Genomic DNA, 62,730 nt, shown 5'->3' with positions numbered 1-62,730 from the left:
CTCTGGCCTGGTCTAGGGCGTCCAGCATGGTCGAGATCCTAACATCAAGACCCTCCCACTCCATGCTCTTAGAATGATCATCGAGCGAGAAAAGAGCCGTCGTCGGATCTTGGGCGGCCGTCCATTGGAGCGGCGGCACCCCCCGCACGGGGGAGCGGCTGCCTCCCGACAAGGGGGGCGGGGGCGGCTCCCTCCTGATCCTATGTGGCACCACCACCACAATGCCCGAGGGCCCTCCGACAGGATCCTCCTCCTGGGCTGCTTCGAGCACCATAGGCAGATCCACCTGGGCCCCCGGTGGCGTGGATTGCACTACGCCCTCGAGTGCCATCACGGCTGCGCCTGGCTGATCCTGGCTTGGCGCGGTCACGACTACCTCCACCGGCGGTATGTGGCCCTCGATCGGCTATACCACTACCACCATAGAGGAAGCCGTCTGCTCGACAACCACCGAGGGCGCGGGCGCCACCACAGGCGCCATCGGATCGGCCAACGTGGCCTCAACATCGGCACCGCCCATGCCTGAAACAGGGGCGACGCCGGGCAGCGCCATCCGTCTTGCCTGTATGGCGAGGCTCTTTTTGGGCGCCAGCCCCAGGGGGTGACCCATCCGCAAGAACCTACACGAAGGTAATAGCCATTAGGTTAAAATAGAAATGGAAAATGATGAAAACAGGGGAATCAGTAGCTTATGCTGACGCCCTCGGCTGGCGGAAGCATTTTGGGGATGGATCCCTAGATCCCTGCCCCGACTCATCGGGGCGGGACCATTTCGAGCCTGCCCCCTGCTCCAGGGCAGTGGGCTCACCTCGTGGGGCACGGCACTAGAGCTGCTCCCCTCCATCGTCTCATAGGGCGCGGCACCAGAGCCGCTCCCCTCCATCATCTCATGGGGCGCGGCACCAGAGCCACTCCCCTCCACCGTCTCATGGGGCGTGGCACCAGGGCCACTCCCCTCCACCATCACCTTAGGGTCGGCAGCGGTAGGCCTACTTTCCTCCATCCACCGATCCTCGGCCGGCACGCCGTGTGAAGCGGCGGACTCGTCGGCCTCCACCGACCTCACCGATTCACTTCCCTCTGCGTGGAACGGGAAGGGTCCCTGCACGGACGGGTGGCCACTTGTCAGCGTGTCCTCATCCTCCAGGATGCCCCAATCCACGCCGACGGCTACCTCGTCGTCATCGTCATCGTCATCGTCGTCGTCGTCATCCTCACTGCTCACGTCCTCTCCCCGATCCCGTACTTCCTGCTTCAGTCGTTTCTTCTTCTTCATTTGCTCCCTTGCTTTCTTGTCCCACTCGGCCATGAGTCGATTCGCCGCCACCATAGCCTTGTCCTTTGGCAGTGGAACTGGACTGTCTTTGAAGACTAGCCCCCTTGGCTGGTCCCAACGTCGCAAAAATGAGTATCAGAAAAAATGGAGATTCAGGAAAAAGAAAGAGCACGGGAGAAGAAGGCTTACGAATTCGAAGAACCTAGGTTCTGGCCGCATTGGGGGATGTTCGGGCACCGGATACACAATGTCAAGGACACCGCCTGTGGAATCCTTCGTCGGCTCCGTTGCCTCCTTGATGCGTTGCGCCACTTCTGAGAAAGGGAGCGCCTCGTCAACAAGCACCGTCCCCTCGAACGACATCCCAGGCATCATCCGATGCAGGGGAAGCACGCACGCCATCAGCAGCGCCACCCTCCTCGCATGATAGGCGCCGATAATCCCCGCCCCCTTTACGCCCCGTTCCTTCAGGGCTTGGAGGGCAGAAAGAAGGTCAGAAAGGTGTTTCTTGTCTTTGAACTGGACGCCCCAGCCCCATGACTCTGGAGTCTTTTCAATAAGACGCCCAGTGTACCTCGGCAGGGTGGCACTCACATCATCCCTGATATAAAACCACTGCGAGTGTCATCCTTTGTTGGAGGTCACCAGACGCATGAACGGGTAACCCTTCGACCGGGTATGGCACAGATGAATGCTGGCACATCCCATCGGCACGCTCACATCCTTCCCCCTAACCTTCCTCTTCAACAAACTAATGGTAAAGAAATACCACCACAGATCGAAATGGGGATCGATCCCTAGGAAACCCTCGCACAAGGCAACAAACGCCACGATGTGTTGAACCCCATTGGGAGTTAGATGCTGCAGCTCCATCTCATAATAATCCAGTAGCCCCCGAAGGAATCTATGCGTGGGTACTGCAAATCCCCACTCATGGAAGATGGCGAAAGAGATGACATACCCTTCGGGCGGCGCCGGCTCACCCTCATCACCAAGTAGCAGCCACTCCTGGACGGCGGACAGTGGGCGGAGAAGGCCACAGCGAATGAGGCCCTCCAAACGCCGTGAGGTGATGCTAGATCTGCCCCACAACTCCATTAAAGAAATTGGGGAGAAAGGTGGGTGTGAGCTCGACGGCAGCTACAGGGCAGGCGCAAGCTTGACGGCGGCTACAACACGAATGCAAGCCGATCGACGGTGGTGGTGCGGGCGCAGGAGGCTAGGGCGATTGGTGGCGGATGTTTCAGAACGCAAAGGCAAGGGAGCGAAATACGAAACCTTGGGGGCGAACCCCGTGGTTTTCTAGGGGCGACGGACGCGAGAAGGGCAACCGTCTGCCTCGATCTCCAGGCCTACCACGCGCACCACCCCGTCACGTCGTGGGACACGCGCCCGCAATCCCTATCCTCTCACCCCAAAAATCACGGTGGATGGTTCACCTTCCCCAGGTGAATCCAGACTCTCTACCCACCTGGGAAACGCAAGCCACGAAGACCTTTTTTCTATTTGGCCCACCTAGGGCCCAGAAGCTCGGTGGCCAGCCCAACTGAGGAAGGGTTCGCGAACGATCCGAAATCAAGGGCGCAAGTATTATTGGGATCTCGGACCACGGTCAAGCACCAGTTAGGTCAGCCCTGAATGAGTTCCCCACGAATGGGATACCATGACCCCCTCAGAAAAACATCCAGTTGATGAAAAACTAAGTCCTTTAGCCTTACCTGCGAAGGGTCCGATACAACCCCCCGGGTGACTCTACTCGAATCACCCGGGGGCTCAGGGGCTACACCCATCGGGTGCGCTTGCGTGCACCCTCTGGCAAAGTAACTCCGACGAAATCAAAAAACACCCTCCAGGCGGTTCTACTCGAATCACCTAGAGGCTCAGGGGCTACTGTCGGGGACCTAATACCGGGGTACCCCAGAAGGTGGAACCAATAACCATCGAACGTTAAAAACTTCTGAACGGATAAGGGCGCCATTACGTCCCTTGTTCGAATGATAGGAGTTTGGTTCTGCCTCGCCTGACACCTATGAGATAGCTCTGCCTCGCCCAAGGGCTTAGGGCTAGTCTCCGTCTCGCCCGATGCCTTTGGGGTGGGCTCGGTCTCGCCCAAGGGCCAAGGAATAGACTCCGCCTCGCCCGACGCCTTTGAAGATAGCTCTACCTTGCTCGAGGGCTCAGGGCTAGTCTCCATCTCACCCAACGCCTTTGGGACAGGCTCGGTCTCGCCCGAGGGCTGAGGGATAGACTCTGCCTCGCCTGACCTCGGAGGGGTGGGCTCGGTCTCGCCCAAGAGATAAGGACTAGTCTCTGTTTCACCCGACGGCTAGAAACGAGCCTCGCCCTGCTCGATATCTAAAGATTGGTTTCATCTTACCTGATAACTTCTCCCCGTTCCCTCATGATGATGGGTACAGGGCAAGACAAGACATTCGGGTCAACCATGGCTCCAAGGACCATACCCTATGCCCTAGCAGGAAAAGTACTGCTAGGAAACGATGGGACAGGTGCTTTAGACCCTTCCAGGCGCCACAGAGCCTGAAAGGTATTATAGGTGCATGCTCCTCGCCCTATAGAGTTGTAGGCGCCGCCTTCAGCTCTAGGACACAGAACCCGACGAAGATATACGACAACCGCTATGCTCTAGAAAAGGATTTGATATCTCCACGAATGATGGATTTTCTGTCACCACGCTATGGACCCAGGGGAGTGGAGCCCGCTTCCCGACCCCTCAGGTCCACCAAGTTAGGAGACCTTGCCCACGGCGCTACTCCGGACCCCGACCCCGCGTCCCTCCGACGAAGACTCATAGAAACTAGAAGGCGTGCGGAGCAAGGCTGGGGAGGCTCATAAGTCAAACCACCGTGCTGCAACCCATACCCTGCGCAGGGCAGCATTCTATAACCAACCTGACATTCTATAGAGGCATTGACAGTATTGTAGGCGCTTATCTTCCTTCGCACTCATCAGAATGAAGAACCAGGTCGCGTAGACATGAGCCACAAGACTAGGTAAAGCCCTCATCCTTGTAAAGCTAGCCCCTTCATCTATAAAAGGGATACGCTTCCCCATCAAAAGGACGGACTTTTGACCAAAAAACACAAGACACACACATACAGTCAAGCTGCTACAAAGCTCTTGGCCTCCTTTCAACCCTTCCATCAGAGACTTGGGACCAGTCCCTCTCTCGATCGTTTGTACCCCTACTACAAACCGTTCACGGTGCTAATAACACGAGCAGCAACAAACTGGACGTAGGGACATTCGGCCTAAACCAGTATAAATCTTGTGTCCTTTAGGGCACCATCTGAGCCTAACACGCATTACTATAAATTTATTTGCCGGTGCTTGTACGAAACACCGACAACACGTTTTGGGGCTGGATTTGGACTGCAACACTGCACCAACTTGCGACGGCCGCCACGACCTCATCCGGACTCCGTTTTGGGAGTTCAAGTACTCCATGGAATCCTTATGAAGTCTATTTTCATACGGATTTGGACTCATGTCTATATCTTGCCTGAGGCGTCCGTAATGATCAAATTACTACCAAGAGGTTTTTCTGTCAAAGGTGCTGCGTCGCCTTATTTTGTCCCGATGGGCCTTCTATCAAGTCGGGTCCAATAAGGACGTGTTCTAGGATTGGAGCATGACACCAAGACCCCCTGGTCGTCCTCTTAGGTATTAATAAGGATTAGAGCCACCACAAACATATTGGGTTTTGTTTTGTTGAAAGTTTAGCCATTGCTACTTTCTTGTAGACGCGTGTGTTGATTAGACCATTCATTCTACTTGATTTAGAACCCCAACTTTATGAGTTCAGATTAGTTTTTCACCTCCATATTTGCAATTGAGTTGCTTGTTCTACTTGTTCCTCGATTGCTTGTAGGAATTACTCTAGTGGTTTGGTAGATCGTGCTCCACAAGATCACGACGGCCATTAGAGGTGGTGTATCGGTTGCTAAGGCGCAACATCCTTGGATGGTTGTAGTCAGGCCGTGAACGTCGTCTCCATCCCCAAATCGAGTTATCCACCTTCTCTCATCGAAAGATCGGAATTCACCCTAGCGGGTTCATACCAGTTGGTAATCAGAGCAAGGTTTATCGGTGAGAGACTTCAAATCCTTCGTTGTTTTTAATTTTTCCTATAGTACACAAAAGCCAAAAAAATAGTAGATTAGTTTACCCATAATTCTATAAACCCTTTGAGCCTTTGCTAGCACTACTTAGTTAGGGCTTGTTGAGTTTTTGGTTGCATCAGTTGTGTCGAGTTGCTGGTCTTAGTGTCTATTCCTTTAGAGTTTTGAGTTTTATCATATTTTGGTCACCACGAGATCCACCATCACCATATACATCTTTGCTTCGTTTTTGCCACCATGGATCCATATGATATCCGATTTGAGAGTTTAAATACAATTTGGAAAGATAAAATTGTCTTCTTTCCAATGCATCTGACCTTTAAGAAAAAATCGTTCTGAGTGCTCCATAATCTTCCTAGAGATTTCTGCATCTGCTATAATAACAAGAGTTGTTAAATCTGAATTCGAAGGGGCTATGTGCAATAGCCTTATTGTTTGGGTTGTCATAGTACCAAAGAAAATATTTAGGGCTCTACAAAAAAAGAAGAAGAAAAAGACAAGAGAAGGAGAAGAAAGAAGGGGTTGAATCTGTTATTTTCTTCGTGCTGTGCTAGTTGCTCTTTTTCAGTGACTACCTTTGTGCCTAGGCTCACGTCTCTAGCATGGTTTAGCCTAGGACCAACACAGTACCGTTGTTGAACGATTATTCAGTTTGCTTTTGTGACTAACGTGGTGCTAGTACTTCCTTGCTTCTGCCCACCTATAGCTCCACATATTTCGACTATAACTTGACATGTGTTGTTGTTGCGGCACCGATACACTTCATTCCACTGTTGCAGACTTGTTGGTTGCCGTCACCTCCTGTTTGGCTTGGTAAGAACTTGTAAGGGCTTGTTTTAACAAGTTGAGTTTGAGAGAATTACAACCGACACATCCTAGTAGTTGATAGGAGGATACATATTATTTTTGTGTTTCTTGTTTTCTACTAATCATGGCAGGTGATACGGAGATTTTTGAGCTGTTGAAACTAGACCCTCATATTCAGAATGTCATTCAACACTTGCCATTATATGATGGTAAGTTTGATCCTCTAGCTTACATTGATTGGGAGCTAAAAGTAGATAATGAATTTGATGAGCATGACCTATCCAAGAAACAAAAGATTTGTATTGCCTCTAATGTTTTGATTGATTATGCTTTGCTAGAATGGAAACACATTTGTAGGCACAACAAAGTTCTAGAATCTTGGAAAGACTTTAAATTTCTTTTTAGATATGTGTTCGTTCCTGCATATTATGCTGATTATTTGCTTGCAAAATTAGACAACTTGAAGCAAGATAGTAGGACTGTAAAAGAATACTACCATAATTTTAAGATTTGCATCATGTTTGGTGATTAGATGAAAGCATGGAAGATGTTATGAGTAGGTTCATGAGAGGGCTCAATTCTGAAATTCGAACCTTGTTAATTAGTAAATCATACATACATATTGGTCAATTGTTTTGTCTTGCTCTCAATGCTGAAAAGGAGAGTCTATTATCTTTGAATATTTGCAAGAATGATGTGACCCATAATATCCAAAATTTATCCACTCTGCATGCTAATGAAGAGCAACAAATAGTGGAACCCACTGCTGATTTTCCTTTATCACAAAAATGAATTACTTGTTGTTCTTTATGATAAAGAGAACTTATGTGCTGATGATTCTTTTACTCCTATGCCACAAGTAGCGAATAAGTGTGATACTTTTGGCTTGGAACCATACAAATGTGCTGAAGAAAAGATTTTTCATCCTATTACTTGTGCACAAGATGAATTGAATCTGTTGTCCTCTTTAAATACTTTAGGTTATATTGAATTTGATATTTTATGTAATCTAAATTCTCCAAAAGAGAAACTTAAATTTGATTCTGGTTTGCCAAGTTTTAGTCAATGTTCACTTCATGCAATTGGCAAATACGACAACAAAGGAGAATATTTGGTGCATAAAGTTTATATTTGCTATAATCTGAAATGTCCTTATGGGCTACAATACCATGAACGAATAGGGGACTGCACTAACACTATCTTGCAAAGTTTTCCTAATTTTTCCCATATGCAACAGGGTAATCCTAAAGAAAGGGAGCATTGCTGGTTGTGGTCGTGCAGCATAGCCATCGCTCTATGTTCCAACATCAAAGCAAGCACTTTTGAATGCCATTGGAGCAAGTTGAGGATGACTTGCAGCCAAGAAGGGGAGAATGATGAGGACATCACATGCCTGGATACAACCACATTAGCAACTTTTGATTCACAGGTGAAACAATCCTTTACCATGATTGTATTTGATACATTTGATGAATTGATGCTGCACCATGATGTGTGTTCATTGTCATTTTCAGAAATACATACATGGATCAAAAGGAGTGTTAAAGACACACGGAAGATATGGAGGACCAAAGAAGTTGATTAGAGAGGGGTCAGAGGATGCACGAATGCACTATTGTCATGATTTGTTGCAGACAATAAGAGCACGACATACTCTAGCAAAGCCACAAAATTACAAAACACGTCTGCAGATCGTCTTGTAGATTGCCAAAGGTGTTACATGCTTCAATTAACCAAAAATAATGATTTTGCCAGTTGGGCTCACTTCAATTAAACATATCAGAACCCACCAGATCAGGATGCATGGGAACCTGGAGCTGGGAGGCGAAGTCAACTAGATGTTCGCCCCTCCACCGGCAACTTACAGGCTACTTAATCCATCTCACGATCTGGATCAGATGCTAATCTTGACGCCCTTTTGTCCGTGCAGCGAGCTTGCCGGCCATAACACAGACATGACAGCCTCGTAATTAAGCTCAATGGGCAATGCAGTTCTTGTTAGTTGGCTTTGGTTGCAGCGCTTGAGAATGCAGTTGGTCACACATGAGTATGATTCTCCCTGTCTGCTGGTTCAGCTCTGCAGTTGCATCCACCTCCTTCGCTATATAAAGAAGGAAGGCGAAGCCCCGAAGACACCATTGCAGCAGCTTGCCTTTGATCTTTCTCCTTTTCCACTCCCAGAAGTTTCAGTGTTCCACAGCTTTCTCAAATTTCAAGGATGGCGTGCCATCAGTTAGTATGCCTTCAAGCCTTCGCTCCAGCGAGGCCGATGTTGAGGAACAGATTCTGAGCCTGAAAGCAGCCATCTCTCTGCCTTCAGCGACCATCAAAACCCTGGTTGATGGTCTGACCGTCTGAGCAAGCTCTGGAGCATCTACAACCGCATCGACACGCTCACGTGCTTGCCCAGCAGCCAGAGGAAGGCAGTGGAGGAGGAGCTCGAGCGCTCCGTTGTCCTGCTTGACCTCTGCAGCGCGATGCAAGAGAGCTTTGTGGAACTCAAGGCCAGAGTCCAGGAGATGCAGTTGGCTCTCAAAAGAGGAGACCACACAGTCTTCAGACCAAGATTCAGTGCTATGCGCGCTCAGCCAAGAAGGCACAGAAGCTTTTCAAGAAGGTCAATAAGAAAACTGCCTCTAACATCCAAGGATGCAGGGTGATCAACCTGGTTGCTGAAGCGAGGGAGATTGCCGTGTCAATCCTCGAATCGACATTGCATCTCCTGTCGAAGCAAATTGCGATGCCAAGTTCTGGCAAGTGGTCACTTGTCTCCAAGTCGTTCCAAAAGAAGAGAATCGTGTGCGAGGCGGAGCAGTTGCAAGGGTTGGAGCTGGACATTGTTGGTCTTGAGAGCGGAGTAGGGACTTTGTTCAGGACGTTGGTCCAGAGCAGAGTTTCTCTTCTGAATACTCTAAGCTTGTAGACAGATCACACAATTCTGGGCCCTGTGATTAGCATCCGCCTTTTAGAGGATTTGCTGATCATCCAAACAATTTTGTGTGTGTATATGTATGAGAGAAAATGTACAGAAAATTACTCAACTGAGAGACAAATTTTGGTCCATTTCCTGTTGCTAGCTGGTGTCTCTCTTGTGATTAATTTTATGGTTTGCATACTTGCCTATGATGCCTTTATTATATTTTACATCTCGCAAAGGCCAGCGAAACAAGAACTGTGGCCAATATCATTTGAACTGTTATGCAAATACACGTTCTCCTGTGTTCAACATGAGTATGAGAAAAACTGAGCTGGCTAGAATATTCTTCACATGAGATGTGCCTCAACAGCAAGCACAGGGTCCTTACACAGTGGATCTTGATCTCCCTAGCTAAAACATGCCAACTCCAAACAATTAGAGTTTCTCTCGTAATACCACGACTTGTTTCCAAGAAACAAATAAGTTAGCAATTACCATTGTGTGTTGAATCCTATGAAAGTACTAGAAACCCAGATTGTCCAGTTCAGGGTGGTTTTTCCACTGAACCTTGATCTTGGGCCTGCCATGCAGCTTGCACAATCACCAAAACTTTGGCTTTATCAACCTCAATACCCTCTGGAACCAGGAAATGACACTTCTCCCAATTGGGTATCAAATCAGCTTCAAGACAACGCTGTAGAATAATCTCAAGATTGGCCAAACAGTCATCAAAATTCTGTCCCGTCCATAGACAGTGAAATCATCCAAGAAGACCTCCATACAACAAGGACTTAACCACAGAAGAAAATGAAGTTAAGGATAATCTTCAGCCATATACTAGGCAGAAGATGAAACCAACAAGATGTGCATTAAAGATCCAGAATAAGTCAAACACAGCTCTTTCCTAAATAATTATAACTAAACCTTGGATTATGACCCGTCGTTGATAAGACTAGTAGTTATATTGCAGAAATCGGAACTGAGAAAGCCTGCACAGTGGGCAGCCACTAATGAGCATGAGTTGCAGTTCCACCGCCCACCTAAACCACAAAATGAGATGCTTAAATTACACTCTAGGGGGCACAATACCAGCACGAGCTGCAGCATAAGCATCTACAAGGCCAGGAACAGAGCCCATGTGACAGTCGATGAACTTCGATTTGAAAGTCTCCTCTCCAATTACAGCTAATGTGAAAAAGCTTGTATTGCTATTCAGCAATCCCTTTTCCAGCAGAACCTTCATGACATAATGTCGGGGCACTAACCGCTTCTCAAGGCTCATTGCAAACAGGACAGGCCTTTCCACAATGTACCATGGCTCCATCGCAGCCTCATTGACTAGGAACTCAATCTTGCGGAGAAGAAGTTCTTCAAATAGTCCTAATATTTGTGGCATCTTGGACACTGCAGTGGAAACCTCAGACGCAGAACAACCAAGAGTCCTCTTAAAGAACTCAAGCTTGGCAGCAACCTTCTCTTTGGAAATATCGGCAACTGCGGACACCGCGTGCCTAAACATCCGCGAAGTGGTAGGCACCCCCAAGTTCTTCTGCCAGTAGCAAAACCTCCTTCACACGTTCCCAGTTGAAGGTAAGCACCCACGGGTTTTCTAAACATAGCTTAGCAATATCTCCAACACCCCACTGACGAAGCAAAGCTATGTTAGGCTTTACCCTCTCAAGGCTCGCCGTGAGGAGGCCCTGGTTCCTGTTTGTGGCGACCAGGACCTGCTCAAAGGAGCCGTAGAAGGAGATGAAGAACTCAAGCCTGGGAATGACGTCGCAGTGGCGGAGAGCACCTGAGCCGACCAGGAGGAATCTAGCAATCTGGGGAGTGGAAAGGCCGACGCGGTCCCGGAGAGCAAGAAGGCGGGGAGCGATGTTCTTCACGGAAGCCCGGAGGAGCAGCGGGTCCGCAGAGACGGCGGCGGCGATGTCGGTGCGGGAGAGCAGAGCGAGGATGGCATCGGGATTGGACGCGGAGATGAGGCGACAGTAGAAGAGCTCCTATAATGGTTTCTCGGATATTTTGGATAATTCGTGGAACGCCTTCTTGGACAGCTCGCGGGCTTGGGCTGGGGCGAGGCCGCAGGACGCGACGAGGTAGTCCTCGAGGGAGAAGGGCGCGGGGAGGATGGCGGTGGAGGTGGAGGTGGAGAGGAGGCACGCGCGGCAGTGGATGGGGGAGGGTAGCGGGGAGGCGGTGCGGAGTAGAGGGAGGAGGCGATTTCGAAGGCGCATCATGGCGACGGCGGAGGTTCGGCCGCTAGCTGCGGAGGGAAGGCGCTTAGGCCGTCGGCGTCGGGCTATGCGCCGATGCGCGTTGTCAGGTTGTTCGGCGACCGGCGGCGATGTGGGCGAGTGGGGGAGAGACGCTGAGCTGCCCAAGAAGCCCGTATCGTCCGCTTGCTGGGCTACGTGCACATTCTGCTCAAAAAAAAAAAAGAAACAAAATGTGCACATGAATTGGGTCGTATCTAGGGATGAAAACGGTATGGATATTTTTCGATCGTATTCAAAACCGAATCCGTTTAGAGGGGTTGAGATCTGTCTATATCCGAGTTTAGATATCCAACATTCGATACCGTATCCGTATCCGAATACTTAAATCATATATTTATGATGTCGATATCTAATCGTATCATATCCGACATAGTTTACACTATCTGTATTCGAATCCGAATCCGGACAGAAATATAAAAACAAATATAATATCAGTGATATCCGCCTATCTGTTTTCATCCCTATCGTATCAACTGGGACACTGGGTCATCAAAATCTTTCTTTTCTCTTTAGCTTCACTGGTTTCGGCTTCTGATGACACTACAGCCCTATTAAAACCCTGCCAAAGTGAGCGTTATTATACATTAAGCTTTTGTGAATGTTCGTTAATAATGCTGCTTGTTTGGAAGTTTCCATACGAGGCAGCAGCCTTCTGAAATTGAGTAGCACCTTGTTTAATGTTCAAACTATACATGTGCGAGCAGACGCAGGCTCTTCAATGTCCACACCGTGAAACTAAGGCCAGTCTCAATGGAGTTTCATGGGGGGTTTCATGCACAATTAATAAGGTGCCACGTCAGTTTTTGCATGAAACTGGGAGGAGAGAGAAGAGATTCGTTTCATGGCCATGAAACTTATCCGCACTGTTTCCAAAACTTTGGAAACGCCGTGAAACCTGCACTGAGGCCCTTCCTTCGTTTCATCGCGACTTTTCTTCTCCGGGACCACGCGGGGAAGAGAGGGATGATAGGGATAGGTGGGGACCCGTGAATAGTAAAATAAGGGATGAAACCGTGCCATGAAACTTTGCACTGTGGGAGAGACCCGTTTCATATCAAAGTTTCACGTGTTGGAAACTGTGAGGTGAAACTCTCCATTGAGACTGGCCTAATAGCTGGATCAGATAATCAATCATGTATAAAGAATCAAACATTTGTGCAGGAGAATTCCCAAGTTGCATTAAATACGATAATCAGAGACACAAACATCAATCATCTTCTCACAATGAATCCGAATGCAAGGGTACCATCGGAATTCAGGACACGATTACAGATAGGTACATGATGACGTAGAATTTGCACGGGACAGAGGCCAAACTTCCATCAGGCCTCTTTCAGCCTTCCACACTACCCGTCACTATAAGGCCTGGTTTAGATTGCAAGTTTTTTCACTCTCTCTTCATCACATCAAATCTTTGAACACATGCATGGAGTATTAAATGTAGATTAAAAAATAACTAATTACATAGTTTGATTGTAAATTACGAGACGAATCTTTTGAGCCTAGTTAGACCATAATTGGACAATAATTGTCAAATACAAACGAAAGTGCTATAGTGCCAAATCCTGATTCCTAATCTCAGTCTAAACCAGGCCTAAGCCTAAAAAATCCGAATTAGGTTGACGACAGTCTGGCGCCAAGCAGCAATGATAGATCCTTCAACACACTGCAAGAATCAGAATCATCTTACTTTCTGAGCAGGTCTTGCAGCTGCCACGTGCGAAGCGGCATCTTCCCTGTGACATCCGGTGGCTGCTGCTAGGGCATGTCCTCTCCAGGAAGGCAGGAAGCACGACGATGCCCTTCTCCCTGAGGGACGATGGCTCGTTGTAGCACTCCTTCCAGAGCGAGTCGACCACCTGCAGCTCCTCGCGAGCAGCATGGAGATCGTCGACTCAAGAATCCAGAGGACGTCTTTTAGCCCTGGTTTAGTTCCCAACTTTGGCACTATGTAAAAAGAAGATTTTCCGTCACATCAAGCTTGTGGTACATGCATGAAATACTAAAAGTAGACGAAATTAAAAACTAATTGCACAGTTTGGTTGTACTTTGCGGGACGAACATTTTGAGCCTAATTAGTCACCGGTTGGATAATTATTACCAAATACAAATAAAATACTACAGTAGGGAATCTGGCACTATGCAAACTTTGCACATCCAAATTCCGGCCAACTAAACGCACCCTTAGTTTGTCTTGGACAGGTAGAGCGTTACCAGATGTCTTGTCCTGTGCCAACTCAAGGAGACCGCTTAGCGCAGCTCCATGAACTAAGGAATCGTTATTGGATGCGTGGTCTCATCAGCTTTGGAAGATCAAACTCTGTAGCAACACTCCTGCCTGCCGTGTTGTGCAGCAGCCAGAGCTTTCCTGGAACGATACAACAGAATTATGTCATTCACATTGCAGCTGAACAATTATGCCAGCAGAAAAAGTTTCAGCCAAAACAACAGGTTGAAATTTAAGCAAAATAGAATACTACAGCTAAATAAAATGACCTTCACACCAACACTACCATTAGCACAGAAATTTCAATATCACATGAACTATCCCAATGGGGTAGTATGACTTCGTCGGTATGCAACCCCTTGTTCATAGGGCCCATTAGGATTCTAGGTATAATTTTGGTACCCAGAGCGGCAGAGCCCCATACAGACTCCGCTTACCCCAAGTCTCCTGCCTATGACACAAGGTTTAAGATAAATAACCCAATTGTAAACATTTCATGCAGAATTCAGGGAATACGGTTATCATATGACATACCAAAGTCTGGCATCACAGGAGCCAAGAGCATTCTTCAACCCAGCGAAGCCATTTCCCAAACAAAATGTAGAAATTCCAGGTCATTATGACGAATCAGAGCTGCAAAAAAATTGTAAAAAAAATTGTTAGCATAAGCAACAGAAGCTACTGTGTGCAAATTAACTGTAAAAATCTTGCAAAGGATTATACTCCGTATGATGCTGAATGATAATTACAAGACATGGTTCTGAAAGCTGTGCATTTGTACTTGGATCCGATTTGAAGTTTTTCAGCAGTGGCTCGAGTCCATTGGATTTCATGTCAAGTTGATGACTCTTGGGATTATTTTGCACAACTGTACTCTCAACTTCTGCCGACATTGCTCAGTTGGCAGTTGCAGCATTTGAATTTTTCAAGTAACCAAGTAGAGGCCCACCGATAGAATGTAGATCCGTTTGAATAATTGCATATGCATTAGGAGTCATTCACAGTAACCACCAGAATAAGCATTTACAAGGAAGTCTTAATTACAACCATGAATCATACCATTTGCCATGTCAATGGATTCAACATGCTCTTGTAGCTCAACCAATATACCTGAAAACAGAGCCGAGTAAACTACTATTCCAGAGCCAACAACCCCTAGAACTTAAGGGTGAGAAATATCTATGTCCATCAAGTCAAATTGTAAGGATACACAACAAAAATAACATTGGAAGCTTTGGTTCACAAATAGAAAAGTGACAACACATAAACACCACAATAATGAATCTCTCATATGACCATCAGCTACCAATTTCTTTTGCAACGAAAGATATAACTGCTAAGTGCCTCCAATGCTATATTTGCATCCTACAGAAATCGTTTGCCAGATCAATTAACAGCCTAGACTACTACAAACATATAGCTTCCCTGTTTAGTGTTTATTGTGTTTCCACACCATGCTATGATCCTACCATACCATGCTATACAAACTAAGAGTTGCATGCATGCCAACACGTTAAATTATGTCCTAGTCAGATTAGAAGTGTCAATAATCTTTACCAATTAGGCAATTACTGAGCAAATCAACATAAACAACAATTGACTGAGGAAGTATCGGAATGCCCCAAGCAATACCTTCAACGTTCTATAGGGTCACACCCTGAGACTGCAAGACATCTTATTGAGTTTTCATCACCAGAGTGATATCCTTCATAATCTTCACAGCATCATTGTGTTAGCTTGCATGGCCTCCATGAAACATTTTTTTTGTCTTCCATGCTGTAGAACCAAATTTTTTTTTGAAATTAATAAAACAAACGTTTGATCCACGTCACTAAAATTAAGTACGATAATTTTGTTATCAGATGATAAACCTACTAGCCACACAAATTAGATAAAGGAGGTTAAATCTCATCACCTGTCTGCTTTCAAACACGGTAAGATAGCAAAAATTGAGCATATTTAGTCTGACTCCTAAGGTCTACAGTTTTTTTCCCCAACAAAACGAGTACAAAAGGACAGGAGAAATGTTGCAGAGTAATACAGCAAAACCTAAGCAAATGAACTGACGAACATGGAGGAGTAATTAAGGTTTTGACACAGGACAAGAGCAGAGGGAAGAAGCAAGGGATCTAGATGTGACAGGAGCAGACCTGAGAGCGTGCGGTGGGTTGGTGTTGTCGCTGTTGGCAAGGCTGCACTTCAACAGGTCGTTCCAGTAGAGGGGGAGTGGGGTCCTTTGTCATCCCCCTTCTCTTGCTGGGCAGCGATGAGGCGAGAGATGAATAGTAGGGTTCTGCAAGATTTAAATACTTCTCAGCCATGACAAATGGCGATAAGCTGTTTTAATAGATTTAACGAGTCTTGTTTTGTTGAGTTGCCACTAACCCATTCACAAATCATGATGGACCACAACGCATTTTGATGAAGACGTCTTTACGCGGACGTGGAGGCTGAGGCTAACAGCCGGCGTGTAGCGTTGGGGCTGCTCTAAATTGCCATGATTTGTAGCAGACAACAGGAACACAACATGCATAAGCAAAGCCACAAAATTATAGAACACGTCTGTAGATCATCTTGAGTTTGACAAATATTCCAGTCACATTTAATAAATAATAGCTATCCTTTTTTTTAGGATAATCACTATCCAAGTGAGGGGGCAATTTGCAAACTGGCCGTGGCCCAATTGAGTGCACACATTTCACCGTCGGGGCGCTCCCCCTCCGATCGCCGGCGGCGGCTTCCGCTGCCCCTGTTCCGGATGGAGAGCCAATTTAGCGCCAGCATCTCCACCGCCGGCGCCCGGCGGGTCACCACCATGGTCACCAAGTAGCGAGGGCAACGGCAGGACGGCCCCCAAGGACCAAGGTCGCCGCCGCCCCCGCCGAAATTGTGGGGGGTGGGACTCTCGGTTGCCGCAACGATCTGGTCAGCCCCACCTTCCGCTTCTTCCCCTCTTCTTCCATTACACTTTTCTCTCCAATTTTTTTAATCCATGGCAAGCGTGTGCATCATCTTAGTTACACGCTCGAGCGGATCCGTTGCTGCTGCCACTAATTGCGACATGACAGCGCGATAGCAAGCTGAATCATCTGATGATGACTGAGGATACTTCGATGCAAGCGGGCACGCAAAGCAGAACCCACCGGATTGGAATGCTTTGGGAGCCTGGAGCTGAGGCCACCCTCCGGCAACTTGCAGACCAATTAATCATCTCACGATCTGGATCGGATGCTAATCTCGACGCCCTTCGCCCGTGCAGGCGAGATTGCCAGCCATAATGCAGACATGACAGCCTTGTAATCAAAGCTCAATGCGTGATGAGATTCTTGGCTTCGGTTGCAGCGTCTGAGCACGCAGTTGGTCACACCACACATGAGAATGATTCTCCTTGTCTGCTGGTTGAGCCCTGCTGTTGCTTCAGCCTCTCTCGCTATATAAACAAGGAATCCAAAGCCGGGAAGAGACACCATTGTAGCAGCTTGCCTTTGATCTTGTCCTCTCTTCCATCTCCAGTAGCTTCACACCTTTCATCAATTCCAAGGATGGCATACCACCAGAGATCTGCGAGCGTGCCTTCAAGTCCTCGATCCAGCAAGACCGATGTTGAGGAACAGCTGCAATGCCTGAAGGCAGCCGTCTCATTGCCTTCAGCGACCATTGAAACCATGGTCGATGGTTTGATCAAGCTCGGGAGCATCTACAACTGCATCGACGCGCTCACATGCTTGCCGAGCAGCCAGAGGAATGCAGTGGAGGAGGAGCTCGAGCGCTCCCTCATACTGCTAGACCTCTGCAGCGCCGTCCAAGAGTGCTTCGTGGAGCTCAAGGCCACTGTCCAGGAGATGCAGTTGGCTCTCAAAAGAGGAGACGACGCGGCTCTGCAGACCAAGATTCAGTGCTATGCGCGCTTGGTCAAGAAGGCGCAGAAGCTGTTCAAGAAGGTCAACAAGAAGACTGCTTCTGACATCAAAGGATGCAGGGTTATCAGCCTGGTTGCTGAAGCGAGGGAGATTGCTGTGTCAATCCTCGAATCGACATTGCATCTCTTGTCGAAGCAGATCACGATGCCAAGTTCTAGCAAGTGGTCACTTGTCTCCAAGTCGTTCCAAAAGAAGAGAGTCCTGTGTGAGGCGGAGCGATTGCAAGGGTTGGAGTTGGACATTGTTGATCTTGAGAGCAGAGTTGGGACACTGTTCAGGACATTGATCCAGAGCAGAGTGTCCCTTCTGAATACTCTTAGCTTGTAGACAGATCATACAACAACTCTGACCCCCTGCGATTAGCATCCGCCTTTTAGAGGATTTGCTGATCATACAAACAATTTTGTATGTACAGATATAGTCAGAAACTGTACAGAAAATTACTCACATGAGAGGCAAAGTTTTTGCTCAAATTCCTGTTGGCAGTTGGTCTCTCTCTGGTGGCTAATTTTACTGTGTGTGTTCTTGTCTGTGATTCCTTTTTTTTTTTACATCATGCAAAGGCCAGCGAAACAATAACTAAGGTCAACATCATCTGAGTTGTTATTGAAATATGGTTTTCACATTATGAGAAAATGAGTTGGCCATAATATTCCTGTTCACATGAGATGTGCCTCAACAGCAAACCCAAAATCCTTGTACAGTGGTTCTTGCTCTCCCTAGCTAAGACATGCCAACTCCAAACCATGTGAATTTGTCTCCTACCACGATTTGTTTCCAAGAAACCAATAATTTAGCATTTACTGTTGAGTGAAATCCTGTACAACTGCACAGTTGATATTAATATGGGGCCTTCTCTTTGTATACACCTTTATATTTTTTATTAACATATATAATCAGTAGGGGGTTTACCCCTCCAGTTTCCTCCAGAAAAAAAAACATGGATCTCTTATGGTTGTATTGTATTTGGAAGGACTTTGTGCCATCTACTTCTGCTCTATGTATGAGTATAATTAGGCTATACACTCATAATTTTACCACCAAAATGAATTTGTTAGATCTTTTTGTCCTTTTTATTATTAATATGAATATATGATTCCTTCTAGCTTCTTATGATCTTTTTTTCGGAGCGTTGATCTTCAGAGTGAACCCTCAAAGGATGAATCTTCAGAGTGAACCCAAGGGTAAGAGAGATTCAGTAATTTCATCAAGATTTAACTTGAATGATGCATAGCAATTCATAAAAATAAGTGTTCAGCAACCAGGTGACTTGCATGACAGCAACACTTACACTGCTGTGTCCATTAGAGAAGGGTTACAGTATGCACGAATGCACTATTGTTATGATTTGTTGCAGACAACAGGAGCAGGACATGCTCTAGCAAAGCCACAAAATTACAAACACGTCTGCAGATCGTCTTGTACAATGCTTTTGAGGCGCCGCGCCCCCTTCACAACGCCTAGGCGTTTGTGGCGGATGCCTAGGTGACGCCATACACACATTGTAAGGCGTTGTAAGCTAGAATTTTATATGCTAGTGCAGCACATACATACCTCGTTTGTTGCCAATTCTTGAGCCCATGTTCCTTTATTTCCTTTGTTGCCATATAGCAGAGAGTATACAATATCCAGGTTCAGAGCAGAGCACGAGGAGGCAGAGCAGAGAGTATACAATATTCAGACTTCGGAGCAGTACAAGCAGAGCAGACAACAGAGCACGAGATTTGAAAAAGGGCCCAACGGAAGACAAGCAGAGCAGACAGCAGACAAGCAGATAGCAGAGTGGAGGTGGGGGCATACCAGGCGGAAGGGCCTGACGGAGGCGCAGTCAAGCAGAGATGCAGGGGCGGAAGGGCCCGACAGGCTCCACGGCAGGGGCAGACGGCCAGGCGGAAGGGCTCGACAGGCTCCACGGCAGGGGCGGACGGCGAAGCGGAGATGCAGGGCCGGCTCCGCGGCAGGGGCGGCCGGCCGGTGGACACGAGCAGAGACCGCGCCCAGCGGAGGTCGAGGTCCGTCCGTCGCCTTCTCTCTTCCCCTCTCCTCGCCCGCACTCGCGGTGAATGACTCGCACGGTCGATTTCCTGCGCCTCCTACTTTTCCCGCGGGCGCGCGGTCGATTTCCCGCAAGGCCACGCTCCTTTTGGCGCCCTTCCCCTACGACCGGCATCCGGCGTCCGTGGCGCGGTTGTAGGCGTCCGCCCGACGCCATTCGCGCCTAGGCGACGCCTAACCCTATGAGGCGGACGCCATACACGCTGAGGTCGTGGCGATCCCGACGCCCAGGTCCTCGACCACGCCTTGTCGCCTAGGCGACGCCTCAAAAACATTGGTCTCGTAGATTGCCAAAGGTGCTACACGCGTCAATTAAACAAAAAAAAAAGAATATGCCAGCGATGCTCACTTCAATTAAACATATCAGAACCCACCAGATCGGAATGCATGGGAACCTGGAGCTGGGAGGCGAAGTCAACTAGATGTTCGCCCCTCCACCGGCAACTTGCAGGCTAATTGATCCATCTTACAATCTGGATCAGATGCTCATCACGACGCCCTTCCGTCCGTGCAGGCGAGCTTGCCGGCCATAGCATAGACATGACAGCCTCGTAATCAAGCTCAATGTACAATGCAGTTCTTATTAGTTGGCTTCGGTTGCAGCGCATAAGCACGCAGTTGGTCACACATGAGAATGATTCTCCCTGTCTGCTGGTTCAGCTCTGCAGTTGCATCCACCTCCTTCACTATATAAACAAGGAAGCTGAAGCCCGGAACACCCCATTGCAGCAGCTTGCCTTTGATCTTTCTTCTTTCCCACCCCCAGAAGTTTCAGTGTTTAACAGCTTTCACCAATTCCAAAGATGGCGTACCACCTGAGATCTGCCAGCATGCCTTCAAGCCCTTGCTCCAGCGAGAACGATGTTGCGGAACAGATTCTGAGCCTGAAAGCAGCCATCTCTCTGCCTTCAGCGACCATCGAAACCATGGTGGATGGTCTGAGCAAGCTCGGGAGCATCTACATCCACATAGATGCGCTCACATGCGTGCCCAGCAGCCAGAGGAAGGCAGTTGAGGAGGAGCTCGAGCGCTCCCTCATCCTGCTCGACCTCTGCAGCGTCGTGCAAGAGAGCTTCGTGGAGCTCAAGGCCAGTGTCCTGGAGATGCAGTTGGCTCTCAAAAGAGGACACGACGCGGCTCTCCAGACCAGGGTTCAGTGCTATGCGCGCTTGGTCAAGAAGGCACAAAAGCAGTTTAAGAAGGTCAACAAGAAGACTGCTTCTGACATCGAAGGATGCAGGGTTATCAGCCTGGTTGCTGAAGCGAGGGAGATTGCTGTGTCAATCCTCGAATCGACATTGCATCTCTTGTCGAAGCAGATTGCGATGCCAAGTTCTAGCAAGTGGTCACTTGTCTCCAAGTCGTTCCAAAAGAAAAGAGTCCTGTGCGAGGCGGAGCAATTGCAAGGGTTGGAGCTGGACATTGTTGATCTTGAGAGCAGAGTTGGGACACTGTTCAGGACATTGATCCAGAGCAGAGTGTCCCTTCTGAATACTCTTAGCTTGTAGACAGATCATACAACAACTCTGACCCCCTGCGATTAGCATCCGCCTTTTAGAGGATTTGCTGATCATACAAACAATTTTGTTTGTACATATATATGAGAGAAAATGTACAGAAAAATACTCAAATGAGAGGCAAAGTTTTTGGTCAATTTCCTGTTGGCAGTTGGTCTCTGTCTCTTGTGGCTAACTTTATGGTGTGCATCCTTGCCAGTCATTCCTTTTTTTGTTTTGCATTATGCAAAGGTCAGCGAAACTAGAACTAAGGTGAACATCATTTGAGCTGTTAGGGAAATACACGTGTTTTGGTATTCAACATTAGCATGAGAAAATGAGTTGGCCATAATATTCCTGTTCACATGAGATGTGCCTTAACAGCAAACCCAAGATCCTTTTACAGTGGATCTTGCTCTCCCTAGCTAAGACATGCCAACTCCAAACAATGAGAATTTATCTCCTACCACGATTCGTTTCCAAAAAACCAATAATTTAGCATTTACTGTTGAGTGGAATTGTTATGGGGCTGGAGGATTGAGAGGGAGAGAGCGCTCAGGGAGAGGCGGCTGCTACAGTACCCGTGGGCACTGTTTACACGAGGGTGGCTGGAGGCTTGGCCGGGGGCCTTGCCCACGGTCGAGCAAGAGGGAAAGGATTTTCTTCTTAATTCTTGTTTGATTAGATTGATACATCTCCTCTCCTTATATAGAGATGTTTACTTGACTCCCAAGCCAGGCTTACTTGACCCTTAAGTAAACGACCATTATCTCTAATTAACCATAACACTAATGGACTATACAGCCAACCCAAGCCCAATAGGCCCCTGACGTACTCTAACACTACACCCCACCTGGACATGTAGCTCGTCCTCGAGCTGCAACCTAACACACTACATCTTGACTTATTTTATTATTCTCAACCTAAAATAGACTGGGACTCTTTATTTTTGACTCCTGAACATAAGGTGGACACCATCCGCTCGCAAAACCTGCATGTGTACAGCCTCCTGGATCCCATAGACACCATGTAGACAAAAGGGGTGCATGTGTATGGCCACCTGGAAGTGGTCGCAACAGCGACCAGCGGAGGTGCCCTCGCGGCCAGTGGCGCCTTCTCCCCGCCAGACGGCTGCTGGTCTGCACCGCACAGAGAAGAGCGGAGGACTTTCGATGGAGAACGAGGTGGAGGGATGTGCCTCCCCAACCGTATGTGGCGAACTCCAACTTGTAAAACTTGGGCGGCGGCCGAGGGCGCCGCGCCCGTGCTGTCCAGCGAGGGCGATGCGGCGGAGAGCGTCGGCATCAGGCTGCCGCCGTGGAACAAGGGGCCGTCCACCCCACCGTTGAGGACGCCCAGAGCCAGGGCGCCATGACAACCCCGGTGGTCAGGAGCGGCGGTAGGTGCGGCTGGGTACTGGGCGCCGTGTAGATGGGTTTCGACGAACCGGCGATCCAAGCCGGAAGCGGTGACGGTGACGACGGGAACCTGATCTGCTGAATGGGGACGCCCTGGGACCGCATCAAGTGGAGGGGCACCCCCGTCCCGCTGGTACCCTCCTGTTTCCTAAAAAACATGGATCTCTTAAGTAGTTGTATTGTATTTCCTAGGAAACTGTGCCATCTACTTCTACCCTATGTATATGAGTATAATTTGGCTATACACTCATAATTTGACCCACCAAAATGAATTGCTAGATCTTTCTGTCCTCTCTCTTATTAGTTATTAATATGTTTCTTTCTATTTTCTTTTTTTCAGAGCATGGATCTTCAAAGTGACTGCAAAGGTAAGAAAATTTGAGTAATTTCATCAAGATTTCACTTGAATGATACATAACAAATTCATCTAAAGTGTTTATCAACCAGATTGACACCAACACTGCTAAGTAAACAATATACGTGATTTGAGGATGCACGAATGCGCTAGACTGAATTGTCATGATTTGTTGTGGAGAACAGGAGCACAATATGCACAAAGCCACCAAATTACAATGCATGTCAGTAGATCATCTTGAGATTGCCAAAGATGCTACACGCTACAATTAAACAAAAAAAAGAACATGCCAGTGATGCTGCATGAGGATTCACCAGAACCAGGCAACAGTTTAGCAGGCGTGAACAATGAGGTCAACTGCTGCCTCCACCACTCTACCAGCATCGTAACAGCTCTTCATCTCGCATTGCATAGCTTGCTCACTGATGCATAGCATAGCTTGCTCGATCTTTGCAACACCATGCAGGAGAGCTTTGGAGAACTCAAGATGAGCATCATGGACATGCAGATGGCTCTCAAGAGAGGAGACGATGCAGCTGTGCAAGTCATGATCCAGTCCTACATCAGATTGGTGAAGAAAGCACAGAAACAATTCAAGAAGATCAGCAAGAAGTCCATTGCAGCCGATCAGGAAAACTGCAGGGTCATCAAGCTATTGTCTGAAGCCAGAGAGGTTGCGGTCTCCATGCTAGAAACATCGTCACATCTCTTGGCGGTGCCGAGTCCTAGCAAGTGGTCTCTTGTCTCAAAGACATTCCAGAAGAGGAGAGTTGTGAGTGAGGAGCAATTGCAGGAGTTAGAGTTGTACATTGTTGATGAGAGCGAAGTTGCGGCTTTGTTCAGGAAATTGATCCAGAGCAGAGTCTGAATAGTGTTAGTTTATAGATAGATCATACAAAGTCTGACAGCCTGTGATCAGCATCCACCTTTTAGAGGATCTGCTGATCATCAATTTTTTTATGTAAATATGAGAGAAACTATCTAGAAAGAAATTTAATCCACAAAGCAAAGTTTTGGTCCATCTGATGTTGTCATTTTTTGTGATCTCTTCCTTAATTTTCCTTAAACTTACCATGGATGACAGGCAAAGAGTTAAACAGTCACCAGAAACTGGGAGCTTCATTAGAAGAATGATCGGGTCAGAGCTAATTTATCTAAAAGTTAGTAGTTCATGTTTGTATTTGAAAATTGCAGATGAGATGGACACTGTTAGTATTCACATGGGATGTGGCTCAACAACAGGCACAAGATCCTTGTAAACTGGATCTTGCTCTCAACAACTAATAACATGCCAGTTTCAGGAAGATGGAATAACACGCAGGGAATATGACAGTAACCAGCACTAGAGTAAGCTGCCATGCTGATTCTTGTTGCCAATACTCGGAACATGATGATGCGATTCAGTTAGACCCAACGCATAATAAATTTGCACAGTATGTGGAGCAGTATCAGAAATGACAATTCAGATTCTAAATGTTGTAAGTAGAGCAGGCAGGCCAAGCATGCCAGCAATGCTTGCGCACGAGCGCACGAAGAATCATGAATTGCGAAGTCAACTGTTCCTTCCGTCTCTTTCACTCTGGATGCAAGACTACTCACCGATCTCACAATCTCAATAAGAGATTAAAGTACACACTCGTGCAGATAAGTTTGCCGCCTCTGACCTAGACATCACATGTGGATCATAAGCTCCAGTGCAGTTAGAGATGCTTGTCATGGAGATGGCTGGTTTCGTTGCAGAAGGCCAGAAGCAGTGCATGACACAGCATTATCAGTTTGATTCTTGTTGTCTGCAAGGTCATTAGGTCAGCAACGTCACTTCTTCGGCTTGTATCGTTATATATAGAGGTAAAACCATAGCCAAGAACATATCGTTGAAGCAGCTTCTCTTCTATGTCCTCTTCCATTTCTAGGGAAAACAAAGCAGTACAGTTTCTACTACATCACATGCCTGGATACAACCATATTAGCAACTTTTGATTCACAGGTGAAACAATCCTTTACCATGATTGTATTTGATACATTTGATGAATTGATGCTGCACCATGATGTGTGTTCATTATCATTTTCAGAAATACATACATGGATCAAAAGGAGTGTTAAAGACACACGGAAGGCATGGAGGACAAAGAAGTTGATTGGGGGCCAAGTACAAGTATTCCCAACGTCCTCCACCAGGACACCACGTCACTTTTGGCCCAAGGAAAGAAAGAGATCAAATCCAACACGTTTTGGGGCTGGATTTGGACTGCAACATTGCACCAACTTACGACGGCCGCCACGACCTCATCCGGACTCCGTTTTGGGAGTTCAAGTACTCCATGGAATCCTTATGAAGTCTATTTTCATACGGATTTGGACTCATGTCTATATCTTGCCTGAGGCGTCCGCAATGATCAAATTACTACCGAGAGGTTTTTCTGTTAAAGGTGTTGTGTCGCCTTATTTTGTCCCGATGGGCCTTCTACCAAGTCGGGTCCAATAAGGACGTGTTCTAGGGTTGGAGCATGACACCAAGACCCCCCTGGTCGTCCTCTTAGGTATTAATAAGGATTAGAGCTACCACAAATAGATTGGATTTTGTTTTGTTCAAAGTTTAGCCATTGCTACTTCCTTGTAGACGCGTGTGTTGACTAGACCATCCGTTCTACTTGATTCAGAACCCCAACTTTGTGAGTTCAGATTGGTTTTTCACCTCCATATTTGCAATTGAGTTGCTTGTTTTATTTGTTCTTGCTTGTTCCTCGATTGCTTGCAGGAATTATCCTAGTGGTTTGGTTGATCGTGCTCCACAAGATCACGACGACCATTAGAGGTGGTGTATCGGTTGCTAAGGCGCAGCATCCTTGGATGGTTGTAGTCGGGCCGTAAACGTCATCTCCATCCCCAAATCGAGTTATCCACCTTCTCTCATCGAAAGATCGGGATTCACCCTAGCGGGTTCATACCACATAGACAGTAAGCAGGCCTGTTGGACTTGTACGCGCAGGCCCGGAAAGTGGCGTCCGGATGGACGGACGCCCGATGAATTATCAGTACAATTCATGTTTGTATTTGAAAATAATAAAAGATGAGACGGCCACAGGCCACTGTTAATATGCACATGGAATGTGGCTCAACAACAGGCATAGGATCCTTGTAAAGTGAATTTTAATCTGCTCTAACTTATAATGTGCCGGCTTAAGCCATGAACATGAGATTTGCGCAGTTGAGCTCACAATTCATAAGTGTTCACAAGTCAAATTAATGGTGAATAACACAAAGGCCAGAAATGACAGCAACCGGCACTAGGGTATAAGCTGCCATGCATGCTTACTCATGCAAAAGATAATCATGTATTTAAATATCATCTTGAGATTGTTCAAAACTCACACTCACATTCTTAAAGCTGTGAACACGGGTTGCACAAAGTAAATTACACTTTAGCTGATCCTGATGCAACAAGGCACCGGTTTCCTATAAATCCACACAAGACAGACACGCACGCAAGTTGTTTTCTTAGAGCTGTTATAACTGCTTCCAGCTGGAGAACGAGCTCTGGCTCGGTTGGCAAGTGGTGCAGGTGAGCACGCTGCCCGCCCGTGTTCGAAGCCTGGCTTCGACGCCGGTGTCTCACCTGGGAACGGTAGTTCCCTAAGTAATTTCAGGTGCCTCTCGCGTAGATGTACCATAATGGTGAAGTGACGTGCCCGCCACGCTCGGAGTCTGATGATCTTCGAGTACCTCTCAGCTGTGTTCGTTGTCTAGGTATAGTTGTAGATTTGTTCGTATACCGTATGTGTGAGGTGTGCGTGTGTGTGGTGGTGTGTGTCTGTATCCGAACAGATTCTACGACTGTACTTAATATAAGAGGCAAAAAAAAAAAAACTGCTTCCAGCTCAATGTTTTCCTGTAGATTTCCGGGACGGGACAGTACTTGGATAGCTCTCCGGGTGTGCCGAGTTCAAGGTGTCACGAAAGAAAACTGCAAACCTTTCCAAGCTGTACTGCTATGTATAATTTCTGGAATGGAAGACACAGAAGTGTGAACTTGTACCAAGTCCAAGCATATGTATTTCCTCCCACAAAATAATATTAAACAAAGTAAGCTTTTTATATATTATATAAAGAAAAGGTTTGACCATGTATTAAGCAAAGAAAGCTGACCTGCACTGAAAACTGAGAAGAAAAAACAGGAAAAGAAAGCAGACCTGTGCTGAAAACAAAAAACATGTCAAGAATGGGATTCAAACCCATGCCCTTTCGGACCAGTACCTGAAACTGGCGCCTTAGACCAACTCGGCCATCTTGACATATGCCTATAAGTCATAATGTTTATTGTTTTCAAGTAAAACTACCTATGTGTTGCAACAAAATATGCACTGCCTCATATGTGCTAATACATTTTAGAGTATAACTCTGTTATTTAGCTCGATACGTGCTATACTAACTCATACGAGTGTGACTCATGAGTTCAGATCACAGATGGGATAACAAACCAATTAGAACTCTAATATTGAATTTATCATGTACCACTATTCTTAGTAAAATAGGAGGAGTGGAGGGACACATAGACCGGGAGGAAGAGTGTGATGGATCAAAATTTAGAGAAATAAAATCTCTCCTTTTAGTATTAGGTGTAGTAGCAAATATGCACATGCTATTACGCCCTGTTTAAGTAAGGTTCCGTCCTTACCAACTTGAGAGTTTCTTGAATGTTTATGCCAATTAATGGTAAAATGTCGCTAGTTTAATGAATATAATAGTAATTCATATAGAATACTATTACTTGGGAAAGGAAAAAAAAAGAAAAGAAAAGCAAGCACCTTCGGACCGATGCGTTAGGAGGCTTCGATGAGTCCTAATGGCTGGCCTAACTAGTACTTTTCTTGGAGGATTAGTGAGCCTAATTAAGTAGAGAAGGCCCATTATTACATATGGCCGCCATGGAGCTTGCAGCCGGTTCACCCGTTTAGTACCAGCTCGCCTAACCAAGAAGCATGGCGGCGTAGACTCACTATATAAGGTGACACAGGGCTTCTAGCCAAATCATACCTTTCTCGGCCTTTTGGCTAAGATCAAGTGTAGTATCTGTTCTTATCAGTTTAATATCTGGTATGTGAGACATCGTCTCACAGTGATATTAAATTTATTTTTTATGGGGGAGGATCCACTATAGTAGCTTGCTACTAGGTTTCTCAAGTGTCGCCTAGCCGTTGCACTGTTGGCCAGGCCTGGCACACCCCAACCAATTCTAATTCTAAGTTTTAAAGTTAGCTTGGCTATAATTCAAATTTTCAGAGTTGATTAGCTAGATGTTTGTAGTTCTTGAACTGTGTTGCTCTGGATCAATCTACGTCTAAATGGTTGCAGTTGCAGCATTCTATGAGGTGTGATACAATGATTATTCAATGCGAATTAGACTGAACGGTGAAAGACTTTCAACAAGAATTCAGACTGCAGTTCATTCTCTTCACAGTTGTTATCGAAGCAGTGCCATATGGAGAGTGTTTCTACCTATGCCAAATGAAGCAGGCATGCAGTAGGAGGAGCTGAAGGACCAGATCATGCAAGACCCATCACAGTCTGAAGTGCCTTTTGCAATGAGCAGACAACACATGGCTCAATGCGGTAAAACCTAAAGTTCAATTCTCTACCATGAATACATTGATTAACTTCTCCATGATAGAAGTAATGTAATGTAAATCGGTATGTCAAACATAATATGTAATTACCTAGAAGGAAAAACAGTAGTAGAAAACATAAAGTAAAAAAGAAAAGTAAACGGCAAACATTGAAATGGCTCATGCAGGTAGGTAGGTAAAATAATATATAATTAACTTGTATAGTAGAGAAAACAGCAGTACAAAATAGAAAGTAAACAAAAGGAAACAAAAAAACCTCTCTAGCATGAACACATTGATTAACTTCTCCATGACATCAACACTGTAAATCGGCATCTCAAATATCCCCTCCGTCCTGTAATAGAAAAGATCAAAAGTTCAAAATCTATACATAAACACAAGGTATTATGTGTCCTCAATCCATTCTCTCCTCTGTCTTTTTTGTTAAGTATTGAGATCCCTTTTATACTTAGCGTCACCTAAGACAACCAGCATTAATTAAAGAAAATAACAACTCAACTACTCTCTCCATCCTGATTAGCGAGGGGCAAGGTGGTCTTTTGTTAGTCTTCTTATTTTAAAGTCGCTTGAATCCCTTATATTATAGGGCGGAGAGAGTATAAATCTATAATTATATAATATGGAAAAAAAAGTAGTAGAAAACATAAATAAAAAAGAATCAAAAAACATTACAATGGCTCGTCCAGGAGGTCAAATAATGTATAATTATCCAGTATTATAGTAGAGGAAACAGTAGTGCAAAACAAAAAAGTAAACAAAGGAAAAAATAATATATGATCGCATAGTAGAGAAAATAGGTATAAAACGCTTTTTAGTTAATATTATTGAGGACCTAGGCTATTTTTACATGCCACTCAACACTCACCGTTTTAAGGTGATCTTTGTTCCATTTTTTTATGATTTTTTATGTTTATATATATATTGGTAGGAGCAAATAAATTTTTTTCTATTCGTTCCGCAATAACAAAATGGATGGTGTAAAGTAAATAGGAAACGGAAAGTAAACAAAGGGAATGTTATATAAAACAGAAAGTACACATAGGAAACCGAAAAAATAGAAAGTACACAGAGGAAATAGGAAAAAAACATAAAGTAAACAAAGGGGACGTGGTACAAAACTGAAAGTAAAATAGAGCGAAAAAAAAACAGCAGTAGAAAACAGAGGGTAAATAAAGGAGTCAGCGTGGTACAAAATAGAAAGTAAATAGAGGTAAAAAAAATAGAAAGAATAGAGGTAAAAAAATAAATAGAAACAAAAACAAAATCCATGTAAACAAAGGGGACGTGGTACAAAACTGAAAGTAAAATAGAGGGAAAAAAACAGCAGTAGAAGACAGAGGGTAAATAAAGGAGGTAAAAATTAAAAAGAATAGAGTTAAAAAATAAAAAGAAACAAAAATAAAGTCCTGGCCCATGCAGGTCTCGAACCTGCGACCTTCAGGTTATTAGCACGACGATCTAACCAACTGAGCTAATAGGCCATTTGATAAATACAAACAGTGCGATACACTTTATAAAATATAACTTTTATAAACAAAGGCCAATCACCTTACATCAAGCCTCAACGTGAATTTTTATAATGAGCAGCATACCAACTGATGTACTACAAGTGCAGCGGTAATATAAGTAAAACCACTTCCAACCATGAAACGATGGTTTTTATATTCATCAATTGGAGTGTCAACTAAGCAAAAAGATGACGTGACACAGCAATTAAAGAAGAGAGATGGGAAAATGGTTTATTAGATAAGAAACCATGTCTACACAAGAACTAAGACATGAAGAGATGTAATAGGTAGATGATGGTGAGAGAATATGTGTAATTAGATAAAAAAAATATCCTGTAGAAACTATCCATTGGAAACATAGTTTCTACATTATTAGTGTCTACGTAAATTAATGGCAATAGAAACTAAATGTGATTTCTAGCTTTGGGACTGCCCTAAATGAATTAGATTTCCACCCACATGCTACAAACAAAATCCAATCAAACCATAACTAGGTAAGGAATTTTTTGGACGTATTGATAATAAGAGTTTGTTTGGTTGGGAGCTAGCAAAAGCTGTCTGCCAAGCAACAATCCCAGGCATTGGTTTTTGGAGATCCGAGGTGTGCAAAAGAGTTCTAGGATAGCTCCAATAGTGTTAAAATAGCTAGCTCATAGAATATTTTATTGAGTAGGAAGGAGAGAGAATAAAGTTAGCTCTCCACGAAGATCTAAGCTCACATACTTTTATTTCATTCATGTGCCTTTGCTTATATATTTTTCTATACTAGTAGCAAGTTGGGTTACCCTATATTTATCTTTTTTTAAAGACAATAATATAAGATAGCAAGCTGGCATTCACCCTGTTCGCTTGGTCTTGTTTAGTTTATAAGCCGTATTTTTCAACCAACGAAGAATATTTTTCTCTCACACCAAATCAGCTAACAGTACTTTCAGCCACGACTTATCAGCCAAATAAGCCCAAGTGGACAGGGCGATTATTACTGAGGTACTTGGCATAAACGAGATCATTATTCACATATATGGCCTGGTGATGCTCACCAAGGAATATTGTATGGATCGGATGTCCCAGGTCGTTGTCACGCACCGCGCGAGGGCAGGCAAGGCAGGCATCCTCCCTGCCGTTGCCGAGAAGTCAGACCGGCGATCGATGCTAGCTTTCAGATACCTGAACACCACGTCTTGTGGATGCTTCCATTCCAAGACTTTTATCAGTTCTAGCAACGCTGGAGAGTGTGTGCGTGTTAAAAAAGACCAATAGGGCCGGGCATGCTGATGATTGATGAAGATGAACACCAAGAAGGGCTCACAATGACGCTTGCTTGGAATCAGAGTTAGGCAACCAATCTAGGCAAAGGATCCTAGTGATAAAGAACAATGCATGATGCTTCATCGATCACTCTGAGTATCTGACAGCTGTTGGGACTCTTTCATGCATGCATATAAAGCTAGCTGTACGTGTGCACTCTGAGTACCTGAAACTGGCTCCTTAGACCAACTCGGCCATCTTGACATATGCCTACGAATCATAATGTTTATTATTTTCAAGTAAAACTACCTATGTGTTGCAACAAAATATGCACCTCTGCCTCATATGTGCTAATACATTTTAGAGTATAACTCTGTTATTTAGCTCGATACGTGCTATACTAACTCATACGAGTGTGACTCATGAGTTCAGATCACAGATGGCATAACAAACCAATTAGAACTCTCACTACTGGAAACAGGACATTTGCCGAGTGCAAACTTCTCTGTCGAGTGTCAAAAATCGGGCACTCGGCAAAGACCTTCTTTGCCGAGTGCCGCACTCGGCAAATAGTTCTTTGACGAGTGCCGCACTCGGCAAATAGTTCTTTGACGAGTGCCGGGCACTCGGTAAAGGACTTATTTGCCGAGTGTCAGGCTCTCGGCAAAAGCGCGGCACTCGGCATAGGCTGCCCCGTGTAAGGGTGTTCGGCCACGTCCTTCTTTGCCGAGTGCTTGCTGTTAGGCACTCGGTAAAGATTTTTTTTTTTGGAAAATACTTTGCCGAGTGCCCCTGACACGGCGCTCAGCAAAGATTCAATATTTTTTTAAATGTCTTTGCCGAGTGCCCCTGTGAAGGCACTCGGCAAAGAGAAAAATTTCTAAAAAAAAATTCAAAAATCCTCTTTGCCGAGCGCCTTATTCTTGGCACTCGGCAAAGACCCCTTTTGCCGAGTGCCATGCCTCAGCCCTCGGTAAAGTTTTTTTTTTGTTTTTGGCCTCCAAAATTTTTGTGCAGCCCTTTTAAAGTACCAGGAACTCCTCGTTAGAATTTAGGGATTTTTATGGCTTTTTGATATATTTAGTTACTTTATTTCGTTTACTTGAATTTTTTCGAAAAATATAAATTTGAACTGCACGTGGTACAAATAATAAAATTTAATGATTCAAAAAATGATAGTCATGTTACTGAGTATAGTGTGAGGCCGTATCCAGGAACGGACCCAAAATTTCGGACATCTTGTTCACGAAACATGACTGCGAACTTACGTGCGAAGTGTTTTTAAATTCTATATAAAGCAAACGAAGTCCGAAAATCATGAAACTTGTTGAGATGTCGTGATATCGTATGTGGAGGCTATGATAAAAATTTCTAAAGATTTCTTGCACGTTGTCATGTACGATGCTTACAAACCGGGACACGAAACATGACCGCGAACTTGCGTACGATGGTTACAAACTTGTGTGCAAACGAAGTGCTAGATCGGGGGCACTCGACAAAGGGGGGATTTAACCCCGTCGGCTGGGTCAGCCCAAACACCCCGCACACACGTACACACGCACGCGCCACCGCCCACGTCGCCGCCGCCCGACCGCCCGCGTGCCCACGCCGCCACCGCCCGCGCCGCCAGTCCGCCCGCCACCGCCCACGTGCCCGCGCCACCACGACGCCAGGCTGCCCACGCGCCCGTCAACCACCGGGCCACTGCCGATGCCGCGTGCCGCCGCCCTTCCCCGCGCCGCGCGCCGCCCACCGCATCCCCTCCCCGCGCCGAGCGCCGGCGCCTGCCCCCGTCCCCGCCAGCCCCCGCGCCCCGCGCCCGTGTGTGGGCGAGCGTGTCCAGCTCACCCACGCCGACCCGCCAATGTCGGCGGGTGGAGGAGGGGAGGAGGAGGAGGAGGAGGGGAGGAGGCGAGGAGGAGGAGGAGGGGGGAGGAGGGAGGAGGAGGAGAAGGAGGAGGAGGAGTAGGAGCCGGCCCTGCCCCCGGCCGCGCACCATGGACCGCCCGCCCCGACGCCGCCCGTGCCCGACCCCGTTCCCGACTCCGGCAACCCCAACACCGACCCCGACGTCGCCCGCCCCTACCCCCGGCGCCCGTCAGGTATGCCCTCTCTCTTTTGTTGTCGTGGTAGTGATAGTTGTAGTAGTAGTGCTAGTGGTAGTAGTAGTATTAGAAGTAGTGGTAGTAGTAGTAGAACTAGTGGTAGTAGTAGTAGTAGCAATAGTGGAAGTAGTAGTAGAAGTAGTGGTACTACTTGGATATATTCTTCTGCATGGATTGATATCCAAACTACATGGCTTCTCTTGAGACATATGTGCTTGTCGGCCATCGTGCCGTTGTTTTTTATAGGTTTTGGAAACCTCACCGTGCAGGGGAGGTTCTGTCGAATTTTTTTTTAAATGACAGTTTTTGTTCCATTTTTGTAGAGAAGAGCCCATCAGAGCCGAGTCGGAGTTCCCGTCGCCATGCCGGTCTGCCTGCACCGCGTCGCCTCACCACTGCACCGACCCGCCACGGCCCCGCTAGCCTGACTCTGCTGCCACCCTAGGTATAACCCCTCTTTTCGTATCATTGTCGTAGATCACATAACCCAGTTAGGCGTCTCCCATTCGAAAGAGATACGGTTGGAGGTATGCAGATCTTTGCATATCTATGACCGTATCTGTTTAGGATTGTCTATGTTTTTTGGACAGCCCGTGGATGCGTAGATGGGTTAGTTTCCATGGTCTGCTCTGGTCCAAGACAGAGTTTCGACATCACCTCCCTATTGTTCTCCGGATACGCACTATTCTTTGGCAGGACGTGTATCTAGAGAACATCGGGGAGGTGCTGCCGAAATTCTATCTCGGATAGGAGTAGAGCATGGAAACTAACCTCATCTACGCATCCGCGGGTGGGATTAGGACATATCCTCACCTATTAGACAGTAGGAACACCATGTAGATGTAATTGATGGTTACATTACTCGCTGATACATATGTTAGAGGATGGATGACCGTCAGTGGATGTACACGGGCTAGAGAAGTCAGAGTGATTACACCACGGAATGGATAAACAAGACCGATGCTTTCTTAAACAGTGCATTTGGCAAGGCTGCTAAAGGACATTGCCTAGTTTTGTGTCCCTACAGCAAATGTGGAAACAGGAGAACGGTAAACAAGGTGGAAATGGGTAAACATCTTGTGAAGAATGGATTTACGCCGGACTACACCCGGTGGGTCCACCATGGTGAAGCCCATCATATGAGAGAGGAGGTGGTGAGACCACGGGTGGAGGCTTTTGATGCTGATGCGGGGGTAGCAGACATGTTAGATGACTTTCACCAAGGACAGTTCGATGAGGGACGTGAGAAGGAGGAGATGGAGGCAGTGGCACAGGCGTTCTGTGACACAATGGACTCGGCACAGAAACCCCTTCACGATCGGTCAACGGTGTCTCAACTGGATGCCATTGGATGCTTAATGGGGTTGAAGTCTAAGTTAAACTTGAGTCGAGAAGGCTTCAATAAGATGTTGGCCGTGATTGGCACCCTGCTTTCGGAGGGCCACATTCTGCCAAAGAGCATGTACGAGTCATAGAAACTCCTTCGTGCACTTAAGATGCCGTATGAGCAGATACATGCTTGTTCGAAGGGGTGCGTCCTATTTAGGAAAGAACACGAGCATGCAAAGTTATGTCCAAAGTGTAAATCCTCTAGGTACCTAGAGGTAGACTCTAATGATGGCCAGAAGAGGCAACTTACGATCCCCATGAAAATCCTACGGTACCTTCCATTCCTACCAAGGATCCAACGGCTATACATGACCGAGGAATCCACGAAACAGATGATATGACACAAAAATGGCAAACGGTACAATCCTGACAAGATGGTATATCCATCCGATGGTGAAGCTTGGATCCGCTTTAATGACAAACATCGTGACAAAGCAGATGAGGCTCGTAATGTACGTGTCATGCTGGCAACAGATGGGTTCAATCCTTATGGAATGATGGCTGCCCCATACACATGTTGGCCCGTCTTTGTTATCCCCCTTAATCTCCTCCCCCCCCCCGGTGTCTCCTTTCAACGACATAATGTATTCTTGTCGTTGATAATTCCTAGACACCTAGGGAGTAATATGGGTGTGTTCATAGAGCCCGTGTTTGATGAATTGGTTCGTGCTTGGGACGAAGGGGTATGGACATACGATCGAGCTACAAAGACAACCTTCAAAATGCACGTTTGGTACCACTACTTCCTGCATGACTTCCTATCGTATGGGATATTCTGCGCCTGGTGTGTTCACGGGAAGTTCCCATGCCCAATATGCAAGGAAGGTGTGAGGTTCATTTGGTTGCAGAAGGGTGGCAAGTATTCGTCGTTCAACAGACATCATCAATTCCTACCTCTTGACCATCCATTCAGGCAAGACATTAAGAACTTTACAAAAGGTGTCAAAGTGACAAACCCTGCATCGGGAATGATGACTGGTGTCGAGGTTCATGCTCAGATAGATGCCCTCATGCCCAATGAAGAAGGTGGTTTTGTGGGATATGGTGAGCAACATATGTGGACTCATATCTCGGGCATGACGAGGCTCCCCTATTTTGATGACCTTCTTCTGCCACATAACATTGATGTAATGCACACTGAAAAGAATGTCGTCGAGGCACTTTGGGCAACACTCATGGACACTAAAAAGTCTAAGGACAACCCTAAGGCTAGAGTGGACCTGGCAACGTTGTGCGATAGACCAAATCAAGAGATGCAGCCTCCTAGTCATGGCAAGACATGGAGGAGGCCTAAGGCCGATTTCATCTTGAAAAAGGACCAAAGGAGGGAAGTACTTGAATGGATCAAGACGCTAATGTTCCCTGATGGGTATGCAGTGAATCTAAAGAGGGGAGTGAACTTAGGCACTCTGTGAGTCAACGGGATGAAGAGTCATGACTACCACATATGGATTGAGCGGCTTCTTCCGGCTGATGGTTTGAGGCTATGTCCTGGAGCATGTCTGGCAAGTGCTGGCAGAGTTGAGCTACTTATTCTGCTAGCTTTGTGCCAAGGAGCTCTCTCGGACCGTCATTGATGACTTGGAAAAAGCGGCACCCATGTTGCTCTATAAGTTGGGGAAGATCTTTCCACCCGGCTGCTTCTTGCCGATGCAGCATTTGATTGTGCACCTCCCGTATGAGGCATGGATGGGGGGCCCGTGCAGAACCATTGGTGCTATCCAATCGAGAGATGTCTGAAGACTATTCGCAAAAAATGTAGAAATAAAGCCAAAATTGAGGCTTCCATTGCAGAGGCATACATTCTAGAGGAGGTGTCGAACTTCACAGAGAAATACTACACTGAGAACCTTCCTAGCGTTTATAATCCACCCCCTCGTTACAATGCTGGCGAAAATGAATCGAACCTCAGCCTTTTCCAAGGGCAACTCAGAAACGCAAGTGCATCGACCACTAAGCAATTGAAAAATGAAGAGTGGCACAGTATCATGCTATATGTGTTGACCAACCTTGTCGAGGTGCAGCCGTTCATTGGGTAAGTTCTGAACAAACTTGTTTCATTTCACCGTATGTCCTTGTTTCTTTATCCAACCCCCTTGTTTCTCGTTGGTACAGGGAATTTCTTCGTCAATCCTAGCATGGATCAAGGCAACCTATCATACAAGAAAATGATAGCCTTCTTTCACAGGGTGCGGGACTAGAGAGCCCCAATTTCATTTATTGGTTCAAACAGAAAGCCCAAACTGATACGCCTATAAGTGACGAGCTGAGACAGGTTGCAAATGGTTGTGTCGTTAGGGTCAAGTCATTTACCGGTTATGACGTGAATGGATATCATTTTCACACAGCAAGCTACGAGTAGAGTTGGCCCAATCGAAAAACCACAAACAGCGGAGTTGTTACGCCCGGCACTGATGGACTCGACTATTATGGAAGAATTGAAGAAATCTACGAACTATCATTCTATGGTTCCAAACCTCTTACTCCTGTCATATTCAAATGCCACTGGTTTCATCCTGGAGTAATGAGACGGACCCCTAAGCTTGGTCTAGTCGAGATTCGATAGGATTTCGTCTATCCAGGAAAAGATGTCTACATTGTAGCTCAACAGGCCGTCTAGGTTTATTATACGTCATACGCATGCAAAGACGCTGAGCATCTTAAGGGTTGGTCTATTGTGCACAAAGTATCGCCACACGGTAAACTATCTATCCCAAACGATGATGATTACAACTTCAACCCAAACACATATGATGGAGAGTTCTATCAAGAAAAGGGGCTACAAGAGAGGTTTGACATAGACTTAACCGAAGAGATAGGAATGGAAGTAGACAATGAAAGGGATGATGACGAGGATGCTTGAGACGAGGTGCGAAATCTGAAGGATATACAAATGCTTGAGCGATTACATTTAGGCAATGACAATGAAGACAACATTCCTCCTTCAGATAGTGTTGATTAGTTGGACAATGTTGATAGTGATGACGAGATCTATGATCCAGCTAATCTCAATCATGAAGATTATTTCTAATACATGTAATACTATGTTTTTTATAATTATGTTTTGTTCATTTTTGCATATATTTCTAATACATGTATTACTATGTTTTTTGTAATTATGTTGTCGGAGTTTCGTACAAGCACCGGCAAGTAAATTTATAGTAGTGCGCGTTAGGCTCGGATGGTGCGCTAAAGGACACAAGATTTATACTGGTTCGGGCTGAATGTCCCTACGTCTAGTTTGTTGCTGCTCGTGTTATTAGCACCGAAAACAGTTCATAGTAGGGGGTACAAATGATTGAGAGAGGGACTGGTCCCAAGTCTCTGATGGAAGGGTTGAAAGGAGGCCAAGAGCTTGATCGCAGCTTGACTGTGTGAGTGTTGTGTATTATAGCGTCAAAAGTCGGTCCCCTGTTGGAGGAAGCGCATCCCCTTTTATAGATGAAGGGGCTGGCTTTACAAGGGTGAGGGCTTAGGATGCGTACTCTACCTAGTCTTGTGGCTCACGTCTACCCAGCCTCTTCTCATTCTGATGGGTGCGAAGGATGATAAGCGCCTACAATACTGTTGATACCCCTATACAATGTCAGGATGGTTACAGAATACTGCCATGCGTAGGGTATGGGCTGTAGTACAGTGGTTTTGACTTATGAACCTCGCCCAGCCTTGCTCCGCACACCTTCTGGTTCCTATGAGTCTCTGTTGGAGGGACGCGGGGTCGGAGTCCGGAACAGCGCTGTGGGCAAGGTCCTTTGATTTGATGGACCCAAGGGGTCAGGAAGCGGGCGCCGCTCCCTTAGGTCCATAACATGGTGATGGCATGTTCGTCATTTGTGGAGATCGCAAATCCTTTTCTAGAGTGTAGTGGTTATCGTATATCTTCGTCGGGTTCCATGTCCCAGAGCTGAAGGCGACGCCTACAACTCTACCGGGCGAGGAGCACGCACCTGTAATACCTTTCAGGCTCTACGGCACCCGGAAGGGTCTAAAGCACCTGTCCCGTCGTTCCCTGGTAGTACCTGTCCTGCTAGGGCACAGGGTATGGTCCTTGAAGCCGTGGTTGACCCGAACGTCTTGTCTTGCCCTGTACCCATCATCTTGAGGGAACAGGGAGAAGTTGTCAGGTAAGACAAAACCAGTCTTTAGACATCGAGCAGGGCGAGGCTCGTTCTCGGTCATCGGGTGAAGAAGAGACCAGTCCTTATCTCTTGGGTGAGACCGACCCCGCCCCTCAGGGGTCGGGCGAGGCGGAGTCTATCCCTCAGCCCTCGGGCGAGGCGAGGTTGGCCCAAAAGGCGTCGGGCAAGGCGGAGACTAGCCCTTAGCCCTCGGGCGAGACCGAGCCTGCCCCAAAGGCGTCGGACGAGGCGGAGACTAGCCCTTAGCCCTCGGGCGAGACCGAGCCCGCCCAAAAGGTGTCGGACAAGACGGAGACTAGCCCTTAGCCCTCGGGAGAGGCAGAGCTATCCCAAAGGCATCGGGTGAGGCAGAACCAAACTCTTGTCATTCGAGCAAGGGACGCAATGGCGCCCTTATCTGTCCAGAAGTTTTTAACGTTTGGTGGTTATTGGTTCCACCTTCTGGGGTACCCTGGTATTAGGTCCCCGACAGTAGCCCCCGAGCCTCTAGGTGATTCGAGTAGAGTCGCCTGGGGGTGTTTTTGATTCCGTCGGAGTTACTGTGCCAGAGGGTGCGCGCGAGCGCACCGATGGGTGTAGCCCCCGAGCCCCTAGGGGATTCGAGTAGAGTCGCCCAGGGGGTAGTATCGAGCCCTTCGCGGGTGATGCTGAAAGGCTTGGTTTTTTTGTCAACTGGATATTTTTTCGAGGGGGTCATGGTATCCCGTTCGTGGGGATCTCATTCAGGGCTGACCTAACTAGGGCTTGACCATGGACCGAGATCCCAGCAATACTTGCGCCCTTGATTTCGGATTGTTTGCGGACCTGTCCTCAGTTGGGCCAGCCACCGAGCTTCTAGGCCCTAGGTGGGCCAAAGGGGAAAAAGTCTTCATGGCATGTGTTTCCCAGGTGGGTAGAGAGTCCGGATTCGCCTGGGGAAGGCGAACTGTCCACCCTGATTTTTGGTGGGAGAGGATAGGGACTGCGGGCGCGTGTCTCGTGACGTGACGTGGCGGTGCGCGTGGCAGGCCCGGAGATCGAGGCGGACGGTTGCCCTTCTCACGTCCATCGCCCCTATAAAACCACGGGGTTCACCCCCAAGGTTCCATATTTCGCTCCCTTGCCTTTGCGTCTGAAACATCCGCTGCCAATCGTCCTAGCCTCCTGCGCCCGCACCACCACCGTCGACCGGCTTGCATCCGTGTTGCAACCACCATCAAGCTTGCGCCTGCCTTGTAGCCGCCGTCGAGCTCGCGTCCACCTTTCTCCCCAATTGCTTTAATGGAGTTGTGGGGCAGATCTAGCATCACCTCTCAGCGTTTGGAGGGCCTCGTCCACCATGGCCTTCTCCGTCCACTGTCCAGCCGTCCAGGAGTGGCTACTACCTGGTGACGAGGGTGAGCCGGCGCCGCCCGAAGGGTATGTCGTGTCTTTCAGCCATCTTCCATGAGCGAGGATTTGCGGTACCCACGCATAGATTCCTTTGGGGGCTGCTGGATTATTATGAGGTGGAGCTATAGCCTCTAACTCCCAATAGGGTTCAACATATGGCGGCGTTTGTTGCCCTGTGCGAGGGTTTCCTGGGGATCAATCCCCATTTTGATCTGTGGCGGTATTTCTTTACCGTTAGTTTGTCGAAGAGAAAGATTGGGGGGAAGGATGTGAACATGTCGATGGGATGTGCCAGCGTTCATCTGCGCCATACCCGATTGAGGGGTTACCTATTCATGCATCTGGCGACCTCCAATAAGGGACTGGTACTCACTAGTGGTTTTATGTCAGGGATGATGTGAGTGCCACCCTGCCGAGGTACACCGGGCACCTTATTGAAGAGGCTCCGGAGTCGTGGGCTTGGGGCATCCTAGAGGACGAGGACACGCTGACAAGTGCCCACCCGTTCATGCAGGGACCCTTCCTGTTCCACGCTGGAGGGAAGCGAGTCGGGGAGGTCGGTGGAGGTCGGAGAGTCTGCTGCTTCGCACGACGTGCGGTCGAGGATCGGTGGATGGGGGAAGGCAGGCCTGCCGCTGCCGACCCCGAGGCGATGGTGGAGGGGAGTGGCTCTAGTGCCACGCCCCATGAAATGGTGGAGGGGAGCAGGCTCTGGTGCCGTGCCCCATGAGGTAAGGGAGATGAGTCCCCCTGCCGTAGAGCAGGGGGTAGGCTCAAAACGGTCCTGCCTAGACGAGTCGGGGCAGGGATCTAGGGATCCATCCCCAAAACGCTTTCGCCGACCGAAGGCATCAGCGTAAGCCGCTGGTTCCCCTATTTTCATCCTTTTTCCCTTTCTATTTTGATCTAATGGCTTTTACCTTTGTGTAGGTTCTTGTGGACGGGTCACTCCCTGGGGCTGGCGCCTAAGAAGAGCCTCGCCATTTAGGTGGGACGGATGGCGCTGCCCGGCGTCGCCCCTGTTTTGGGCAGGAGTGGTGCCGATGTTGGAGCCGTGTTGGTCGATCCGACGATGCCTATGGTGGCGCCCGTGCCCTCGGTGGTTGCTGAGCAGGCGGCATCATCCGTGGCGGGCGTGGTACAGCCGGCCATGGGTCTGGTATCACCGACGGAGGTGGTGCTTGAGGGCGCAGTGCAGTCCGTGCCGCCAGAGACCCAGGTGGAAGCGGCCACGACCGTACCAAGCCCGGTGGCCCAGGCCGTGGCGGACGAGGCGGGCCGGATGCAGGCGGACATGGCCGGAGGGTCATCGGGCATGGCGGTGGTGCCGCATAGGATCAGGAGGGAGCCACCTTCGGCCCCTTTGTCGGGAGGCAGCCGCTCCCCCGTGCGGGGGGAGCCGCCGCTCCAGTGGATGGCCGCCCAGGATCCGACGTCGGCTCTTTTCTCGCTCGAGGATCATGCCGAGAGCATGGAGCGGGAGGGTCTTGATGTCGGGATCTCAACCATGCTGGATGCCCTAGACCAGGCTAGAGGAGCCCTGCGTGAGATCGTTATTCCTACTACCCAGGTATTCACTTGGTTTTCTTCTTTCTTCGCATGTTTTTGTGTTTTCGTATTTCTGATACCGGTCTTCTTCTTCTTCAGATTCTCGTTGCTCGTAGTTGGAATAAATCCCTATTCCTCAGTGAGTAGAAGGTGGAGTGGGATCACCTTTCTGAGGAGGCCCGGCTGCGAGCAGATATGGCCACGCAGCTTGCTGCCGCCCTAGGAGCAGGAGGCCGAGACGCGTCAGGACGCGAAGGAGATCCATGGGATGTTCGTGGACCTATCGGCGAGGGTGAAGCTAGAAGAGGAAGAGGCCCTAGGATTCTGAAGGAGCGGGACAAGCTGCTCGAGAAGGATGCCCAGGCTAGTAAGCGGGCTGTCGAGGTCCTAAAGGAGCTGGAGATGGAGCGGGATCTTAGGCGGAAGGCCGAGAGTAGGGCCACAGGCCCTTCAGTAGAAGGCAGACGAGGACGTCGAGGTGGTCCACTCCCTCCGGGCGGATCTTGGTGACACGGTGAGCCGAAGGTTGAGTCGCCGAGAACGTCTCCGTCAAGCTAGAAAAGGAGCTTGCCCATGTGCGAAGGACCCTTCAGACTGAGAGCGACGAGCATGATCTTCTGCAAGCTGCGGTCGGGGTGGTCCTTGATGCCCTGAAGGTGGTGGAGCCGGTGGAGACCAGCCCGCTCGTGGCTCGTGCCGTAGGTATCACGGCGTGGGTGGGCCAACTTGAGGAAGATGCCTTTCATGCCGGGATCACCCAAGCCTTTGCTGACGCCCATTCTCATTATGATCGGGAGATCAATTTGAAGGTGATGAGCCAAGGCTTCACGCCTTGTTTATGAAGATCCTGAGCTGGATGAGATGGAGAAGGCATTGAATTTTGCTTCGTAATTTCGTTTTGTTAGATTTCACTTTCTTCCGTAGCCGTCTGGTCATTTGGTTTTTGCGGTCTTGCCAATCTGTTCCTCCGAATCTTGCCGTTGGTCTTGACGTGAGGAGGGAATCTGATGTAATGATTGTTTCAAAAAGAGGAAGGGAGGTAGCCGTACCTTAACCAGCCCCCGAGTAATGTCCGACCCCTTGCATTTGCTGGGGTCGGGTGTTATTGGAGACCGGAACATTCAGATGGAATCCCATTTCATGGTTTTTGTGATAGGGTCATTGAAGTTCTTGGATGGTGTTGCACTATTCCCCACTCTACCTTCCAATAGAATTCCCCAAATGGGGACTCTATGGGCTCGGCAAGGGGGGCCTTAGAACCTGTGTCCCTGTATCGAGCGGCTTGAGCCCCCAGGCCTTGTTAGGGTCTGATAGGGGTCGGCCATAATTCGCGTGTTACCCCGTCGTCGACTTTCATAATCGGAGGGGCTGAGTAAACAACACTTGCCTCAGTGGCTTGAGTGTTGTGCTCAATGAGCTCGCTAACGGGTACGTTCAGTGTGGAATCCTGTGTCCATCATTTGCTGATGGGGTCGGCAGAGCCCTCTGATGGCATTCCACAACTTCTTAACCCATCCTCCCGGTAGATGCCCGAGCCATTCGATATGCTCAGGTGGCCTGATGGCCTCTCCTCGATGGAGATTCTATGGGTTTGGCTCGGGGTTAGAATCGAACGAGAAAAGGTTGAGACGTCCCTGTCCGCTTCTGAGCGGGGTCGGGCAAGGCCGCTGGGCTTGTCTCAGTTATTTCTCCCTGGCTCTATTTGGCACGAGGCAGCCTCGAGCCCTTTGCGGGCCGGCCTTCGAACCTCAGCCTGCTGCCACCCATATCGAATGAGGCGACGGCCGTTTTGTGACGCGACACGAAGCTGTTGGGATGCAACGTTTTGTATATGTAATGTTTCAATGTATAATTTAATCGAAATAAAGGCGGGGTTGGTAACGTTACCTTGGTAGCACGAGTGACAGGAAGCTACTACCAGATGTGTTCGAGACAGGTTTTTGGGTCCGATGTTTCCGACGAGGCCGGCGTAAGCTGCATAAGTATTGCTAGTTCTGTTTTTGTGATTGATTTTTAAGTGACCTACCAGCTTCCCCCTGAAGGGAGGGACTCTACAGGTGGACCTCTCTAGAGTCCTTTCGGGAAGGTAGGAGCCAAGGCTAGCAGTGTGAGGAACTATGAACGCGATTATGCTGGTGAACCAAAAAGACTCCGTAGCCGACGGAGCGTAGGGCCCGGTGGTTTGCCTAGTTGCATTCACCATTAAATTTCCACATGCCATGCCCCATTGATTTCCCAAATGTAAGGAGGGATCGGGCTAAGAGGGTGTTTAAACAAACATGCGCCCTCGGCAGCCCCCGAGCGATGTCCGTGGCCATGCCGTTGCTGGGGTCGGAATCATGGTAAAAATTCAATACTTAAAGTAAATAAACAAGGGTGCTTATCTTACGGTCGGTCATTTGTTGTTTTGCCTGGGCTAACCGATCAACCTAGGGGGCCTGTTGGGCTTTCCCCTGGATGGAGGTTCCATTGTTGGATCGTCCCTGGTCCTGCCTGGGGAAGCGGAGAGTCGCCTATAGGTGAGTGTGCCCCGGCTCTTGCATCCGGGGCGCGTTAGTGGTGGGCCATGCCCGGGTGATGTTCTGGCTTACCAGGCGGCATCCTATCGATCAGAGCGTGTCCCGTCATTTCCGGCGCTGTCACCTTAGATTCCTGCCAGCATTGATTTCGCATTTGTATTGAATAGGGGAAGGCAGAGATCTTTTTCGGCCGAACCTTTCGCCTTTCCTCAGCTGCTGAGCCCCTTCTTTAAATAGGGGGGGGAAGAGTTTTTGTCCCTCCTCCTTGCCAACCTCTGAGCCGCCACCCCTTTTCCTCATTCCTTTCCACCGAATGCCTCGGTTCCTAAGTAAGAGAGGGTGATGCTAGGGGGAGAGAAAACTCATAGATCCACTCATGAATTTGGAGTGTGATGTCGAGCCAGAGGTCATCCAACGTAGATGAGATGGTGCGAGCCGCCCTTGCTGAGGAGTCGCTGCTACCGAAGGAGAAGGAGCGATGGAGGGCGCCGTATGTCGTCGACTTTGCCGTCGTTCGTTGTGTCCCTCCTTTGGCGGGAGGCATTTCCTGCCCTAACGTCATTGTCAGGGTTGTGGCTGACGATGATGGTGTAGTCCCTGGATGCCCAGTGGAGGCGTTGCTATTGGGGTTGCGGTTGACGATGATGTCATAGTCCCTGGACGCCCCAACGGAGGCGTCACTGTCGGGGTTGCGGCTGACGACAATGTCATAGTCCCTGGACGCCCCGGTGGTGGCGCTACATTTGCCTGCGTGGAGCTTGACGCTGCAGGTGACGGCGCCTTCGAGGACCCCATGAAGTGGTAGGACACCGCCGATGGAGAGCGTGGTGCGGCGGCCGCAGTAGATGCACTGGCCCATGTACATGCCCCGGGCATTGCCGATGAAGAGCATGGCACGGCGACCGTAGCAGTACTTGTAGTAAAGCTAGGCAGAGACTATAATTGAATAAATTTGTGGGGGAGCCCCCAAGTAAACTAGTCCTCTAAATTTACAAGTATATTAGTCCTTTTTGTAATGAAATCACTTTGTAAGTGGCGAATTTGTGCAAAAATGAACAAATTTTCATCTTTTGTTACGGCAAACGGCCTTTCAGCTTCCTCTTTCTGTAAAAAAGGTTTTCGTGCCCTCCGACCCTTCCCATGGTTTAAGTCGTAAGAAACTAGGGGTGTGGGCGAATGAATTCTGATCACTGCTGGTGAGCAAAGAGGTCGCAGCCTCTAGGGCATGGATCTCCCACTAGTCCTACTAGTTATACTCAGAATGTGTTCCCAAAATCTTAGTCCTTAGGACTTGTTTATGAGAAGAACGAAAAACTTAGAGAATGTTTACAAATACAACACAGGAAGTTTTTGCAAGTGTACTTGTAGTATTCATGTCAGCCCCCGAGTGAGGTCTAACCCCTCGCAATTTGCAGGGGTCAGATGTCACTAAGGATCGAGGTTTTGTAATGACAAAAACTGATAAGGAAGAAACATGCATTTATTTAAGGGTAAAAACGACGTAGCTGCTCAATGTTCCAGGCGTTGGTGAAGACCTCGCCGTTGATGGTTTTCAACCTATAGGCGCCCGGGCGAAGTACTTCCGTGATGACGTAGGGCCCCTCCCAGGGTGGGGAGAGTTTGTGGCGGTCCTTGTTGCTCTGTACAAGGCGGAGGACAAGGTCCCCGACATCGAAGGCTCGACCCCACACCCGTCGGCTATGGTACCATTCGCAACGCCTGCTAGGTACTTAGCCAAACGGAGGAGGGCGATGTCGCGGGCTTCATCCAGCTAGTCCATGGCCTCTTGGTGAGATGTCTCGGCCCCCTATTCGTCGTATGCTCTGATTCTTGGTGCTCCATAGTCAAGGTCCATTGGGAGAACAGCCTCGGAACCGTAGACCATGAAGAAGGGTGTGTAGCCAGTGGCTCAGCTAGGAGTTGTCCTCAGGCTCCAGAGTACGGCCGGAAGCTCAGCGAGCCAGCGCGCGCCAAACTTGTTCAACCGGTTGAAAATTCTTAGCTTAAGGCCTTGCAGGAGCATGCCGTTTGCGCGCTCGACCTGCCCGTTCATCCGGGGGTGCGCGATGGCTGCCCAATCGATCCGGATGTGTTGTTCATTGTAGAATCGAATGAATTTCCTACCGGTGAACTACGTGCCATTATCTATGATGATCGAGTTCGGTACTCCAAAGCGATGGATGATGTCGAGGAAGAATAGCACAGCTTGCTCGGATTTGATCGTGGATATTGGTCGAGCTTCAATCCATTTTGTAAACTTGTCAATGGTGACAAGCAGGAGGGTGAAGCCCCCGGGTGCCTTTTTGAGTGGCCCAACCAGGTTGAGCCCCCAGACCGTGAAGGGCCACGTGATGGGGATCATCTAGAGTGCCTGGGCTGGGAGGTGACTTTGCCGAGCGTAGTACTAACACCCTTCGCAGGTGCGTACAATTTGCTCAGCATCGGCTACTGCAGGTGGGCCTAGTAGAAGCCTTGTCGGAATGCCTTCCCAACCAAGGTCCTTGGTGCGACATGATGACCACAGACTCCATCGTGGATATCGCTCAGCAGAAGTTTTCCTTGTTCGCTAGGGATACAGAGTTGCATGATCCCAATGTGACTCCATTTGTAGAGCTCGCCCTCTACAAGAACGAAGGACTTGGCACGACGCGCAAGCCATCGGGCTTCCATCTTGTCCGCTGGTAGTATGTCGCAGAGGAGGTAGTCGAGGTAAAGCATTCTCTAGTCGTTGGGGGGGGTCAGGACTCCGCTGCTGGGTCCTCTTCAAGCTCCATAACCTCGGGGTTGGGCAGAGCAGTTGGTGGATCGGCCCCTGGGGTCGGACTAGATGGGCCATCGTCGGCTTGTTCCGACCCCACGTAGCATACCGAGGGTTTGTGTTGATCGCTGGCAAAGATGCCTGCCAAGACTGGCTCTCGGCCGGAACGCTGTTTTTCACGAGCGTGTCGGCTGCTTCATTGAGGCGCCTTGGAATGTGATTGAGTTCGAGGCCATCGAATCTATCCTCCAGCCATCGAACTTCTTGATAGTATGCCTCCATCTTGGCGTCGTGGCAGCATGCCTCCTTCATGACCTGGTTGACGACCAGCTGGGAGTCGCCCCTGACGTCGAGGTGTTGGATGCCTAGCTCGATGGCGATTCGTAGGCCGTTGATGAGCGCTTCGTATTCTATAGTATTGTTTGATGAGGGGAAATGGAGCCGAACCATGTACCTCATGCGGACCCTAAGGGGGGATACAAAAACTAGTCCTGCTCCGGTGCCCTTCTTCATCAGCGATCCGTCAAAACATTATCCAGTACTCTTGATCGACGACTACTAGTGGCATCTGGACCTCGGTCCACTCCACGATGAAGTCAGCCAGTACCTGAGATTTGATCGCTGTTCGGGGGGCATAAGAAATGCCCTGACCCATCAGCTCGAGTGCCCACTTTGCGGTTCTTCCCATAGCGTCCTAGCTACAGACGACCTCACCAAGGGGGAACGATGTCACTACTGTCATAGGGTGTGACTCAAAGTAGTGGCATAGCTTCCTCTTGGTGATGAGGATGGTGTATAGGAGTTTCTGGATTTGGGAGTAGCAGGTTTTAGAGTCGGATAATACCTCACTGATGAAATATACAGGGCGCTGCACCCTGAAGCTGTGCCCTTCTTCTTCCCGCTCTACTACTAAGGCGGCGCTAACCACTTGCGTGGTAGCCACTATATATAGGAGGAGGGATTCTCCGTTGCTTGGAGGGACCAGAACCGGGGGTTTAGTTAGAAATTGCTTAACCATGTCAAGCGCTTCCTGGGCCTCAGCTATCCACTTGAAGCAGTCGGACTTCTTCAGGAGTCGATAAAGGGGGAGTCCTCGTTCACCGAGGCACAAAATGAATCAGCTGAGGGTGGCCAGGCACCCTGTGATCCACTGAACCCCCTTTATGTTTTGGATCGGGCCCATCTTTGTAATGGCTGATATTTTTTCTGGGTTGGCTTCGATGCCGTGCTCGAAAATAATGAAGCCGAGCAGCATGCCCCTCGGAACCCCAAAAACACATTTTTGGGATTGAGTTTGATGCCGTTTGCCCGGAGTTTTGCAAAGGTTTTTTCAAGATTGGCGACAAGGTGGTCCGCTCGCTTGGACTTGACTACGATGTCATCCACATATGCCTCTACGGTCTGCCCGATGAGGTCTCCAAAGCAATTAAGCATACAACGTTGGTAAGTTGCCCCAGCGTTCTTCAGACCGAACGGCATTGAAATGTAGCAGAACGATCTGAAGGGGGTGATAAAAGACGTCGCGAGCTGGTCGGACTCCTTCATCGTGATCTAGTGGTAACCAGAGTATGCGTCAAGGAAGCAGAGGGTTTTGCACCCTGAGGTGGAATCAACTATTTGGTCTATTCGTGGCAAAGGAAACAGATCCTTTGGACACGCCTTGTTGAGGCCTGTGTAATCGACACACATTCTCCATTTCCCGCTCTTTTTTCATACAAGAACAGGATTTGCTAACCACTCTAGGTGGTATACTTCCTTAATGAATCCTGCGGCCAATAGTTTGGCTATCTCCTCTCCGATGGCCCTGTGTTTCTCCTCATCGAAGCAGCACAGGCGTTGCTTCACCGGCTTGGAGCCCGGGTGAATTTTTAAGGTATGCTCGGCGACCTCCCTCGGGATGCCTGGCATATCCAAGGGTTTCCACATAAAGATGTCTTTGTTATCGCAGAGGAAGTCGATGAGCACGCTTTCCTATTTGGATGAGAGCACAGTACCAATGCGTACCCTTTTAGTCTCGAAGCTACTGGGGTCCACGAGGACCTCCTTGGAGCCTTCTGCTGATTCGAACGACCCGGTTGATTTCTTGGCGTCGGGTGTTTTTTCGGCAACCTCCTGCCTGAGGGTGGCGAGTTCCTTAAAGGCGATGACTGTGGATGTGTGACCGCAGCATTCAACTTCACACTCGTAAGCGCACTAGAAGGAGGTGCCGATGGTGATGACCCCGCAGGGGCCCAGCATCTTTAGCTTAAGGTACATATAGTTGGGGACGGCCATGAACTTCGCGTAGCATGGTCGTCCTAGGATGGCGTGGAAAGTCCTTGGGAACCCCACTATGTCGAAGGTGAGGGTCTCAGTCCAGTAATTGGACCGATCCCCGAAAGTGATGGGCAGATCGATCTGCCCCAGTGGCACGGCTTGCCTACCAGGCACGACGCCATGGAAAGGCGCTTGGATGGGATGGAGGTTCGTTTGGTCGATGCCCATCTCGTCGAGCGTCTTGGCGTACATGATGTTGAGGTCGCTGCCACTGTCCATCAGTACTTTCATGAGCTGCTTTGGACCGATGATCGGATCGATGACAAGCGGGTACCTTCCCGGGTGTGGGATGGCATCCGGATGGTCAGTCCATTTGAAGGTTATGGTGGATTTCGACCACCGGAGGAAGGCAGGCATGGCAGGTCCGGTTGTATAGACCTCGCGGCACGCGACCTTCTGGCGGCGCTTGGAGTCATAGACCGTTGATCCTCTGAAGATCATGAGGGCACCGGTCGGCATTGGGAAGGCGTCGTCCTTCTCCTCTGCGTCATCTATGGTGGGAATAGGTTCCTTCCCCTGCTCCCCTTTGTTAAGGCCCTCAAACAAGTATTTGCGCATGAGGCCGCAATCCTTGTATAGATGCTTGGCCGGGAAGGCGTGGTTTGGGCATGGCCCCTCGAGCATTTTCTCGAAGTGGTTCGGAGTGCCCTCCGCGGGCTTCCAGCCACCTTTGCAGTCGGCAGTGGCCACGAGCGAGTTGTCGCATCGTTGCTTCTTATTTTTCCTTTTGGTGGGACGGTTGGAGGCTCCTTCGCCGGCGTCCTCGTCCCGCCTCGTCTTTCTGTTGGAGCGGTCGAAGATGGCTCCAACCACCTCCTCTCCAGAGCATGACTGGTGGTGATGTCCAGGAGTTCCTTGGTAGTCCGTAGGCCCCTACGTCCTAGCTTGTGGACCAAGGATTCGTAGGTTGTCCCGGATAGGAAGGCTCCTATCACGTCGGCGTCGGCGATGTTAGGGAGCTCGTTGCACTACCGAGAGAAGCACCAGATGTACCCGTAGAGGGTTTCATCGGCCTTCTGGCGACAGTTCTTGAGGTCCCACGGGTTTCCAGGGCGTTTGTACATGCCCTAGAAGTTGCCCACAAAGATCTCCGTCAGATCCGCCCAGCTTTGAATGGTGTTGGACGGTAGGTGCTCTAGCCATGCTCATGCCGAATCGGCCAAGAACAGCGGGAGATTGCGAATAATGAAATCGTCATCACTCGCACCACCGGCCTGACATGCAAGCCGATAGTCTTCGAGCCAAAGCCCGGGATTTGTTTTGCCAGAATATTTAGGGATGTTGGTACGCGGTTGATACCTTGGGGGGAATGCAGCGTTGAGGATGCATCGGCCGAAGGCCTGAGGGCCTGGCAGGCCAAGGCTCGGGCTTCGGTCCTCGCCGCTGTCGTAGCATCCGCTGCATCAGGGATGGTAGCCATGGCGGGCCGCCTCTCCTACGTTGTCATGGACAAGCCTGTGGGTGTCGATGGTGCTGCGCACATCACGGTCGTGGCAGAGACGTTGATGCACCGGGATGGTGGAGGGCTGCCTGTCGCCTGGCGGTGTTTGGTGAATGGATGTGTCCTTGGTGGGGTGCACCGAGGGCGTTCGCTGGCTGGTGTCGGGCTCGTGTCATCAGGACAACGAACTTTCTGCCAACTGCACCCCCACCCGCTCGAGTAACATGCGGATTTCTCGACGGGCGCGGCGATCCTCGGATGTCGCGGCCTCCGGTAGGCCATGCAGCAAGGCAGTTGCTGCGGCGATGTTTTGGCTTGCTCGGGTGAAGTGAGGAAGGGTCCCATCATTGGTGAGGATCCTTTGGTGTATGGTGCGGGTCGTGGCGCACGTGCGCCCCCTGTCTTTGCGGCGTTCAATCTCGCGATTGATGTCCGTGTACTCCCAGATGAGCCCTTGCCTGACCTCATCGATCTCTAGCTAACGGGCCCTTAGCTGCTCCATCCTTAAGCGAGATGGGGCTGTTGTCTCTTCCCCAGATCTGCCATTAGGGTTGTTTTTCGGGGTGACCTCTTCCCTGGAGACACTTTCGACGTGCCCCTCAGGGGTCTACGCCATGAAGCATTCCCAGGAAGGGTGGTGGCTCCCCCTACTGGAGTCTGAGCTGGAGAACGATCCTAGCTCCTCGTTGAGGAGCCCATAGAGAGTCTCTGTATCATGCTCAATCGTCCCCACAAACTCGCTATCCGTGGGCGACTGAACCATATGTAGTGCCAGAAGGTGGCCAGCGGTCGCCACAGCGTTGCAGAGACCGAACAAAAATGCTATCGGGGCGTTTCATACAGGGTCTTTTAGGGTGATGCAGCGCGGGTCCTCCCTGGATAACTGGGGTCTAAAGGAGTCGCCTAGCTGGCCCTCGAGCCTCTGGTGGCTGAGGTTGACAAAAGGGAGGGACTGCGCGACCATGTGGGCCAGCGCTAGCTCCCCCTCCAGTGTAATGATGAAATCTAGGTTACCGAAGCGCACGTGTGCACCTGGGACCCAGCTGATTGCGTGGGTGGCCATCCGAGGCCTGATTTGGAATGCGCAAGTTCCCCTACCTAGCATGCCAACTATCGGTGTTTTGTACAAGCACCGGCAAGTAAATTTATAGTAGTGCGTGTTAGGCTCAGATGGTGCGCTAAAGGACACAAGATTTATACTGGTTCGGGCTAAATGTCCCTACGTCCAGTTTGTTGCTGCTCGTGTTATTAGCACCAAAAATAGTTCGTAGTAGGGGGTACAAATGATCGAGAGAGGGACTGGTCCTAAGTCTCTAATGAAAGGGTTGAAAGGAGGCCAAGAGCTTGATCACAGCTTGACTACGTGAGTGTTGTGTATTATGCCATCAAAAGTCGGTCCCCTGTTGGAGGAAGCGTATCCCCTTTTATAGATGAAGGGGCTGGCTTTACAAGGGTGAGGGCTTAGGATGCGTACTCTACCTAGTCTTGTGGCTCACGTCTACCCAGCCTCTTCTCATTCTGATGGGTACGAAGGATGATAAGCGCCTACAATACTATTGATGCCCCTATAAAATGTCAGGATGGTTATAGAATACTGCCCTGCGTAGGGTATGGGCTACAGTATAGTGGTTTTGACTTATGAACCTTGCCCAGCCTTGCTCCGCACGCCTTTTGGTTCCTATGAGTCTCTGTCGGAGGGACGCGGGGTCAGGGTCTGGAACAGCGATGTGGGCAAGGTTCTTTGATTTGATGGACCCGAGGGGTCAAGAAGCGGGCGTCGCTCCCTTGGGTCCATAATGTGGTGATGGCATGTCCATCATTTGTGGAGATCGCAAATCCTTTTCTGGAGTGTAGTGGTTGTCGTATATCTTCATCGGGTTTCGTGTCCCAGAGCTGAAGGTGGCGCCTATAACTCTACAGGGCGAGGAGCATGCACCTGTAATACCTTTCGGGCTCTATGGCGCCTAGAAGGGTCTAAAGCACCTGTCCCATCATTCCCTGGTAGTACCTGCACTACTACAGAATGGACCTGTTGTCCCGGGCGGTAACAGCCTTTAGTCCCGGTTACCGCGCCGGGACAACGATCCCGGGACTAAAGGTGGAACCTTCAGTCCCGGGTCATCGAGCCAGGATTAAAGATCGACCTTTAGTCCCGGTTGGTAACACCAACCGGGACTAAAGGCCCTCCAGCCGAGCGAACCTGGCGCACCCTTTAGTCCCGGTTGGGGTTACCAACCGGGACTAATGGTTCACCCTTTAGTCCCGGTTGGTAACCCCAACCGGGACTAAAGGTTCCTTTTCTTTTTCTTTTTTTTTGTTTAATTTGTTTTCAGTTCAGTTACACGTATTTGTTTAATATATAATATGTTTTTATGTACGTATTCTACGTTGCTAATATAAATACACGCATGCATATAATTACATCTAATTCTCATCTTGAGCATTATTATATTTGAATAAAGTATGAAACTATATATATTATAGATATATATATATATGTATATATACAACACTTTCATAATCTTGTTCTCGAAAATAACGATATCAATAAACATTTAATTTACATCATTTATTCCTTAAGATCAAAGTAGAACTCGCCGTTGGGATTTAGCACTTTTTCTAGAAGATATCCTGCTATTGACTCTTGAACTGCTTTCAGATGGTCTTTTTGCATGACCCTTCGTTTCAACCATTCAGTCTTGCATTTGAAATAAAAGGAAAAGTATTAATACACATATATGTATATATATTCATTTAAAAATAAATAAAAATTGATATATACGTACTCTGAGGACATCTTCAGGAGTTCTTCTTATGTGCGCAGTGATAAATTCACAAACATAGTATCCACACAAGTTATTACCTGGTTCCTGCCGCAAACACCACTGTACGAGAAGAAGATTATTCTCATCATCTCACACGTAAATTGAAGTACGATATAGTAATTAAACACGTGGGGAAGTGTATATAGTACAACTTACTGGTATTTCAACTACATTAAGTGGTGCCTTGTAATCCTTGCGATGTTGCCGAATAAACTCTTTCCAAACCCTGTGCGACCAATAATGTACGATCGTTAATAAATTATGGCAAAGTCTATTCAATAATAGTTGTGCGCGAGAGATCGAAATTACCCCTGGATAATGTCTATCATATCTTGGTATAGTGCCCGTTCTTTTCTCAACGAGTCAAAGATTAGTAACCGACTTGAGTTTAACTCAATGACAATGAGTATCCAGTGAAAACTGCATTGGTTTATACACACACGTACATGCATATAAGTTGTATTGATATTACATAAAATGTGTAGACTACATTATTATTAACACTTACTCAAAGTTGTACGGGAAAAGTATTGTTGTCTTGTCGTGCTGCTTCACGAAGAACTTCATGATATTCGTCTGTGCTTCAGATACCCAGTGGTCCTTGACAATAATATCGGTTTTGAATACGATATAAGGATCAATGAAGCCAACACTGGTGTCTTGTATTCTTTGGAGCTCTGACATCTGGAATCTATATATAAATATAAGTTACATGTGAGGATAATTATATACACGTACGCATGGAAGTGAGTTTATTAAATAAAAGTAAGAATCACTTACAAACAAAAGGAGCTCATGATTGATTTGTCCAGAGCGTCCAAGTGGAATAGTTGATGCAATTCTTCGAAACTAATATGTAAGATGTCATCGCCACGGAAGTAATGATGGTCTCTAAATCTGACAAAGATCCACTGCTCACCCCTGCCACACGCCTGCATGTACCACTTGTTGAGCAAGTACATTTGCGTACCCAATTCATTCAGAGCCGCAGGGTTGTATAGACTTTTGCCATATTTATAAGTCTTCCAGGTATCAACTTCCAGGTTCTGGATTGGAGCTTTGCCCGTCAATTGATCCAAGGTTAAACCAGTATCTTTAAAAAAAGCATTAAGGGCTTGAACCGACACTTCTCCAGAGTTGTCTGGTCGATAGACTTCTATGTTGGAACCATATTCATTAGCAACAACAAGATTTTGCATTGGTTGCTTCTGTTGTCCGAGCTGTGGGACATCCTTCCCTGATGCTCTTTTCCTTTTCTTATCTGCATCATGTGACTTCACGAGGGAGCGGTCATAGTCTGATAGTGGCGAAGGCTTACGAAGTTCAATCATCTTTTTCTTGTGAGCATCGACCTTCTGCCTCAGCACATCTCGTGGTATGTAAAAGTATGGCTTCTCCTTAAGCTTTGCTTGACTCTTGTTTTTGATATCTATAAAAAAATCTTTTACTTTTTTGTCTTCTTCAGCTGCTATTTGCTCATCAGTCTTTTCAGGAAGTATTTCTTGAGAAATAACTCTTTTTCTTGGGGTCTTCTTTGCCACCGGGACCTTAGACGTCTTTGTAGTGCGTCGCTATGGAGGGGGTGGGGGCGGTGTTGGAGATCGGCGTGGAGGCGATGAGGCCAGTGTTGGTGGAGTGGAGACGTTGGAGATCGTTGTGGAGGCGGTGGGGCTGGTGTAGGAGTTGGAGATCGTTGTGGAGGCGATGGGGCCGGTGTAGGAGTTGGAGATCGTTGTGGAGGCGATGGGGCCGGTGTAGGAGTTGGCGATCGCCGTGGGGATGAAGTCGTCTCGCCCCCCGCGACGCTGTGATGAGATGGGGAATGAATGATTAGGCTAGGCTAGGGAGAGACCCTGCTATAAAAACAATTTGTGTGTCAATTATTTTTGAAGCCAATAGAAAATTAATGGAAAATAATATTTCATTCACTTTCATTCGTACCTAGGGTGAGGTAGGGGAAGCGGTGGCACCCCAGGAATGATGATGAAGCGTTTGCGCCATTGAATAAATGTCTTCTCTGTTTCTCCTAGTGTCTTCTCCCCATCACCGCCTTCAATGTCAAGAGGAACATTGCTGTAACCTTTGAGCACTCTATCGACCGAGACGCTAGCATATCCAGGTTGAATAACTGACCCATGGATTCTTGGTGTCTTCGTTCGGTCTATTGGAGATACAACCCCGACAGCCACCATGATTGATGCATTACCATCTGGAATGTGCAGCTCACATTTTGTTAGAGGCTCGGTAATGTCATCAACAGGGAAGCGCAACCCAGCGTCATCTTGAATAACTGGCAGCTCCGTAGAAGCACAACTGCTTTTCATCTGACCAATGGGGCTAATGGTGACTCCCGGCGTTGATTGCGATTGCATTTGACTCATTGCTAGCTGCACTTGCCTCTTGATCTCCTCCTGCATTCTTGCCTCAAGAGATTTTTCTCGTTCACGTGATTCAAGCAATGCTTGTCGTGACTCATCAACAAATTGCTCCAATGCACGAATTCGTTCTGCCTCCTCATCCTTCTTTCTCTGGCGGCTTCTGTAGGTATCCTTGTCTGCTGGGAATGCGTGTAGCCACGGAACCGCCCCATAGCCTCTTGTTCGACCACCGTGTTCGGGATTCTCTAGGGCATATGTCAATTCATCCTTCTCTCTGTTGGGCTTGAAAACACCACTATCAGCTTCTTCCCTAGCACGAGCTAGTCTCTGTGTTGCTCTCTCAATTTTTTGGCCGAAAATTAGCTTGCCAGTGTCTGGGTCTAGGCTTCCCCCATGAGCGTAGAACCAATTCTTCGTGCATTGAGGCCAGTTCTTTTCTATTGTTTCAGGTATGATTCCCTTGGCAGTAATCTCTGCTTCTAGGTTCTGCCACTTGGGAATAGCACTCCTATAACCACCTGATCCCATGCGATGATGGTATTGCTTCTGTCGGGCATTCTGCCGATTCCTCATCACACGTTCCTCACTGTCTTGAGATGTCTTGTATTCTACGAAGGCATCCCAATGGGGCTCCAACTTGACAAACGCCTTAGCATTGAAATTCGGCGTAGCATTCTTCAAGATAAACTTTTTATACAATGTCTTCTTCCAACTCTAGAACAATGTTGCCATCTTCTTCATTGTCCAATCCCTCACTAGCTCCTTCAAAGCATCATCTGCTTGTAATGTGAAATGCTGAGTGATATCTCTCCAAGCTAGGTTCTTATCACGATCAGATACAAAACTAACATTAGGAGCGGATATCTTCTGCTTCCATTCACGAGCACTAACTGGGATCCTATCCCTTACAATGAACCCACATTGATTGACATATGTCTGAGCATGTGGTCCCAATGGTTTGCCGGTGTCGGTGTCGAATTCTGATATTATGAAACGGCCCTCTAATGGCTTTTTTGGCCCTCGGACTTTCCTACTTTTGTCGGTGGTTGATGTAGATCCAGAGACCGGCTACATGAGTAGAAACACAACGATTAACAACAAATATACGTACGCATGCATCTATAAGAGATGATAGATAATCGAATATACCTCGCCAGTATTTTCTTGCGCGACAATTTGTTGATCTTCAACCACCGGCATATTCAGGATATCCTCATAATCAGCAAAGTACTGACTCGTGTCATCTACATCCACATTGGTGCCGGCGTTGATAATATCCGCCATTATGTCATCACTCAAGTTATCATCCGGAGCAGCCATTTGTATCTTCAAGATAACACATAGATAGAATTATTATGGTACATAACATAAGTACATGTGATAACACATATAGAATTACTAAATCCAATTAAATATAATAACACATAATATTTCATAAGGATAAACAATAATAAGGTATAGGCTTTGGAATCGAATCAAAAACACTTTCGATCCAAAAATATGGAAATAAGTACATGTATATATATACACATAGAATGATACAATATATTTTCTCTCTCTCTCAACACATAGAAATAAGTGCATATGTCTATATCTCTAGATATGCATGTGATAACACATAGAATGTCTCTCTAGATACAATTTTCTCTCTCTCTCAACACATGAAAATAAGTACATGTATATATACATATAGAAATAATTAATTAAGTACCATATGTATACATATAGAATCTCTCTCTAGATATATATATATAGAGAGATAGAATATATAATTACTAAATCCAATTAAATAAATCTAACATGAAATTAGATAAACTAGTAATAGATAATACATTTTAATCTAACATATATCAAAAACTATAATAAAAAAACTATCTAAAAAAACTATCTAAATAAGTACTAATTAAAATTTAATACATTTTAATCTAACATATATCAAATACTATAATAAAAAACTATCTAAAAAAACTATCTAAATAAAGTACTAATTAAATTTTAATACATTTAAATCTAACATATATCAAAAACTACTAATTAAATCTAACATTTTAATCTAATATTGGCCGGCCGAGAGCAAGCTAAGCTCTAGCAGGCTGTGGATCGAGGCGGATGGCGCGGGCCGGCAGGGCGTGCTGGCCGGCCACGCGCGGGGCCGAGCTGAGCACCTCGATCGCGCGAGGACGACGTACGGCGGCGGAGACGGCGGGGCTCGACGACAAGGCCGCCGGGCGCGCGGGAAGCGGTCGACGGAGGGGGCTCGGGTGCGGGCAGAGACGGGGCCGGGCGGATGGCGTGGCCGGGCGGGGGTAGAAGACGACGACGGCGCGGCAGAGACGAGCTCGATGTACGGCCGGGCGGGGCTGGGGCGACGGAGGCGAGATCGAAGATGGCGGTGGCGGCGGCGATGATCGACGTGTAGATCGAAAGGTAGAAGATGAAACCGTTCGATATATATAGGCCGGGACCCTTTAGTCCCGGCTAGTAACACCAACCGGGACTAAAAACCCTTTAGTCCCGGCTTGTATTACCAGCCGGGACTAAAGGCCCAACCCTTTAGTCCCGGCTCGCCTTACAAGCCGGGACTAAAGGGTTTTTAGTCCCGGTTGGTGTTACTAGCCGGGACTAAAAGTATTTTGGGCGGGCACCGAAATTGCCGCTCACCCTTTAGTCCCGGTTCTTAGTCTGGGCCGGGACTGAAGGCACCGAAAATTTTGGCAACCCGCCAGCGTAATTGGAAAGACCTGGGATTTTGATTTTGTTTAATACTAGGTTAATCAATTAATTCCATAGCAACTTCAATACTTTGCAATATTTATTTTAAAAAATTCTATTGATTAACTAATTATTTATTGTAAATAGGAAAATTTTGTAACCTATAGTTTTTAATTTCTTTTATGAATATAGAATATAAATGTTACTAATACTAAGTATTTTGTTAATGCAAAAATATATTTGTAACTTAAAATTAATAAAACTAATATTATTCGATAGGAAATTTATTATCACATTATTGTAACGTCAATGTTTCAATTTTTTCTCGGTTTTTGACCAAAATTGACAGGAAATTTTTATTAAACCTATAAAAATAAAGAAAATATAGTATTTTTTGTTGTACAACTTTTTCAAATGAAAAAATGGCCTATATAAGGATTGTTGTTTTTTCAATTCGACCAAAATTAATAAACTTGGTATTCAAAACTTTTCAATTCGAAGTCATTTAGAGTCCATAATACTAGGGTCAAAGTGTTGTTTTTTCATTTGACCAAATTTGACTTGGTCAAACTTGCTCAAATGAGACACTAAATGACCTCAGATGAAAAAACTCTGAATACCAAGTTTGATCATCTCAGCAAGATCTACAATTGTTACATAGATCATTTTCCCATTTGAGAAATTTTTATCAAACACTAGTCATAATTTTCCTTATCTCTTATAGACTTTCTAAAACTATGTCACACACTTGTGAAAATTGAACTACATTTTGTTCAAGCTTTCTCAAATGAAAAAATGGTCTATATAAGGATTGTAGATATTGATGATATGAACAAACTTGGTATTCAAAACTTTTCAATTTTAGACAATCTAGGGTTCCGAAAACTAGTTTGTAGGCGTCGAAATTTAAAAATCATAAATTTGAACCGTCCAATCTTTCTCAAATGGAAAGTTGACCAAAACAACAATTGTAGATCTTTTTGAGTTTAACAAACTTGGTATTCAAAACTTTTCAATTCGAAGTCATTTAGAGTCCATAATACTAGGGTCAAAGTGTTGTTTTTTCATTTGACCAAATTTGACTTGGTCAAACTTGCTCAAATGAGACACTAAATGACCTCAGATGAAAAAACTCTGAATACCAAGTTTGATCATCTCAGCAAGATCTACAATTGTTACATAGATTATTTTCCCATTTGAGAAATTTTTATCAAACACTAGTCACAATTTTCCTTATCTCTTATAGACTTTCTAAAACTATGTCACACACTTGTGAAAATTGAACTACATTTTGTTCAAGCTTTCTCAAATGAAAAAATGGTCTATATAAGGATTGTAGATATTGATGATATGAACAAACTTGGTATTCAAAACTTTTCAATTTTAGACAATCTAGGGTTCCGAAAACATATTACATAATATCCGTCTCTAAAACATAATATATTAAACATGCATCGTTGTATCATGCGGGCACAACAGTGAATTTCTTCTTGACGTATGACCCTTGGTTATGATCTTGTCGTAACCATAGAGTGTCTTCATCATTTCACATGATGCTTGGATCTTTCTTCACTATGAAGGGTGGAATTCGGACATTTCTTTCGTAATCTTCTGACATGTCTGACTTGTCTTCAATTCCTACTATATTTATTTTCCCAGAAAGAATTATGTGGCGCTTTGGCTCATTGATCATTGAGTTGATGTCTTCGTTTTTTCCTCTCTTTGATTTTGTAGACATGTCTTTCACATAGAACACCTGACTCACATCGGCAGCAAGGACGAATGGTTCCTCTTTGTATCCAATATTGTTGAGGTCCACTGTTGTCATTCCATACTCTTTGTCGACTGTTACCCCTCCTCCGGTCAGCTTCACCCATTGGCACCGGAACAAAGGGACTTTAAAATTAGGTGCGTAGTCTAGTTCCCATATCTCTTCTATGCGGCCATAATATGTTTGTATATTCCCATTTGGATCTGTGCCATCTATGCGAACACCACTATTTTGATTGGTGCTCCTTTTATCTTGGGCAACTGTGTAAAATGTATTCCCATTTATCTCGTACCCTTGGTACGTGAGGATATGCCACGATGGCTGCCTAGCCAACAAATACAGTTGCTCATCAATATTGTCATCGCCTTGACATTCTTTTCGCAACCAACCACTGAAACTTTTCATGTGCTGACGCCTAATCCAAGCTTCAGTCTTCCCTGGAAACTTGGATCGTAAGAACTCCTTATGTATCTCGATGTACGGATGCACCAATGACGAGTTCTGAAGAACTGTGTAGTGTGCTTTATTGAAATAATCGTCTTCCATGCCAATATATGTTTTCTTCCCTAAAGTTCCTTTACCACTGAGTCTCCCCTCATGTCGTGATTCGGGAACGCCAATCGGAGCAATGTCAGGAATAAAGTCAACACAGAACTCAATGACCTCCTCTGTTCCATAGCCCTGGGCGATGCTTCCTTCAGGCTTAGAACTGGACTTTCACATATTTCTTCAAGACTCCCATAAACCTCTCGAAGGGGAACATGTTATGTAAGAACACAGGTCCAAGAATACTAATCTCCTTCACCAAATGAACTAGGATGTGTGTCATGATATTAAAGAAGGATGGAGGGAACACCAACTCAAAGCTGACAAGACATTGAACCACATCGTTCTATAGAGTAGCTAGTTCCACTAGATTGATTGCCTTCTGAGAAATTGCATTGAGAAATGCACATAGCTTCACGGTGGCTAGACGTACATGTGGAGGTAGAATTCCTCTTAAAGCAACTGGAAGCAATTGCGTCATAAGCACGTGGCAGTCGTGGGACTTTAAGTTTAGGAATTTTTTATCTGGCACATTTATTATACCCTTTATATTGGAGGAGAATCCCGATGGGACCTTGATGCTGCTTAGACATTCGAACATGATATCCCTCTCTTCTTTGCTAAGCGTGTAGCTAGCAGGACTTAAGTAATGACGTCCATCACCTGTCTTCTCTGGATGAAGGTTGTCTCGTTCTTTCATGCACTGCAAGTCCTGGCGTGCTTCAAGTGAATCCTTTGGCTTCCCGTACACACCCATGAATCCTAACAGGTTCACACAAAGATTCTTTGTCAGGTGCATCACGTCGATTGCGTTGCGGACCTCTAGGACTTGCCAATAGGGTAGCTCCCAAAAGATGGACTTCTTCTTCCACATGGGTGCATGTCCATTAGCATCTTTGGGAACAGATTCACTGCCTTGTCCCTTTCCAAATACTACTTTCACATCCTTGACCATTGCGAGTACATCTTCCCCGGTTCGGTTATGAGGCTTCTTCCGGTGGTCTGGCTTACCTTTAAAATGCTTCCCTTTCTTTCTTACTTGGTGGTTCAAAGGAAGGAATCGACGATGGCCAAGGTACACGACCTTTTCGACATCTTTTCAAATATATACTGTCAAGGTCATCAAAACAATGTGTGCATGCATTATATCCTTTGTTTGTCTGACCTGAAAGATTACTTAAAGCAGGCCAATCATTGATGGTTACGAACAACATTGCTCGTAGGTCAAAGTGTTCTTGTTTGTACTCATCCCAGACACGTACACCTGGTTTGTTCCATAAAACTAGAAGTTCTTCAACTAATGGCTTCAGATATACATCAATATCGTTGCCAGGTTGCCTCGGACCTTGGATGAGGATCGGCATCATAATGAACTTCCGCTTCATGCATAACCATGGAGGAAGGTTGTAGATACATAGAGTAACTGGCCAAGTGCTATGACTAGTGCTCTGCTGTCCAAAAGGATTCATACCATCTGTACTTAAGGCGAACCTTAAGTTTCTAACCTCATTTGCAAACTCTGAAAATTCTCTATCTATCGCTCTCCACTGGGACCCATCAGCTGGGTGTCTCAGCATATTGTCTACCTTACGGTCTTCTTTATACCACCGCAACAACTTTGCGTGGTCTTTATTTCTGAA

At 47.3% G+C, this 62,730-nt stretch overlaps 3 protein-coding genes, 3 non-coding genes and 3 pseudogenes across 8 annotated transcripts; 5 read left to right on the top strand and 4 right to left on the bottom strand.

Moving 5' to 3' along the window:
• The first annotated feature begins 8,169 nt into the window (after positions 1 to 8,169).
• LOC136472507 (uncharacterized) lies at positions 8,170 to 9,285 on the top strand (annotated as a pseudogene).
• A 920-nt stretch (positions 9,286 to 10,205) lies between these two features.
• LOC136472506 (uncharacterized) lies at positions 10,206 to 11,523 on the bottom strand (annotated as a pseudogene).
• Positions 11,524 to 13,107: 1,584 nt separating this feature from the next.
• On the bottom strand, positions 13,108 to 15,897 carry LOC136469342 (hsp70 nucleotide exchange factor FES1-like; annotated as a pseudogene).
• A 310-nt stretch (positions 15,898 to 16,207) lies between these two features.
• On the top strand, positions 16,208 to 18,864 carry LOC136472505 (uncharacterized). 3 transcript variants are annotated; one of them, XR_010762369.1, is made up of 2 exons: positions 16,208 to 16,573; positions 18,712 to 18,864. XR_010762369.1 is itself a non-coding variant. In XM_066470206.1 (2 exons), exon 2 carries the CDS (start codon positions 16,966 to 16,968, stop codon positions 17,893 to 17,895), a length of 930 nt encoding a protein of 309 aa, XP_066326303.1. In that variant the 5' UTR covers positions 16,212 to 16,573; positions 16,666 to 16,965; the 3' UTR covers positions 17,896 to 18,444. The 3 variants fall into 3 exon arrangements, 2 of the variants coding, with proteins under 2 accessions (XP_066326303.1, XP_066326305.1); XM_066470206.1 differs by lacking the exon at positions 18,712 to 18,864 and adding an exon at positions 16,666 to 18,444 and having other exon boundaries at positions 16,212 to 16,573; XM_066470208.1 differs by lacking the exons at positions 16,208 to 16,573; positions 18,712 to 18,864 and adding an exon at positions 17,090 to 18,444.
• Positions 18,865 to 20,426: 1,562 nt separating this feature from the next.
• LOC136472504 (uncharacterized) lies at positions 20,427 to 21,131 on the top strand. Its single transcript, XM_066470205.1, has one exon. It carries the CDS (start codon positions 20,427 to 20,429, stop codon positions 21,129 to 21,131), a length of 705 nt encoding a protein of 234 aa, XP_066326302.1.
• A 2,221-nt stretch (positions 21,132 to 23,352) lies between these two features.
• On the top strand, positions 23,353 to 23,760 carry LOC136469341 (uncharacterized). The gene has a single exon (XM_066467567.1). The coding sequence runs from the start codon at positions 23,353 to 23,355 to the stop codon at positions 23,758 to 23,760; it is 408 nt and encodes a 135-aa protein (XP_066323664.1).
• Positions 23,761 to 27,103: 3,343 nt separating this feature from the next.
• TRNAL-CAG (transfer RNA leucine (anticodon CAG)) lies at positions 27,104 to 27,184 on the bottom strand. Its single transcript has one exon. It is a non-coding gene; the product is annotated as a tRNA-Leu (tRNA).
• Positions 27,185 to 27,922: 738 nt separating this feature from the next.
• On the top strand, positions 27,923 to 28,119 carry LOC136478701 (U2 spliceosomal RNA). The gene has a single exon (XR_010764418.1). It is a non-coding gene; the product is annotated as a U2 spliceosomal RNA (small nuclear RNA).
• Positions 28,120 to 29,923: 1,804 nt separating this feature from the next.
• Positions 29,924 to 29,997, bottom strand: TRNAI-AAU (transfer RNA isoleucine (anticodon AAU)). Its single transcript has one exon. It is a non-coding gene; the product is annotated as a tRNA-Ile (tRNA).
• Positions 29,998 to 62,730: the final 32,733 nt, after the last annotated feature.

The sequence above is a fragment of the Miscanthus floridulus genome, chromosome 8 (genome assembly GCF_019320115.1).
Source record: "Miscanthus floridulus cultivar M001 chromosome 8, ASM1932011v1, whole genome shotgun sequence".
Lineage (NCBI taxonomy): Eukaryota > Viridiplantae > Streptophyta > Magnoliopsida > Poales > Poaceae > Miscanthus > Miscanthus floridulus.
The sequence above is the reverse complement of the archived record's forward strand: the minus strand, read 5'-3'. Positions and strand labels throughout refer to the sequence as shown.

Bases quoted from the DNA above. Each gene is read 5' to 3' on its own strand.
- LOC136472505 (XM_066470206.1), top strand. From the start codon at position 16,966: ATGAGATTCTTGGCTTCGGTTGCAGCGTCTGAGCACGCAGTTGGTCAC.
- LOC136472504 (XM_066470205.1), top strand. From the start codon at position 20,427: ATGGCGTACCACCTGAGATCTGCCAGCATGCCTTCAAGCCCTTGCTCC.
- LOC136469341 (XM_066467567.1), top strand. From the start codon at position 23,353: ATGCAGGAGAGCTTTGGAGAACTCAAGATGAGCATCATGGACATGCAG.